Source organism: Thamnophis elegans, chromosome 8 (genome assembly GCF_009769535.1).
Source record: "Thamnophis elegans isolate rThaEle1 chromosome 8, rThaEle1.pri, whole genome shotgun sequence".
Classification (NCBI taxonomy): domain Eukaryota; kingdom Metazoa; phylum Chordata; class Lepidosauria; order Squamata; family Colubridae; genus Thamnophis; species Thamnophis elegans.
The window spans coordinates 79,802,638-79,871,053 of NC_045548.1; the positions used below are offsets into that span (position 1 = coordinate 79,802,638).

The 68,416-nt window shown below is 50.2% G+C and overlaps 4 protein-coding genes across 5 annotated transcripts; 2 read left to right on the forward strand and 2 right to left on the reverse strand.

The window, feature by feature from the left end:
- Nucleotides 1-4,086: 4,086 nt before the first annotated feature.
- LOC116512560 lies at nt 4,087-5,839 on the reverse strand. Of its 2 annotated transcripts, none has more exons than XM_032223107.1 (3): nt 5,728-5,839; nt 5,170-5,275; nt 4,087-5,021 (listed from the first exon to the last, which is right to left on the reverse strand). In XM_032223107.1, the coding sequence occupies exons 1-3, from the start codon at nt 5,760-5,762 to the stop codon at nt 4,494-4,496; spliced, it is 669 nt and encodes a 222-aa protein (XP_032078998.1). In that variant the 5' UTR covers nt 5,763-5,839; the 3' UTR covers nt 4,087-4,493. The 2 variants fall into 2 exon arrangements, with proteins under 2 accessions (XP_032078998.1, XP_032079000.1); XM_032223109.1 differs by having other exon boundaries at nt 5,724-5,797.
- A 64-nt stretch (nt 5,840-5,903) lies between these two features.
- On the forward strand, nt 5,904-19,913 carry LOC116512076 (probable flap endonuclease 1 homolog). The gene is made up of 8 exons (XM_032222352.1): nt 5,904-6,241; nt 7,202-7,292; nt 8,062-8,164; nt 11,681-11,770; nt 13,194-13,325; nt 16,493-16,644; nt 18,125-18,281; nt 19,413-19,913. Exons 1-8 carry the CDS (start codon nt 6,160-6,162, stop codon nt 19,473-19,475), a joined length of 870 nt encoding a protein of 289 aa, XP_032078243.1. The 5' UTR covers nt 5,904-6,159; the 3' UTR covers nt 19,476-19,913.
- Nucleotides 19,914-28,857: 8,944 nt separating this feature from the next.
- KIFC2 (kinesin family member C2) lies at nt 28,858-50,438 on the forward strand. The gene is made up of 18 exons (XM_032222353.1): nt 28,858-28,930; nt 29,740-29,876; nt 30,376-30,631; nt 32,228-32,415; nt 32,964-33,032; nt 33,812-33,949; nt 35,955-36,152; nt 39,356-39,520; nt 41,011-41,158; nt 41,353-41,483; nt 42,444-42,555; nt 43,133-43,317; nt 44,422-44,526; nt 46,222-46,355; nt 47,595-47,718; nt 48,644-48,773; nt 49,226-49,455; nt 50,313-50,438. The coding sequence occupies exons 2-18, from the start codon at nt 29,862-29,864 to the stop codon at nt 50,436-50,438; spliced, it is 2,454 nt and encodes an 817-aa protein (XP_032078244.1). The 5' UTR covers nt 28,858-28,930; nt 29,740-29,861.
- A 3,209-nt stretch (nt 50,439-53,647) lies between these two features.
- Nucleotides 53,648-55,829, reverse strand: LOC116512078 (forkhead box protein H1-like). The gene is made up of 3 exons (XM_032222354.1): nt 55,638-55,829; nt 54,821-54,925; nt 53,648-54,412 (listed from the first exon to the last, which is right to left on the reverse strand). The coding sequence occupies exons 1-3, from the start codon at nt 55,827-55,829 to the stop codon at nt 53,648-53,650; spliced, it is 1,062 nt and encodes a 353-aa protein (XP_032078245.1).
- Nucleotides 55,830-68,416: the final 12,587 nt, after the last annotated feature.

Genomic DNA, 68,416 nt, shown 5'->3' on the forward strand with positions numbered 1-68,416 from the left:
AAGGAAATGGCCTCTTGTAAAAACCAAAACAAGGGCTGTGTTTACACCACGTGCTTCATGGGAGGCGAGAAAGGGTTTGAAAACAGTTTACATCACAGGATGTTGGTCTTGCACAACCTCTTAGCATTGATTAGTTTAAGGATGGGCGTATTGTGTGGTAAGACAGAAGATTGCTTAATATCCCCCGAAACGCCCTGATTAGGGATGTTGTGAAAACAAGTCACGAGGGAGGGAAATAATTAAAATAATGTGTAGCCATCTGTTAGGCTTGGTTCTGGGAATGGAATGGTTAAATGCTTGCCACCATCTCTGGTCTCTGATTAAAGTTAGGATTTCCCAACCTTGGCGACTTTAAGGCACGTGAACTTCAACTCCCAGAATTCCCCCGCCAGCATTGCTTGGAAACCAGATAATTGTAGCTTTCCCAGGATGTTCTTTTCATCTCAGATCTTTTCATCTTCCTTATTTATCTAGGTCTCTTTTCTGCTTTTTTTCTCAGTTCAGGTTTCCTCCTTTCCTTGTCTGATGGGTCTTTATACGACTCCAGCACAGAGTTCTTTTAACTTTTAACTCAGAGTCATGGAACAGTAGAGACCTTCTAAGTCAGTGTTTCTCAACCTTGGCAACTTGAAGATGTCCGGACTTCAACTCCCAGAATTCCCCAGCCAGCATTCGCTGGCTGGGGAATTCTGGGAGTTGAAGTCCGGACATCTTCAAGTTGCCAAGGTTGAGAAACACTGTTCTAGGTTCTATCATACAGTATCTCAAGACTTTACCTAACAGTAAAAACGTCATCAAAAAAGCACCACAAAGGACGTTCTTTCTGTGCCAACTCAAGAAGTTCAAACGGCCCAAGGAGCTGCCGATTCTGTTCCGCAGAGGAATGATTTGAGTCTGTCAGCCTGTGTTTTGCTGCTTGCTTTTCGGCTGCCATTGAAACGGGGAGGGAGGGCATGGTATTTGGGAGTGGGAAATAATCTGTACAGGAGGACTGTGAATTGGGAGTTGTTCTCACCATCTATTGCGCATGTGGCAAGGAGGGGAGTTTCCCGCCAAGGCCAACCGTCCGGCATACCAACCTGATGATGATCTTTGAAGATGTCTCCCACCTGACAGCTGGGGAGATATTGGATTGGACTATGGACTGGGGTTACCAAGGGGAGGGGAATGGGTCATGTATTGATATCAAATGCTTCGTGCGCTTTTGCTGTCTGTCATCTGCACCTCCATCACTGACTGGTTTGGCTCTGCAACCCAACAAGACAGACGGAGACTTCAGAGAATAATCAGAACTGCAGAAAAAAAACAATTACTGTCAATGTGCTTTTGAGGACCTGCACACTGCACGAGTAAAAAAAAGAGAGCTGTGAAAATATCTACAGACCCCTCACATCCTGGACATCAATTGTTTCAACTCCTGCCCTCAAAAACGACGCTATAAGGCACTGCACACCAGAACAACTAGGCACAAGTTTTTCCCCACATGCCATCCCTCTGCTAAACAACTAATTCCCACAACAGTATTATATTATCTAAGGCTATTACTATTATTCTTCTCTTCCTTCCTAGTACCTATCTCTTCCCACTTATGACTATAACCATGTTGCTTGTATCTTTACAATTTATGCTGTTTTATTTGTTTCCTAGTATAATTTGATTGCTTTAGTTACCTATGACTATCACTGTTTTATCTTCTGATTCTTGATGAATGTATTCTGTTTTATTTTTCTTTATGTCCACTGAGGGCATCTGCACCAAAGACAAATTCCTTGGGTGTCCAATCACACTTGGCCAGTAAAGAATTCTATTCTATTCTATTTATAACAGATGGGTGGCTGTATAAATTTATAAAAATCTTGGGGAATAGAAAAAACTTCCAATTGTTGAAATCCCATTTGGCACAGGAAAAAAGTGCTTTCATTTTTTTATTTGTATTCTACCCTGAATTAAGGGATTACAAATTCATAAAAAGGAGTTTGGTGGTGTGTTGTTTATTGTGTTTGCGGTTATTTTATTCCCGTCAACAGATGTTTTAATTTGTGTCTGTTCTGTGTGAGCGACCAAGAGCCTTTCTTGAGATGTGTTAAGCAAATAAATAAAAGAATTCACTTTTTAATCTATGGTTGCCTGAGGTGTCTCCTGTCCTTTTTCTTCGTTATTATATCTACTCCAATACTGAAATCTGTCTTGGTTTGACCGCTTACGGATTGCTGGTTATCTCCATATCTGATGACCGTGAACTCCACGATTGGCATATATGATGGAAATCAGAAATCAGATCGCTGTGTGCTTCCAATTCAGTAAATAAATCAGCAACTGGAGTATGAGAGAGCCAGTTAGATCTAGTAGCGAAAGCCCCAGGTTAGAAACCAGGAGATGGTGAATTCTAGTTCCGCCTTAGCCCTGAAATCCAGCTGGGTGACTTTGGGCCAGTCCCCCCCTCTCGGGGGAAAATTGGAGGAAGAAAGCTTGTTGGAGATGCTCAACCTCCTCGAGTTAATTATAGAAACAGTAAAGGCAGGACATAAACACCTAAAAATGTATGCCAACCACTTCCACTACCCACTAGCCCAACTTCCTGCTTCTGGCCAGGAATGAAAGCAAACAGGACAATTACAGAGGACTCTTAACCAGAACTTCACGCTACCTGGATATCTATTTATTACATTACATTTGTAGGTGTTGTTTGTTCTCCTCTGGAGCCACAACACATCCCAGTCTTATTTTGGAATTGGAAAAAGCTGCCCTTGGACTCCAGGTATATCAGATTCCCTTGGCAAGAGCCCTGGAGGGGTGAGGGGGGAGCTTTTCATTGGTGGGCAGAGCTGGGGGGAGAGAGAGAGAAAAACCTTGGGCTGCTTCAATTCCTGTTCCGAAGGGACCTCTGGTCTGGGTGGAAAATGCAGGCCTGGCATGTTAGCCACTATGCCTGGCATGGGTTCACATGCAAGACTGCCACCATTGAAGTGCCCCCTGGCAGCGGTTCAGGCAACCCCTATGCCCCCCAGGAGGGAGAAGTGAGTCCTCTGGCTGACTACAAGAATCAATGTAGAAATTCAATGTAGAGAAAAGTAAAGTCTTACACTGAAAAACCAAACATCCACATATAAGATGGGTGAAGCCAGACTTAATAGCAGTGACCCTGAGAGGGATCTTGGAGACTTAGTGGATAACCAGCTAAATAGGAGTCAGTCCTATGCGGCGGCCGCCAAAAAAGCCAATGCGATCCTAAACTGTATTAACAGAGGGATACAATCAAGATCAAGTGAGGTACTAATTATACCACTCTATAAAGCCCTCGTAAGGCCACACCTAGAGTCCTGCATCCAGTTTTGGTCACCACACTGTAAAAAAAGACGTTGAGACTCTAGAAAGAGTACAGAGGAGAGCAACCTGGATGATGAAGGGACTGGAGGCTAAAACATACAATGGACGGTTGCAGGAACTGGGCTTGGCTAGTTTAATGAAAAGAAGGACATGGGGGGGACATGATAGCAGCCTTCCAATATCTCAGGGATGGGATGCCACAAAGAAGAGGGAGTCAAGCTGTTTTCCAAGGCACCCGAAGGCCAGGCAAGGAATAATGGATGAAAACTGACCAAGGAGAGAGATTCAACCTGGAAATAAGGAGGAATTTCCTGACAGGGAAAACAATCAACCCATGGAACAGAAGTTGCCTTCAGAAGTTGTGGGAGCTTCATCACTGGAGGCTTTCAAGGAGAGACTGGGCTGCCATCTGTCAGAAACGGTGTAGGGCGGGGGGGTGTCAAACTGGATTTGAGGGCCGGGTTAGCATTGTAGTTCTCCTCTGTGGGCCGGTTCAGCTAGACAATGTCGGCTGGCGGCGCCTCGGAGTTGGGCCTTCTCTGTTGCCGCTCCAGCCCTATGGAATGAACTATTCCCCAGAGATCCGGACCCTACCCACTCTCATGGCCTTCCGAAAGGCTATCAAAACCTGGCTATTCCGGCAGGCCTGGGGCTGTTGACCTCTTGACCGAGGTCCAGCCCCGCCTAGACTGGGTGCATGGTGTGTTTCTTTTAATCTATCTCTCTTCTGTTTGTCTTTTTACCTTTTTCTTAAAATTGTATTTCTGTAAGATTTGGGATTGGGCGGCCTATAAATTTAATAAATAGAAATAGAAATAGGGTGGGGTGGGGTAATGGGATGGATGCCTCTTGCATTTGCTGGCCAAAACATGCCCCGTTTTGGCTGCCAGAGGCCCTGTAGCTCCTTTGTTATTTCCAGGCTGGCCCCGCGAGCCACATTTAAGACCCTGCAGGCCGGATTCAGCCTTGAGTTTGACACCCCTGGTGTAGGGTCTCCTGCTTCGGGTGGGGGATCGGACTAGATGACCTACAAACTCTGTTAATCTGTTAATCCCTTGCCATTCTGGAAATGGGCCCTGGAGTCTTTGGGGTTCGGCCCTGCATTTCCTATTGACCCAACAGGACTCTTAGATTGGCGTCCCCTCCCCAGGACCCCAGGACCCCCATCAAGAAGCTGCTACAGGCAGCCACTCCTTGTAGCTGTTGTCCAGTTCTTCATGCTGCAGTCGGAGAGCCTGGCACAGGGCCAGGTTGGCGGCTGCCATGAGACAGCGGAGGGCCTCAGTCTCCTTCGGGGCCAGCAGGGGCCACAGTCCAGTTCCTGGCAACAGGCCGGCCGCCCCCATCAGGAGGCTGCCCACAGCCCCAAAGGAGCTTCCGGTGAAGACGGAGACAATGAAGATGGTGATGGTGACCACGGAGATGACTGAATGGACCACCATGGCCTTGGCTTCTTCGGTGAAGTAGCCCCAGCCGCCGGCCAGCATCAGGGCACCTCCCAGGAGGACGTTGGCCGTGAAGCAGTCCCCGTTCAGCCAGTGGAAGCCAAAGGCCAGCAGCGGCAGCCCCACCACCGTGCAGGGCCAGGAGTGGTCTGGGGGCTGGGCCCCATGCCGGAGGGGCCCGATGGGGACGGTTTCCAGGAGGGGCCCGAGGGCCTGGAGGAAAAACCCGGCTGCAGCTCCCCGGTTGATCTGCAAAGAGAGAGAGAGAGGGGCAGCAAAAGGGGCTCAGTCCTGGGGGGCTTCCCCCCCCCGCCACTCCCCTGCAGGAGTCTGTAGGGACCGTGAAACCTCTGGCTGCGGCTCTGTTGCCTCCCCTGCCAACCAGCCCCTTTCCTACCTGGAAGGCCCGGGCGGCCGAATACAGACAGGCAGCGGGCAGCAGGAGGTTGGCAAGGAAGGTGGCCAGGTCCTGTTCTTGCCAGCTGGGCATCGGGATGGAGCCTCTGCAAGAGAAAAGAGGGGTGGGGGGAGAGGTTATCTGGGCCGCAAGCTGCGACCCCCAAGCTGCCCTCTATCCCAGCAGGGAGGAAGCGCGGCTGCAGGAGGAGCGAGGGGCACGCAGCAGGGCACGCTCAGAGGGCAGGCGTGGGGGAAGGTTGGGGGCTGCAGGTGAGCCTTCCTCCGGACAGTGGAAGAGACGCCCCCCCCCTCCTGCCCCTCTTCTCTGGGGTGGGGGGCTCAGCCGGAGCCCTCTGTCTGCAACGCTGCGCAAAGGAGGGGTGGGATGGATGGCCTCTGGGGGAACCCTTCCTCGAGGCCCCCGCTTCCTGCAAGGCAATCGGCGTCCCAGACTCGATCGGGGCCCGGGAGCCACCGAGCGGCCCTCCCGTCCGCCCCCCGGGTACGCGGCGCCGCGACCCCCCCCCCTCCCCGCCCGTCCTCCGTCCTTACTCGCCTCCGCCAGCCAAGAGTCCGCCGAGCGCCCCGCATAGAGTTCTCCTAGGCTAGAGCGGCACTCTAGAGAGAGAGAGAGAGCTGCTGGGTCAGTTAGCGGGAGAGGCGGAAGCTGAACCATAGAGTTTCGCGAGCGAGGAAGAGCTACGCATTGGCGCATGCGCGCTTTGCCAGCCTTCTGGCTGTCCCCGTTGCCGGGTGTTGTTTTGCGTCCCTCCTTGCGCCCCGCCTGGCCGCGGATGATGGGGGTGGTTGTCCCCTCGTTTCCAGGAGCGGCTTCGCCCCGGACGGGAAGGTGAGCCAGCAGCGCCCGTTGGCCAGAGACCCTCTGGCTCCCCCGCTCGGCTCTGGCGGCAGAGGATCCGCCCAGGCGCTCTGCACGTGCTCAGAGGCGCCCTCGCCCGCCGCGCAGAAACCCTCCTCCTGCGCCGCTATGGGGATCGTCAAGCTGGCCGAGGTGATCAAGGAGGAGGCTCCGGACGCCGTGCGCCCCGCCAGCCTTCAGGACTACCGCGGTGAGCGCCGCTACGGTCCCCGAGCATGCACAGAGTGCAAAGAGTACCGGTCCGTCCTCCATCCCTGAGCATGCACAGAGTGCAAAAGTAGGCTCTCTGCTCTCGGTCTCCGATTGCAAAAGCGCTTCCTGGGCCTGCAGAGAGTGTAAAGAGAGTGGCCAGTTTCACTTTCAGTTTCAGTTTATTCAACTTGTATGCCGCCCTTTTCCCAAAGGGACTCAGGGCGGCTAGCAAACCAATAGGGAATAGGGGCAATACAGAGAAAACAAACAAGACAGGAACAAAATCCAAAAAACAGATTAAAAAGTAAACTTCACAACAGCCGCAGCAACTCGAGTGGGGCTGGGAACTCATCATGGTCCACAGAGTGCACAAGCCGCCCGTCTGCCTTCAGTCCCTGAGCATACACAGAGTGCAAAGAGTGCAATCCGCTCTCGGACCCTGAGCATGCACAGAGTGCAAAGAGGGGACCATCTGCCCTCGGTCTTAGAGCATGCACAGAGTGCAAAGGGGAGCGATCCGCTCTCGGTCCCTGAGCATGCACAGAGTGCAAAGGGAGCCCTAGGGGAGCGGTTCCCAAACCTGGCAACTTTAAGACTTGTGGACTTCAACTCCCAGAATTCTCCAGCCAGCAGAGCTGCCAGAATTAATTCTCAGAAGTTGGCTGGAGAATTCTGGGAGTTGAAGTCCACAAGTCTTAAAGTGGCCAAGTTTGCTGGCTGGAGAATTCTGGGAGTTGAAGTCCACAAGTCTTAAAGTTGCCAAGTTTGGGAACCGCTCCCCTAGGGGATCCTGGCATCATTCTGGGGCTGCTCTTTGGGCAGGGGGCCAAGGGGCTGTGGGTGCCCTCAAGAGACCAGGATGGTTGGGAGGTGGCGGGGGGGGGGGGGCTCTGGTGCCAGTGGAGCCCGACTGGGCGAAGGAGAGGTGCTCAGCCTGTCTTCCTTCTCCCTGGCGCAGGGCGGGTGGTCGCTGTGGATGCCTCCGTGGCCGTTTACCAGTTCCGCACAGCCATGCCGCAGATCATCAACCGCCACAGGGAGAACATCAGGTGAGCAAGCAAGGGGCGCTCCCCCCCCCACTAAGCAGGTGGGATGAGTCACCAGGGACCCTCCGCTCCCCTCCTCCTTCCAGGCCAGTTGGGGAGCGTGGGGGGGGGGTTTCTGCCTGGGATTCGCCACCTGCCCTGGGACCCCCCTGACCCTCTCCTGGCCTGGCTCAGACGGACAGCTGGCCTCTGACTTACAGGAGTTCATTTAGTGACCAAAGTCAGAAAGTCCCTGGAAAAATGACCATTTTCCCCACGACCGTTGCAGCTTCCCCACAGTCACGTGATCAAAACCTGGGCACTTGGCCTCTGACTCATATTTATGACGGTGGCCATGTCCCGGGGGGGGAGGGGGGGTCAGGTGATGCCCTTTTGCGACCTTCTGACCAGCTCTGGGAAGCCCAGATTCACTTAACAACCATGTGACTAACTTAATTTATACCAAATAGGTAGCTCAGTGGCTAAGACACTGAGCTTGTCGATCGGAAAGGTCGGCAGTTTGGTGGTTCGAATCCCTAGTACGGGTCTCCTGTGTGTGAGCAGGGGGGGTGGACTGGATGACCTCCAAGGTTACTGTTCAACTGCAGGGATTCACTTAATCACTGGGACAAGAAAGGCCATAAAGTCCTACGGGATCGGGCGGCATATACATTTTATTAAATTCAAATTCAAAATGACTTAACAAATGTTCCACTTAGCAACGGGGAATTTTGGGCTCAGCTGTGGTCGTTAGACAAGGACCCCCTGCTCACCGCCTCCCCTCTCCTTCCAGTTCCCTGCAGGGGCTGTTCTTCCGGACGCTGCACCTCTTGCAAAACGACCTCAAGCCCCTCTTCGTCATCGAGGGGAAGCCCCCCGGGCTGAAGCTGCCGGTGGTACGTAGGAATCGGGGGGGGGGGGCAGAGCAACCCTGTGGGAAGAGAGCCAGCCGTTGGGGGAATCTCCCAGGCTTTGTGGGGGGGGGGGAAGCCAGGTAGCCCACTGAAGCCCCCCCTCCTAGGGACCGAGTTCAGGAAGCCCATCAAAGGAAATCACTCCCACACAGATGACGTTCCCTAGTTGGGTCATGAAATGTCTGCAAGAAAACAGCCAAGCTCAGAGAGCACCAAGGACCCCCCAGTCCTTTCCTCCCCCCCTCCCTCTTCCTCCTCCTCCTCCTCCTCTCTGCAAACCCAACTCCCTTGTACCACTGATGATGTTCCCTAGTTCGATCATGAAACATCTGCAACAAAAACCCCAAGCTCAGAGGGCACCAAGGACCCCGCAGTCCCTTCCTTCCTTCCCTCCTTCCTTCCTTCCTTCCTTCCTTTCTTCTTTCCTTCCTCCCATCTTTCCTTCCTCCTTTCTTTCTTTCCTTCTTTCTTTCTTTCTTTCTTTCTTTCTTTCCTCCTCCTCTTCCTTCCCACAATCCCCACTCCCTTCTAGCATTGATGATGTTCCCTAGTTGGGTCATGAAACATCTGCAAGAAAACCACCAAGCTCAGAAAGCACCAAGGACCCCACATTCCTTTCCTTCCTTCCTTCCTTCCTTCCTTCCTTCCTTCCTTCCTTCCTTCCTTCCTTCCTTCCTTCCTTCTTTCTTTCCTTCCTCCCTTCTTTCTTTCTTTCTTTCTTTCTTTCTTTCCTCCTCCTCTTCCTTCCCACAATCCCCACTCCCTTCTAGCATTGATGATGTTCCCTAGTTGGGTCATGAAACATCTGCAAGAAAACCACCAAGCTCAGAAAGCACCAAGGACCCCACATTCCGTTCCGACCGTCCTTCCTTCCTTCCTTCCTTCCTTCCTTCCGTCCTTCCTTCCTTCCTTCCTTCTTTCCTTCCTCCCTTCTTTCTTTCTTTCTTTCTTTCTTTCTTTCCTCCTCCTCTTCCTTCCCACAATCCCCACTCCCTTCTAGCATTGGCGATGTTCCCTAGTTCGATCATGAAACATCTGCAAGAAAAACCCCAAGCTCAGAGGGCACCAAGGACCCCGCAGTCCTCCTCCCCCTCCTCTTCCCTCCCCAAACCCCCCTCCCTCCTAGCACTGATGGCGTCACGCAGTGAGGCCGGGAAACGTCTGTAGAGATAAAAAACCCTAGAGCAGTGTTTCTCAACCTTGGCCACTTGAAGATGTCTGGACCTCAACTCGCATTCGCTGGCTGGGGAATTCTGGGAGTTGAAGTCCAGACATCTTCAAGTTGCTAAGGTTGAGAAACACTGAACTAGTATATAGCCTCTGGTGGTACTGGTGGTGGACTTCAACTCCCACAGTTCCTCAGCTGTGCTGACTTTAAGGCTGGTGGACTTCAACTCCCAGAATTCCTCAGCAACGGCAACTTTTAACGTTCGTGCTGGCTGAGGAATTCTGGGACTTGAAGTCCACAGATCTTCAAGTTATCAAGATTGGACGCCCCTCGTGTAGATCTGACCTGGCAGAGGCAAGTTGAAAGCAACTTCCAAAAATATCTGTTGCACAAATCACAGTGGACACCCTCGACCAGGGGGTCTCAACCTTCCTAATGCCGCGACCGTTTAATACAGTTCCTCATGTTGTGGTGACCCCCAACCATAAAATCATTTTATGTTTTCCGTATTTTTTCGAAAATATGTTTTCCGATGGTCTTAGGTGACCCCTGTGAAAGGGTCGTTCGACCCCCCCCCAAAAGGGTCCCGACCCACAGGTTGAGAACCACTGCACTAGATGGAGGAAAGTCATCTGCCTTGAACAGGGGGTTGGACTGGAGGACCTCAGAGGTCCCTTCCAATTCTGTGATTCTATGTTCTAACCTTGCCTAGGCTCTCAATCAATTCAATTTATTGAGTTTGTATGCCGCCCTATTCCCGAGAGACTCAGGGCGGCTCACAATAAAAAAAGGGAGGGGATACAAAAATAAAATAAAAACAACAATTTAAAATACTACAACAGCCATAACCTCGGATGGTGCTGGAACAGCCAGGTCTTAACCGCTTTGCGGAAGGCCAGGAGGGTAGTAAGGGTCCGGATCTCCACGGGAAGATCGTTCCAGAGAGCCGGAGCAGCCACAGAGAAGGCCCTCCCCGAGGAGTCGCCAGCCGACATTGGCCGGCAGATGGAATCTGGAGGAGGCCTAGTCTGTGGGATCTAATAGGTCTCTGGGAGGTAACTGGCAGCAGGCGGTCTCTCTAGGGTTGATCAAGAGCCTAACAGATGTTTTGCCCCTTTGGGAAAAGGTGACCCTGACTTTTAAAAAATAGCGTTATTAAAGATAGTCGCCCTGAGTCCTTGGGAGAAGGGCGGCATATAAATCTAATAATAATTCTCAATACTGAGAATTAATGCAACTAGAAAGAGGAATCAAAAGTTCAAAGGAAAAGAGAAGTAGAGGAAAGATACAAAAAGGAAGGTAAGAATTTAGTAAGTAAAAAGAAATCTATATAAAGAGTGACAATATGTGCAAACAATTTTAGTAAGTTCACACCTACATCCATAGCCAATTATCTTTTCATCCCAGGTCCATCTCTTACGTACACACAAATCCATAAAGCACCATCACTTCAGTCCTGGCGTCATCAAACGTCCCTTAAGCGTTGCCTGAAATAACAATATATCTATTTTAACTTTGATCAAATAACCATCTTAATATTCCTTCCTTTAACTTCCCCCCCCCCAAAAAAATATTTTTTAATCCAGTCAAGTAATGTAGATTTTTAAAATTTTTCTTCTCTCGAGACTAATCCAAGTTTTAATGAATTGCTTTTGTAAATTCAGTATAAAATAATTGTCCAGGTCACTCTCTCTGTTATTAATTAATTATCTTGATTTTTTAAAGCATCAACTGATCTCTTTATTATTGCAGCCTGTCATTTTTAAGCTCCACTTTTGGTGTCAGTTCTGCAATGTTTTGTGGGATAATGCTTGTTCTGTTATTTTTTTCCGAAACAATCTTTGTACATAATCTATCCAAAGAAGGGAGCACCACTGTTGACATTGTTGATTTTAAATTCCGATTCCGTTGTTCAAAAGCTCCCTTGGTATTTCCAATGTTAGAACATTTTTGTGTCACTCCTATAGCTGTTAAATCAGGTTTGTCTATTTTTTCTGTTTTAATTAAAAACCCCTAGTGTCCAAATTTTTAAAACTGTTTTATCTCTTTTTAGGAAGAAAAAACAAACAAACCCCAAACCGGTTGACATACCTACCGGAGAGATTCTTTATAATTAATAGCGAAATTTTGTTTCAAATTTACCTGGACACTTAAATCTTTTTATTTACTTTTTTCAAAAAGGTTGTGGTTGGCCGACTCTAGGGGGCGCTGTTCACCTCCGATTCAGAGTGGTTAGCATAGCTACAAGCCAAATGGAAAAGCTGTTTATAGTTTTCTAAAAGTCTTTTAATTAGCTTTTTTTAAATTAATGAATTGGATTAATTACCTGATCTCCATTTGGTTCCTCCCTCTCTGGAAGTCCTCTGGAAGAGATCTCCTTGCCCATCGTCCTGCAAAAGCTGGGCATGACTCAGGAGCAGGTAAGGGGGGGGTGCCAGGTGCGGGGAATCGGTCTTGATTTAAGCTCCAGCATTTGCCCCCCATCCTTGTCTGGGTCTGAAAGCCGAGCAGAACTGGGGCTCCTTAGCCGTTCACCAGAGTCAGAAACACCCCTCGCCCCCCTCCAGGCACCGGCCACAGTTTAATTCTGGGTTAGTTTGTCTCCCGGAATTGTGGGTGCTTCGTCAGTGGAGGTTTTCAAAACTAGACCAGGCAACCATTTGCCTGGGATGGTAGAAGGCCTCCTGCCTTGGATGGGAGGGCTGGACTAGAAGGCCTCCGAGGTCCCTTCCAGGGTTCTAGGATTCTATGGAACTCAAAGAGGGCCAAAGTCCTTCTGAAGGAATGCTGGGGAACCCCAATGGAGGGTCCCCCTTTGCCTGCTTCCCCTTGTGCCCCAGCGACACCAGAGAGAGAGACAGACAGAGAGAGAGAGAAAGTGTGTGTGTGAGAGAGAAAGATAGACACACACACAGAGAGAGAAAGAGAGACAGAGAGAGAGAGAAAGAGAGACAGAGAGAGAGAGAAAGAGAGACAGAGAGAGAGAGAAAGAGTGAGGGAGAGAGAGAAAGAGAGTGGGGAAGGGGGAGAGAGAGAAAGAGAGAGAGAAAGAGAGACAGAGAGAGAGAAAGAGTGAGGGAGGGAGAGAGAGAGAAAGTGAGACAGAGAGAGAAAGAGTGAGGGAGAGAGAGAAAGAGTGAGGGAGGGGGAGAGAGAGAAGAGAGACAGAGAGAAAGAGAGTGAGGGAGAGAGAGAAAGTGAGGGAGAGAGAGAGAGAGAGAGAGAGAGGAAGAGTGAGGGAGGGAGAGAAAGAGAGAGAGAGAGGGAGAGAAAGAGGGAGGGAGAGGGGTGGGAGAATGTATGAAGACCTGGAGCCCAGGCAGAGCTGGTGACCATGTGGCATGCTGTCTGGGGATGATGGGAGCTGTAGTCTGGCTCATCAGGAGAATGCCACATGAGGAAGGTATGGGGAGACCTACTTATTTAAAAGGTTTATGTGGTCACTTGCTGGGACTTTAGTCGGCTTGCAAAAAATCAAAACACAAAGAGTGAAAAGCCTAAACCGCCTCCTCACCTGGCGGCAACACACAATCAAGTCAGCCGCTGGGTGGGCTCCATCCCACCACTCTGGGTCCCCCAGCCCCCTTGGCAGAACCGGGCCTTCGGGGCCTTGCAGAAGAGGGTCGGGGGGGGGGAGGGAGCAGTCTGTTCCAGAGGGAGGGAGCCCCTACGGAGAAGGCTCCTCTTCTGCCTTTTGTAATGTGGTGCCCCCACTTTCTCTCTCTCTCTCTCTTTCCTTCCCTCCTTCCTTCCTTCCTCTTCCTCCCCTCCTCTCCCCTTCCCTCTCTCCCTCCTCCCCCTTTCCTCTCTCTCTCTCTCTCTGCTTCTCTTGGCCGGACCCAGTTTGTGGATCTCTGCATCCTGCTGGGCTGTGACTACTGCTCCAAAGTCCGAGGATTGGGCCCCAAGAAGGCGCTGAAGCTGCTGCAGCTGCACGGGAGCATCGAGGGGGTCCTGAGGAACACCAGCCGCAAGGTACCCGACCGGTGGGTCTTCCCCCCCCCCCATAACCCCCTCTGGGCCCCCTGGAGGCGGGCGGCCTGTTCCCTGGCCCAAGGCCAGCCGCTCTCTCCCAAAGGTAGAGCCGAGGTGGCGCAGTGGTTAAATGCAGCACTGCAGGCTACTTCACCTGACAGCAGTTTGGCGGTTCAAATCTCACCGGCTGAAGGTTGACTCAGCCTTCCATCCTTCCGAGGTGGGTGAAATGAGGACCCAGATTGTTGTTGGGGGCAATATGCTGACTCTGTAAACCGCTTAGAGAGGGCTGAAAGCCCTATGAAGCGGGATATAAGTCTAACTGCTATTGCTATCTATCTATCTATCTATCTATCTATCTATCTATCTATCTATCTATCTATCTATCTGGGTGAAATGAGGACCCAGACTGTGGGGGCGATATGCTGACTCTGTAAACCGCTTAGAGAGGGCTGAAAGCCCTATGAAGCGGGATATAAGTCTGCTATTGCTATTGCTATCTATCTATCATCTATCTATCATCTATCTATCATCTATCTATCTATCTATCTATCTATCTATCTATCTATCTATCTATCTTCTATCTATCTTATCTATTATCTATCCATCCAAGGCTCAGGGTTGACTCAGCCTTCCATCCTTCCGAGGTGGGTAAAATGAGGACCCAGACTGTGGGGGCGATGTGCTGACTCTGTAAACCGCTTAGAGAGGGCTGAAAGCCCCATGAAGCGGTAGATAAGTCTAACTGCTATTGCTATCTATCTATCTATCTATCTATCTATCTATCTATCTATCTATCTATCTATCTATCTTCTATCTATCTATCTTCTATCTATCTTATGTATTATCTATCCATCCAAGGCTCAGGGTTGACTCAGCCTTCCATCCTTCCGAGGTGGGTGAAATGAGGACCCGGATTGTTGTTGGGGGACGATATGCTGACTCTGTAAACCGCTTAGAGGGCCGAAAGCCCTATGAAGCGGTATATAAGTCTAACTGCTATTGCTAAAGGTGCTTTTTCTTCCAAAGGCAACTGGTCTTTCGCTTCTCATCCAGGAAGCTTCTTCGGTTCCGAATGGGTGGCTGGAAGGATTTTTTTTTTTTAATTTTTAATTTTTTTTAAAAAAAATACAAATAATACAAACATAGTAAATACAAAAAAAGAAAGAAAAAAGGGAAAATAACAATTATTATAGTGCACCTTCCCCCCCCCCCCACATTTCTTCATCTGTCACAACTAAAAGATATACAATATCTTCCAATTGTGCCCTTCTCCCCTCCAAAAAACCCATATATTCTTAAGTAGGTTTATTCCCTTTGCCTGGGCATCTCGGGAGTTTGGCAATTTCCTTGCATAGCCCAACAAGGTAACACCATCAGTGCTAATCCCCTTTTTATTTTGCTTCCTCCTTCATGTTTTTATAGTCCTTTGAATGGCTCGTAAAGGTGGGTTTATTATCTCTGGATCCCTGTTGCTGATCTCCATCTGAATGCCAAGCTCTGATGGGATTAGGGGGAAAAGGGGGAGGACTAGGATAAGGGGAAGGGGAGAGGGGGCAGGTTTCTCCTTCCTTGGCTTTACAGTCTCTCCATTGCAACCCCCCTCCCTCCTGCAGATGCCTCTCCTAAGACCCTCCAGGTGCTCATCCGAATCCCCCCACAAACTCCTCTGTGGTGACTCTGCAGATGGGCGCAAAAAAAGTCAAGGAGAATATTTGTAGCTTGAGGGTCGAAATGAGGGGTCGGAATCAGAATAGAGCTGGATAGAACAGCCCCCTCCCCAAGCAGGAGACCCTATACTAGCCCCCCCCCCTCCCAAACTTGGCCACTTTAAGAGTTGTGGAGTTGGAAGTCCACAGGTCTTAAAGTGGCCGAGTGTGAAGAGTTCTCTCCTGTACCAACTCAGACAAGCAGCTTTCCAATCTCCTTAAAACCCCCACGATGGAGCATTCGCCACCTCTAGTGGCAAGCAGTTCCACTGGTTAATTGTCCTCACTGTCAGAAAGTTTCCCCTTCATTCCAGGTTGCTCCCCTCCTTGATGAGTTTCCACCCATCGTTTTTTGCCTTCTGGTGCCTTGGAGAATTATTATTATTATTATTATTATTATTATTATTATTATTATTATTATTAATTGAACTTATAGGCCACCCAATCCCACAGGACTCTGGGCGGCTTACAAAAAGAAAGAAAAAGGAAAAAAATAGAATATCGTGAGCCCCTCCTGTTGGCCCTCGGTGCCCTCTGAGGCTGATGGTTTTCATTACCCCAACTAGGTAACATCTTCCATGCTAGCTGGTAACATCTGGAAGGAAAAAGCTCAGAGAGCACCAAGGACCCCACGGTCGTCTTTCTCCACCTCCTCTCCAATCCCCTTTACTTCCTAGTCCTGATGTCTTTACCTAGTTGGGTGATGCGACGTCTGCATGAAAACCACCCAGCTCAGAGAGCACGGGGTGCCCCGGACTCGCCCAACCCCAGGCAGAGGTGCGGGGGGCAGCGGGGTTCGGCCCTCTTTGGAGTTGAGGCTAAAGAAGCAAAGGAATATTTTCTGGGTCCCTGGAGATCCCCCAACACAAGACACACACACACACACCCCAGGCACCGCAACCGTCGTAAGGACAGGCCAGTTGCCAAGCGTCTGGATTTTGGTCACAGGACAACGAGGAGGAGGCTGCAACGTAGTCACTTCCTTCAGTGTCGTTGCAACTCGGAAGGGTCACTTAGCAAGTGGTTGTAAGCCGAGGACTGCCCCTATTGGGACTTAAAAAGGCTGGAAAAGTTGAGTTGAGTTTATTATATTTCTATGCCGCCCTATTCCCCGGAGGGGACTCAGGACGCCTCACAACCAAGTCGGGGGGGGGGGGGTGTACAAATAAGAAAAAAAGAACACGAACAAAACAATACCACAATTTAAAACACTCAACAACCATACCATTCGAGGGGGGACAAAAAAAAACTCATTAGCCCCAGGCCTGTCGGAACAGCCAGGTTTTAAGGGCTTTGCGGAAGGCCTGGAGGGTGGTGAGGGTCCGAATCTCCACGGGGAGCTCGTTCCAAAGGCCCTGCAAGGAATCTCTCCCAGCCGGCGAGGCCTCGATGGCGCACCCTCGGGGGCCGTTAAGCAGGGATGCTGCTGATGCCCAGCACTTCCCCCCCCCCTTGCAGACCTACCCCCTGCCGGACGGCTGGCACCTGCAGGAGACACGGAGACTCTTCCTGCAGCCGGAGGTGGCAGATCCGGGCCAGGTGGTGCTGGAGTGGAAGGAGCCGGACGAGGAGGGCTTGGTCAACTTCCTCACGCACGAGAAGCACATGAAGTGAGTGGGGCAGGACTGGCCCCCTTGAGCCCTCCCCCCCCCCCCCCCCCAGGAAGGGGCGGCCTGGGTCTTAGCTCATCGGCATCTGCTTTGTGGCTCTGGGCAGGGGTCCTCTGGGGTCGGAAAGGGGGCAGAGTCGGCGGTCAGGAAGGCTCTCTGGATGCTGGGCTTCCTCACTCAGCAGTCCTTGGCTCTCTCTCAGCTTGGTTGTTTTGTTGGAGACGTTTCGTGACCCAACTGGGTAACCTCATCAGTGCTGGAAGGGAGGGTTGTTTTTAGGAATGGTAGTGGTGGTAATAGAGGAGGAGAAGGGGGTGATGTCCTTGGTGCTCTCTGATGATCTAGGTTGATAGAATAAGAATAGAATAGAATATTTATTCCAGATTAGAATACAATACAATAGCAGAGTTGGGAGGGACCTTGGAGGTCTTCTAGTCCAACCCCCTGCCTAGGCAGGAAACCCGTATACCATTTCAGAGAAATGGCTATCCAACCTCTTCTTAAAAACTTCCAGTGTTGGGGCATTCACAACTTCTGGAGGCAACTTCTGTTCCACTGGTTAATTGTTCTAACTGTCAGGAAATTTCTCCTCCGTTCTAAGTTGCTTCTCTCCTTGATTAGTTTCCACCCATTGCTTCTTGTTCTACCCTCAGGTGCTTTGGAGAAGAGGTTGACCCCCTCATTTCTGTGGCAACCCCTGAGATATTGGAACTACTTTTGTTACAGCTGTTTTATGCCCCAGCTAGGTAACACCCTCCGTGCTGGAAGGGAGTTAAGTTTATGTTAAGTTAAGTTTATTTTATTTATATGAGTGGGGTTTGCATCTCCTGATGTTACCCAGCTGGGTCACGAGACGTCTGCAAGAAAACCACCAAACTCAGAGGGCACCAAGGAGACTCCTCTGAACCTTCAGCTGCCAGCATTCCCCCCTTATCGGGAGGATGGGAGCCGTAGTCCCCCACGCCCAAGGGAAAGGGGCCAGGGTTAGAGAAGGGGAGGTGGCCCAGCTGCCAGGCTGAAGGCCCTGGGGGGCCTTGGGGGATGGAGAGAAGGTGACAGGAAGCTGTGGGGAGAAGAAGAGAGAGGCTGAGGGAGGGTGGGGGGCATCTGGGGAAAATACGCCTCCTCCTGCCAGTTGCTCTGAAGGAGAACCCCCCCGGCAGCCTGGCTTCTTCTCTGGGGAGGCCAGGCGCCCTCTGCCCCATCTCTCGTGGACCTCTTTCTCTGGAGAGGCTTGTCCAGCCAAAAATCACCCCCCAGGTCCCCCATCTGATTGCAAAACCTTCACCACGAATCTCCCCCTGGACAGGGTTGAAATCTCCCAGCTGTTCTTCTCAGCTTGGGGGGGGGGGGGCATCAGCGTCCATTCACCCCAGGCCTAGTCAGGGCCGCCTGCTGGAGATGGGTCTTGCCAAGTGGGGGTGAGCCACCCCACCCCCCACCCCCTTTTGCCATCTTCAGCCCAGCTCTTCTTCCGCAGAGAGAGCCGAGTTCGGGGTCGCCTGAAGAGGTGGCGAGACGCCCGCCGGAAGCTCCGGGAGGTCCAGGAATCCACCTCCAAGGCTTTCAAAGGCAGAGCAAGGAAGGCAGCCAAGACCATGAAGGATTTCTTCCCGGTCCAGAAACGTCCAAAGATGGTGAGGAAGAAGAAGGGCAGGGCTCCCCCCCCCACCCCACAAAAAGAGAGAGAGGGGAACTAGAAGGCAGGGCTGCAGGAGATGGGAGGCAGATGGGAGGGAGTTGTCTGCTATCTACAGAATTGTCTCTCTGCCCCATCACCTCCGCCTGGGGGCCTGTGTGTGAAGGAGACAGAGAGAAATGGATGAGAGAGAAAGAGATAGATGGGGAGGGAGAGAGGGAGAGGAGGGGGAATGGATGGGATAGAGGATGGATGGAGGAATAGAAGAGAAAGGATGGATGGATGGATGGAGAGAAAGGATGGAGGAAGAGAGATAGGAGAAAGGGGGAGGGAGGGAAGAATTGAAAGAAAGATATAGAGATAATGGTGGGTGGGTGGGTGGGTGGGTGGGAAGGGAAAGGAGAGGATGGATGGGAAAGAGATAGGAGAAAGGGTGGGAGGGAAGGATTGAAAGAAAGAGATAGTGATAGATAGATAGATAGATAGATAGATAGATAGATAGATAGATAGATAGATAGATAGATGATATAGATGGGATGATAGATATAGATGGGATAGAGGGAGGGAGATGGATGGATGGATGGATGGATCGATCAATCGATAGATGATAGATAGAGAGATAGAGAGAGAGATGATAGATATATAGAGATAGATAGAGATAGATGATATAGATGAATAGACAGATGATAGATATAGATTGATAGATACATGGATGGATGGATGGATGGATAGATAGATAGATAGATAGATAGATAGATAGATAGATAGATAGATAGATCGAGCACTGATCCATGCCCTGCAGCAGTGAATACCCGAAAGGGAAGACTTGAATCGTAGTTGCCAGTTGCCTTGGCAGGATACATGGGCAAAGGGGCTACCAGGCTTACATCACCAGCTCTGCCACTCAGTGTAAACCCTCTCCAAGCATCCCATCCTATTGGGATTCGGCCCCTGGGCCTGAGCTGTCCCGGAGGTGCTCGGAGGCCGATAACATGGAGACCCGGATTCAGGATCTGCAGGAGTGCTGCTGTGTTCTTTTTCTCCCGTTACTTGCATCCTATACAAGCAGGTTGATTGCTCTTTCACTAACGCCACCCTCCCCTCCCCCCCGCCCCTCTCTCCTACACAGGAGCCCACCTGTCCACCTGCCAGGAAGAAGCCAAAGTTGTCTGCAACAGCCCCAGGGATTTAAGGAGCGATTCCCTTGGAGGGACCCTGGTGCTCTCAGAGCCTGGTAGTTTCCCGTTAGATGTTTCATTACCGAACTAGGTAACGCCCTCAGTTCCCTTTGCCTTGCACTGGGCGCCTCGTCGGGTTCCAGGAAAGGCCTCTGCTCTCCTTCAGAACACACACACACAACCGGCGATACGAGCATCGCGTCGATCAGAATCGGCGTCTTTCAGCTGAGCAAAATTGGCCCAAAAGCTTCATGCCAGCTTACAGATTAAGCACCGTTTGATAGAAGAGAATATTTGTAGCTGAGGGTGGAAATGGGGGGTCCTGAGCGCCCTCTGAGCTGGGTGGGGGTTTTTGCGGACATTTCGTAACCCAACTGGGTAACTTCATCAGTGCTAGAAGGAAGGGGGTTCAGTTGCTCCCTTTCTTTCTTTCTTTCTTTCTTTCTTTCTTTCTTTCTTTCTTTCTTTCTTTCTTTTTACACATAAGCACATCAACAGAACACATAAATACATTAACAAACATTAACAAAAATAACCACATAGCTTAAAAACAACATAGGAACAATAAGTTCCGTCGTATAATCATACCGCAGTTCCGAATCGGTTTCTTTGCAGTTAGTGTTTTCCCTTCTATACATTTCTATCTTGCGTTCGTAATCTCCTTATTCGTTATCCATTTTTATATATATTTCTTTATTTATTTCCATCACCACTCTTATACCATTAATCTTACAGCGTGTCATCTGGGTACAATCTTTGTGTCATCATATTTAACAGTTACATCATTTTAAATCTATTTCTTTTTTTTTAATGAGAATTTTAAAAAGAAAACTTTTACAAATATTTACTTCCCTCCCCCGCCTCCCCCCCCCAAACCCCCCCCAACCTCCTCCCCCCCCCAACTTCCCAGAACCAATACAAGGTATAAATCTTTAACAAAAACATTCTAAAATAAACTTTAAAAAAAAGTTAAAATCTTCTTTCATTTGAGCTTTAACTCCTCCTTGCTAGGTTAACTCTAAACAAATTATATCATTCCTTGTTTCTTCGGTCATAAACTATCTGGAATTTCTTAGTCCCATATTTATTTTGCGTATAGTCAATCCATCTTCTCCACTCCAGTTTATATCTCTCGTTTGAATGGTCCTTGAGATATGCTGATATTTTAGCCATCTCTGCTAGGTTTGTTACTTTCAATGTCCATTCTTGAATCGTAGGCAAATCTTCCTTCTTCCAGTATTGCGCCACCAGCAGTCTTGCTGCCGTTATTAAGTACAAAATTAAGTTAGTCTCTATAACAGTACAATCAGTAGTTATACCTAACAGAAATAACTGAGGGGTGAACTTTATCCTTTTTTAAAGAACATTTTGCATAATCCACCATATTTTTATCCAAAATGCTTTAACCTTTTTACAAGTCCACCAAATATGAAAGTATGTAGCATCAGCACAATCACATCTCCAGCATTTAGGTTGTAAATTCGGATACATAGAGGCCAGTTTTTTAGGATCTAGATGCCATCTATAAAGTCATTTTAAATCTATCTCCATCTTACCTTTGCCTTTACATTTCAGTTGCCATTTAATTCAACTATTGTGCCAACAATATTCAATGTATAATGAAACCAAGAAGGAGGGAGGGAGGGGGGGTGCTCCTAAAAGTTCCCCCTGAAGTGTCATTTTTGAACATGGCAGGAAGAGAAAACTACTAGATAGATGACAAGGTTTATTTATATCAGTTTGAGTTGCACCGAAATACCAAATCAAATTTATTTTTGTCCCTGTGTTACGAAATAGGTAGCTGGAAATAGAAGGTCATGATGGGAGATTTGGGTGATCATCTTTGTAATTTGGAATGACAAAGTTAACGTGGATTTTAAAAACGGTTATTTCAGATAGGCTATTCTTAAAAGTGTAGAATAAATAGAAATAGATATTCTGCCCCGAAACACCTTTTGTGCCTTTCAGTTGGAGAAGTATTTTATGGTGTGGTTCCCAAACTTGGCAACTTTAAGACTTGTGGACTTAAACTCCCAGAATTCTCCAGCCAGCAGAGTCTTAAAGTTGCCAAGTTTGGGAACCACTGGATCAGAGAAATGATAAGTAAACATAAATTGGCTAATTTATCCTGATGTACTTGAATTTTCTCGTGGATAGTAAAATAAAACATAGAGAAGATTTAACAATAGAAGGATATCTTTGTCAGTAGTTTTTTTGTGTGTAAAATTGTTAGAAAAGCTTAAGGTGGATAAAATATTTTACGGTTTTGAACAGTGTTAAGTTTGAAACAAAATTACGTACTAAGGATGAGTATGTTATTTTTAAAATGTCCAAACTTTTATTGAAACTTGAAACAAGAAGAACGTACGAAAAGAATGCACGCTAAAATGCACTGAAAACTTGGTTGCGATATACAAAGGGAACAATGGCGAAAATGTCTGGTTGAAAGGATTAAAACGTACATTATGTTCTAGAGATAATTTTTTTATAAAATGATGTATTGTTGATATTTGTTACCACAGAGAAATTGTCTGGAATGTATAAAGATAGAGGTAGCCACGCACTTACGACCAGCATTGAGTCCAGATTTTCTGTTGTTAAATTTACAGCTTGTGGCTTTGATTATTAGGAAAATAAATAAATAATGGGAAATAAATAAATAATAGAAAAAAGTAAGCTTTTTTATAATCATAGGGTAAGAATTTTTTTGTAATTGTACTTATTTTTTGCCCAAAGAAAATCGGAAGCGTCTTTATATTTTTCTTTTATTCTTTCTGTTCGCATTTTGTTTTTCTTTTTTTCCTCTCCGTATTACTGGGTGTTTCTTTTTTATGTTCTCTGTAAAAAAATAAAAAATAAACTAGTTTTAAAAAATTAATGTTGTCCCTTGTCTTGTCTCTTAGAGTCTAGATGATTTGGGCATTGGAAGGAAAGGAAAGAAGGAAGGAAGAAAAGATGATAGTTTGACAGCGATATAGATGGATGGATAGATAGAGATAGAAGATGGATGGATAATGGATGGATAGATAGATCGACAGATTGACAGACAGATAGATAGACAAATGATTGATTGAAATGATAGATCGACAGATGATAGATTAGATGGACTGAGATAAAGAGATTGACAGAGAGCTGAAATACACCAAGTGAATGAGATGAAGGATGTGAATTAGAGGAGGGAGGTAGGGAAGAAGAGAGGGATAGGAGAGAGGGCAGGGGGGGAAGAGGAGGAGAGAAAGGAGTGGAAAGGGGAGAGAGGAGAAGGAGAGAGGAAGGGGAAGTAGAGAAGAAAAGGATGACAGAGGGAAGAAAGGAGGTAGGGAGGGGGAGGAGAGAGGGAGAAGAAAGTGATGGATAAGGTACAAATGTGGTGTATGGAGAGCAGAAGAGCCAATAATTGTTTTTGGGAGCTGATGGTAAGATGAATTGATGTAAACATTTAATAATACAAGACGATATTGGCTATGTAATAGTATACATGTTTATGAAAATGAAAAATAAAAAACTTAATACACACACAAAAAAAGAGATTGACAGAGAGGGAGAGATTGACAGATTGGAGGGAGATCCTTTAGGTAGGTCAGTAGATCTTGGCACCCCCTGAGATGCTGGCTGGGTCTCTGTTAGAAAGGAATTGCTTGGCTCTGTTTTCTGAGGAAGTCCAAATATCCTTTTCATATTTTCACATTTTTAATTCCCTTTCTGGGAGTCCTTGGCACCGGTCACTGCAGACTCCGCTTGCTCTCAAGTTTGATCTTTTGGCTTGTGTGTGTGTGTTTGATTGTTTGTCTGTCTAGAGCAGGGGTCCCCAAACTTTTAAGACTTGTGGACTTCAACTCCCAGAATTCCCCAGCCATCTAGCCTCAGAGGTCTTCAAAGTTGGCCACTTTAAAACTTGTGGACTTCAACTCCCAGAATTCTCCAGCCAGCTGGCTGGAGCCAAGTGGCCAAGTTTGGGGGCCTCCGGTCTGGGGCCTTTGGGCAGGGAAGGGAAGGTCCCTCCAAGGGGGGGGGGTTACTTGGGTGGCTGAGCTCCTGAATTGTGTGTGTGTGTGCATGTCCCATGGGGCCCTGCAAGGCCTCCATCCTTCCTGGATTGCGTGGGGGGGGGTGTTGGGGGTTTAGCTGGGAGGTTGTGGGTTTTAATTGCTATTCGATCCATTTATTGGACTTTCAGCTGCTGCTGTTGCTCCTGCACAACAGTCCAGGAGAAGCACGTATGCACACACACACACACACACACACAGCGTCAGATACAAACACAGCCAACACACACGAACACACAGATAAGTGAGTCAAAAATACACACAGGAGATAGACACAAACGCACAAACACACACGGCACAGAAAGACAGACACACAAAGAGGAACAGACACACAAACCAAGGTACAGAGACACATTTGAGACATACAAAAATACAGATACAACACAGATAAGTGAGTCAAAAATACACACAGGAGATAGACACAAATGCACACACCCACCCAACACAGACACTGAAAGACACAAACGGACACACGCAAACAAACAGACACACAAGCACAGATACAGAGAGACAGACCTATAAACGCACACACACAACACACACAGAGATACACAGCCGAGTCAGAGACACAGACAGAAACACACAGGAGATAAGACTCAAACACACACAGGAAGAGAGACAGACGCACAGAAAGACACACAGACACCCCCGCAGTCTCCCACCCGCCCTTCCACGGACCCAGAGACCCGGACACGCAATCCCAGGGTGACACAAATACAGGCACGCGCAGACACACACACGCACACCCAGAGAGAGACACGTAAGCCGGCGTCCACCCGGGCAGGCCGGCCGGCGCAGCCATCCATAGACGGGAGGGAGAGGCGGGGGTCCCCACGGGCGGAGACCCTCCGGGGGAAGCGGGGCGGGGGTCGCGTCTGGCGAAGCGGGCGGGGCTGCGCGAGTCCACCTGCCCGCAGCGCCTCCTCCGCCTCTCCGGCATCCTCCCGGCTGCGCATCCCCGCTGGCAGCCCGGGCACCGCCGCCGCCGCCGCCGCTTCTCCTGCCGCCGGTGCTGCGTCACGGCGCCCTCGGCGGTGCCCATGTACGCCTTCTACTCGCTGCTGGTGCTGGTCTTCTACGCGCTCTTCAGGAAGGGCGATGCGGGGCCGGCGGGGGCGGCCCGGGGGCGGCGGCGGAGGCTGCGGAGGCTCCCCCCGGCGCTGCCCCTCGGCCCTCCTCCCGCCCGGGTAAGTGGGCGCCGGCGGTGGGGAGGGGGCTGCGGGGCTCCTCCAGATGCGCTGCCCCCCGCCCCTCTTTCAGCCACGGTCCCACCCGGGGGTGGGTGGGGGGTCTCCCCGCGGACCTCAGACCCGCAGCCCCGGGCGGGGGGCGGCTGGACCCCCCTTGCCCTCTTGGAAGGGTCGGGGAGGGGCGCGGGGCTGGAGCATCCTCGCCCCCTTTGGGGGGCGTTTCCCACCCCCGCCGCAGCTGGAAGGGCCTGGGGGGGGGGCTAGCGAGGCCGGCTCCCCGGAGACCCGCCGGCATCCTTTGCAGCGGAATTCTCTTTCGGGGAGGGGGCTGCATCGCTTTCTGCCCGCGGGGATGGGAGATGGAGCTCCCCTTATTCAAATGCACCCCCAGAAATAGATGGGGAGGGGCTGTACGGCTGCAGCCCACCCTCCACCCACCCCTTTCTTGTTGGAAGAAGCCACTCTATGGTAACCGGGCAGGATACCTTGACCCTGGGTGATTGATAGCTGTCAGTCGCTAAAGTGGGTTGGAAGAATTCCCGCCTCCTTCCTCTTTTCTGGTTTTAATTTAATTTGATATTTCAGCCTTTCAACCTTTGTAAGCTGCTTTTTTGAGGCCCTCCTGAAAAACTGCAATTGTGGTTAAGGATTGAATTGATGAAACAAACTAAGTGAGGAGAAGAACCATATTTTTTATCATCCTGGCAGGTAGCAATATAGCAATAGCAGTAGACTTATATACCGCTTCATAGGCCTTTCAGGCCTCTCTAAGCGGTTTACAGAGAGTCAGCATATTGCCCCCAACAATCTGGGTCCTCATTTTACCCACCTCGGAAGGATGGAAGGCTGAGTCAACCCTGAGCCGGTGAGATTTGAACCGCTGACCTGCTGATCTAGCAGTAGCCTGCAGTGCTGCACTCTAACCACTGCGCCACCTCGGCTCTAGGTAGGGTAGTCCTCGACTTACGACACCTCATTTAGTGCCCCTTCAAAGTTACAACAGCACTGGAAAAAGCAACTTACGACCGCTCTTCACTCTTACGACCGTTGCAGCTTCCCCCGGGGTCACGTGATCAAAATTCAGACACGTGGCAACTGACTCATATTTATGACGGTCGCAGTGTCCCGGGGGGGGGGGTGTCACGTGATCTCCGTTTGCGACCTTCTGACCAGCAAAGTCCACGGGGAAGCTGGATTCACTTAGCGACCGTGGCAAGAAAGGTTGCAAAATGGGGCAAAACTCTCTTAGCCAATGTTTCGCTTAGCAGCAGAAATGTAGAGCTCAATTGAGGTCGTAATTTGAGGGCTACCTGTATTTATTTAAAGGATTGATATGGCCGCCTCTGGGCAGCTTCACAAAATATTTTTTAAAAAAAACAATAAAAAAGAATTTAAAAAGTAGCACCCCATCCCTCAGGAAATGCAGGAAAAGCGGTTCAAATTCCCTGGCAGAGTTCCTAAAGTTGGCCCAGCGTGTTTCTCTGCTGTAGAAAAGGCAGGTGATGTTTCCTCTGCGTGTCGCAGCAGCCCCCTCCCCAAATACCTGAGGCCGTGATCACCCAGCGTGCCCGGTTAAAGGTAGTAATTGTAATTGTAATTTAATAAATTTATATGCCGCCCAATCCCGCAGGACTCCAGGCGGCTTACAAAAACAAGACTAAAATATAAAAGTTAAAATAGGAAAAGAAGAAAGACGAATTTAAAAGCAACGCACCATAGACTCAATCTTGGTGGGGCCGGACCTCATTCGTGAGGTCAACAGCCCCAGGCCTGCCGGAATAGCCAGGTTTTAGTGGCTTTTCGGAAGGCCGAGAGAGTGGGGAGGGTCCGGACCGGATCTCTACGGGTAGATCATTCCACAGGCTGTGGAGGAGGGCAAGAGGACCCCCGACAATTGCAGTTTAGTTCTCTCTCTTTCCATCTCTCTCTCTCCCCCCCCCTCTTTCTCTCTCTCTCTCTCCCCCCTCTCTTTCTCTCCCGCTCTCCCTCTCAATGTGTGCAATGCAACGTTTCCAAAAAATGCTCTCGGTGTTGCTTGCCAACCAACAACGTGGGTGGGATTTCATTGCGGGCGTGAAACGCACATACAAAGTAAAGCAGATGGAGGAGGGTTTGAGGGGCTGTGGGAAGAGACAAGGAGTAGCTGGTCCTGTGGGCCCCCCCCCCCCCTCTATCAACAGTGCTGCCCACCCACCCACCCCCCGAATCCAGTTTTTCCAGCGGTGTCTTTGGGAGGATTCCTTCCGAGGACTGGCACCTCTTCACGGGCCAGGCTGGCACCGAGGGCACAAAACTAGAAGCATAGGAAACTGGCAGCAGGAAAGGTTTTCCCTCGGAGTTTCCTTCCTTTGCTTTCGTTTTCTTTTTTATTTTGCCTGTTTATGTCTTTTTAATTATTAATGTTTCTGTTCTTATTTTTCAATTTGTCGCACAATTAGCCAGAGGTTCAGGCTGGATTTGGCATTTTTCTTTGCTTATCGGGCCCTTCCAAGGATCTGGGATAGGCGGATGTGGATGTCTCATTAATTAATTTTGTTGTTCTTATTCTATTCTATTCTATTCTATTCTATTCTATTCTATTCTACTCTACTCTACTCTACTCTACTCTACTCTACTCTACTCTACTCTACTCTACTCCACTCCACTCCACTCCACTCCACTCCACTCCACTCCACTCTCCACTACTCCATATTTTCTATTCCATTCTGTTCCATTCTACTCTACTCTACTCTACTCCACTCCACTCCACTCCACTCTACTCTACACTACTCCATATTTTCTTTTCTATTCTATTCTATTCTATTCTATTCTATTCTATTCTATTCTATTCTATTCTACTCTACTCTACTCTACTCCACTCCACTCCACTCCACTCCACTCCACTCCTCTCCACTCTACACTACTCCATATTTTCTATTCTGTTCTATTCTATTCTACTCTACTCCACTCCACTCCACTCCACTCTACTCTACTCCATATTTTCTATTCTATTCTGTTCTATTGTCCTTATCGTCATTATTATATTCAATTGCTTTGTTTTATCTTTTAAATGTATCTTTTTTGTCGAATGATGGAGCTGGGTTTATCCCCCAGCATGTTTAAACTCAGTGACTGATGGCTGACACACTTTGTGGGGTCCAAGTTTCCTTCTTGGCTGTGAACTCATCCTTTCTAACGTGGCTTTTGAACTGTCCCTTTGAGATGACACCTCCGGGGTTCTTGATTTTTGCTTCATATTGAAAATGCTGGGTCTCCAACTTGGCAACTTTAAGCCTGGCGGACTTCAACTCCCAGAATTCCCCAGCCAGCTTGCTCTGCTCTAGGTGTCTTTCTCTCTATCTGTCATGCACACACGCATGTACACACACACACACAGACCTAAACACCTGTCTTCTAACAGGTGCATCAGCCTATAGATTTGCATTGCAAGGGGGCAGGATGCAGAGAAAGTGCCCCACCCTCAGTGATGTGGTTTCCATGACACCTGCCGCCATGGAAACAGAGCCACAGCACCTTGCCAATCCAGGGACCACTCAGCTGGGAGAGGGGTTATCTCAGGGCAGTCCCCCCCTCCCCCAAGGGAGGCACACCTATGTCCCTCTGGGCAAGGCTTTGTGTGATGGAGAGCAAACAGGGAGCCATAGCAGAGAGCTCAGATTCTTGGGGGTGGGTGGGTGGGTTTGGCCCTTTTGGACACCCCCACCCCGGAGTGCCAAATAGCCTGGCCAGAAGGAATGAACCAAGCCAAGTGCCTGGTGCCAATGTGCCACACCGGGTCATGCGGTGCCAGTGCGGCTGACTGTCCACCCACTAAAATGGCAGGACAATTAGCCCGTGGAACTGCTTGCCACCAGAAGTTGTGGGCGCTTCGTCACTCGAAGTTTTTAAGAAGAGACTAGACAGCCACTTGTCTGAAATGGTCAGGGGTCTCCTGCTTGAGCAAGGCGGGCTGGACTAGGAGATCTCCAAGGTCCCTTCCAACTCTGTTATTCTATCCTATTCTATTCCATTCCATTCCATTCCATTTTCTATTCCATTACATTCCCTAATCTAATATAATCTAATCTGAGGCAGGAACCCAGTTTGGGGGGGGGGATTCCCAGTGACCCTCCCAGGGGGCTGACCTGTTTCTTCCTCCCCAGGGCCACAGAGCTTTCTCGGAGGAGCTGCCAGAGGACACCACCAAGACCCCCTCACCGGACCACCGATGGTTGCAGCTGACGGATGTGGACAGTAGGTTCCTCTCCTCTTCTGCCCCCCACCGCACTGCGGCAGGCTCAGCACCCAGGGGGCAGTTACCCCCTCTTCCCCCTGTCCCCAGCAGCAGATTGTCTAGGAAGCCTCTCGCTGGAAGTGAGGTGAGGGGGGGTCTCCTTTCTCTGTGCTTGCAGTTAAGCCCCTCGAGGGGCCCTGCGTGTTCTCCGAGCTTGGCGGTTTTCTTGCAGACCAAATAAGTGACATCATCAGTGCTGATGATGTTGCACTGAAGATGTTACCTAGCTGGGTTATGAAATGTCTACAAGAAAACCACCAAACTCAGGGTGCGCAGAGTGAAGGACCCCACAATCCTCCTCCTCCCTTCTAGCACTGATGATGTTTCCTAGTTGGGTCATGAAAGGCCTGCAACAAAACCACCAAACACAGAATACACAAAGAACTCCACAGTTCGCCTCCTCCTCTTCCTCTTCCTCTTCCTCCTCCTCCTCTTCCTCCTCCCCTCCCCCTCCTCCTCTTCCTCCTCCTCCTCCTCCTCTTCCTCCTCCTCCTCCCTGCAAACCTCACTTCCTTTTAATTAAATAATGAGGGTCCCTAGTTTGGGTCACAAAACTTCTGCAGGAAAACCACCAAGCTCCAAGACACCCCCACCCCACCCATTTGAACCCTGAGCTACATTCTCAGCATCTCTGCCAAGCTAAGTCTGGCAGATTCGGCTGCTGCGTGGAGGTGGGAGAGAGCGTTTGGGGCATGGGGAGGGGGGGCGCGCAGGGCTTTCGGCAAGGGGCGGGAACTCAACCTCACCGGCCTCCTTGGCCTTGGCACAGGCAGCTCCGAGAGCGACCGAGGCAGCCCCTCCGAGGAGGACGACCTGGGCTCGGAGGAAGCCCCCACCCCACTGACGGAGTTCCTGGCCCTCAAGCGGGAGGCGGCCCTTGCCGAGAGGGAGATGCTGTGTGGAAAGGTTGCCCCCCCCCCCCGTTCTCCTGGCGCTGTGGGGGCCTGAGTTGAAATGCCCTCCCCTATCCAGCCATGCTTCCTCCTTGCTGAAGGGGAGGGGTCCCTGGGGGTGCCAGTCTTACAGGGAGGGAAGGAGAGGGGCCTGTCCTGGGGAGGGGGCCTCAGGGGAGCCACAACCTGAAGCAGTGGTGGGTGGGGCCCCCACAAGAGCTGGGCCTTCCTTTCCCTCCTTCTTGCCACATTCATACAATCTTGGTGCAGAAGCAGGGGTTCTAGTCCTTTGGCCCAATCACCAGGAGACAGGGAATTCTAGTCCCACCTTAAGCACAAAAGCCAGCCGGGTGACTTTGGCCCAATCACCAGGAGACAGGGAATTCTAGTCCTGCCTTGACAGCCCTCTGGGAGACTGGGGAGAATTGGCGCTGCCCACCCTGTGACTAACCTTGCTCTCCCCTCTTCCCACCCGCTCTGGGCCCCGACTGCCCCCTCCCCTCCCCACGCAGCCCCCGGAGTCGCCCCTGGTGCAAATGATGCTGCAGCTCTTCTCCTTCCTGGAGCGCTACTCCCAGCTGCAGCAGCTGCAGGAGAAGGCCGGCGAGTATCGTTCGCGCCTCCACTGGCAGGAGGGCCGTTGGCGCCGGCAGATGCGGGGGCTGAAGAGGGCCTACCAGCAGCGGGTGAAGGACAAGCTCAGCGTCATCCAGAGCCTGGAAGCCATCATCCTGGAGCAGCAGGGCCTCCTGGAGAAGGTCCAAGCAGGTGGGATACCCTTTGGGAAGGAGGCATTCAAAGAGCCAACACAGCTCTAGGCTGCATCAACAGAGGGAGAGAATCAAGATCTCGTGAAGGGTTAATACCACTTTATAAGGCCTTGGAAAGGCCACACTTAGAATACAGCATCCAGTCTTGGTCACCACACTATAAAAAAGATGTGGAGACTCTAGAAAGAGTGCAGAGAAGAGCAAGAAAGAGGATTAGGGGACTGGAGGCTGAAACATATGATATACGGTTGCAGGAACTGGGTATGTCTACTTTAATAGAAAGAAGGACTAGGGGAGACATGATAGCATCTTCCAATATCTCAGGGGTTGCCACAAAGAAGAGGGAGTCAAACTATTCTCCAAAGCACCTGAGGGCAGCTTAGGTGGTACCTGGCTCAACAGTAGTAACTATGAGAGGGACCTTGGAGTGGACAATCACTTAAATATTAGCCAGCCATGTGTTGCAACTGCCAAAAAAGCCAATATAAAAGCCAATCTCCCTTTACAGAGGGAGAGAATCAAGATCACGTGAAGGGTTACTACCACTTTATGATGCATTGGTAAGGCCACACTTGGAATATTTGCATCCAGTTTTGGTGGCCACGAGGTAGAAAAGATGCTGAGACTCTCGAAAGAGTGCAGAGAAGAGTAACAAAGAGGATTAGGAGGCTGGAGGCTAAAACATATGAGGAACGGTTGCAGGAACTGGGGATGTCTAGTTCAGTGTTTCTCAACCTTGGCAACTTGAAGATATCCGGACTTCAACTCCCAGAATTCCCCAGCCAGCATTCGCTGGCTGGGGAATTCTGGGAGTTGAAATCCGGACATCTTCAAGTTGCCAAGGTTGAGAAACATTGGTCTAGTTTAATAGAAAGAAGGACCAGGGGTGACATGATAGCAGCCTTCCAATATCTCGGGGGTTGCCACAAAGAAGACTATTCTCCAAGGCACCTGAGGGCAGAACAAGAAGCAGTGAAGACACGGAACGTCTTCAAAGAAAATCCAGAAAGTCCAGTTGCCTCTTGAGAAAAAAAGGCACTTTAGGGTCAACCATGGCCAGGATGACTGAGAATCTCCATAGACATTCAATGGATGGAAACTAATCCAGGAGAGAAGCAACTTCGAACTATAAACCCATGGAACGTCTTGCCACCAGAAGTTGTGGCTGCTCCCACCCTGAAGGTTTTCAAGAAGAGGCTGGACGGGCATTTGTCTGAAGCGGTATAGGGCAGGGGTCCCCGACTTTTAAGACTTGGGGATTTCAACTCCCAGAATTCCCCAACATGGCTAACTGAGGGATTCTGGGAGTTGAAGCCCACATGTCTTAAGGTTGCCAAGGTTGGGGACCCCTGGTTTAGGGGGTTGGACTAGAAGACCTCCAAGGCCCCTTCCAACTCTGTTATTCCCTTATTCTGCTTTTCTGAAGTGCCCTCAGGAGGGGCTGGCCTTCCTCCAGGTGTTGGGGAGGGGGGAGATGGGTGGCCCTTAGTGGGGTTTTTTGCATGGTCCACCCTGGGGCAGTTCAGAGTCCCAGGGTCAGCTCAGGCCGCCTCTCCTTCCTGGGTCTCCCCTGCTACCCTTCTCCTCCATCCAGGCTCAAAGCCGCCGTCCCCTGGGCTGCTCTGCCCCGTGGCCCCCAGGGGCCTGCAGCAGCTGGTGGAGTCCCTCACTGCCCTCCAGGGAGAGCGGAGCCACCTGGCCGAGGAGGTGGTGGGTCTCCAGCGGCGGGTGGAAGAGCGAGAGAGGGAGAAGCAGCAGCTGGCCAAGAGCCTCCACCACCAGGTGAGACAAGCCCTCCCCCTCCCCCCAGCCCAGCCTTAGCTACGGAGTTTGAGTAAGGGGGTGGACTAGGAGACCTCTGGGGTCCCTTCCGACTCTTATGACCACGGTTGAGCCCAACATTTCTGACGATAATGCGGACAGTCATTAAGTGAATCCCTGCGGTTGTTAAATTAGTCACGTGGTTGTTAAGTGAGCCAGGCTTCCCCACTGACTTTGTTTGCCAGAAGGGGATGACGTCATAAGTACGAGCCAATGACCAAGCACCTGCATTTGATCACATGACTGAGGGGAGGCTGCAACCGGCATAAGTCCATGCCAGTTGCCAAGCGGCTGGATTTTGATCATGTGACCCGGGGAGGGGGTGCAATGGTCGTAAGTGTATAAAAGGGTCGTTCTTCCATGCCGCTGTAACTCCCAACGGTCACTAAATGAACTGTCTTCCGTCATCATCCCATCTGTTGGGGAAGATGTTTGAACGGGTTGTGGGGGCAGAGAATTGGGGGCCCTTGGATGGGGGGTGACTGGCGGGGCCCCTTCTCTCCTGGCAGATCCAAGGCCTGAAGCAGCAGATCCGGGCGCAGGAGGAGGAGGAACAGGAGCAGCTGCGCCTGGGCCGGGTGAGGAAGGCGGCCCCTCGCTCCTTGCAGGGGGGGCTGGGGAGGGTCCCAGCAGGGAAGGAATCGTGGGGTTTCCCCCCCCAAGATGAACAGGCCGAGACTCAGGAAGGGAACTCATGGATGAGGGAGAGAAGCAGCTGGAGAGAAAGATAAACTTCCTAACAGGGAGGACAATTAACCAGTGGAACAGCTGGCCACCAGAGGTTGTGGGGGCTCCATCCCTGGAGGTTTTCAAGAAGGGATTGTGTGGAATGGTCGAGGGGCTCTTGCTTGAGCAGGCGGTTGGACTAGAAGACCCCCAAGGCCTCTCCCTGTTCTGCTATTCTATAATCCCTAATCCCAGATCAATTAACCAGTGGAACTGCCTGCCACCAGAAGTTGTGGGTGCTCCAGCACTGGAGGCTTTTGAAAAGAGACTGGATGGCCACTTGTCTGAAATGGCATAGAGTCTCCTGCTTGAGCAGGGGGTTGGACTAGAAGACCTCCGAGGTCCCTTCCAGCTCTATTCTGATTGAAATGGCACAGGGTCTCCCGATTGAGCAGGGGGTTGGACTAGAAGACCTCCAGGGTCCCTTCCAGCTGTATTCTGATTGAAATGGCATAGGGTCTCCTGATTGAGCAGGGGGCTGGACTAGAAGACCTCCAGGGTCCCTTCCAGCTGTATTCTGATTGAAATGGCACAGGGTCTCCCGCTTGAGCAGGGGGCTGGACTAGAAGACCTCCAGGGTCCCTTCCAGCTCTCTTGGGATGGATTGACTGAACTCCTCTTTGGCCCCCAGGGTGTGACTGACTCTGAGAAGCGGATCCACAACCTGACCGTGGAAAACGAGGGTCTCAAGCAGAGTCTCCAGCTCTCCCAGGGGCTCCTGCAGCAGGCGGCTGCCATCTCTGCCCAGCCCTCTGCTCTGATGGCCACGGTGAGCCCCTGCCCTGCCCCCTGCCCTCTAAGGGCCAGCCCAGGACCCCACATCCAGCCTGGGGGGGGGGGCTGTATCCCATTACGAGTGGCTTTCCTCCCCCCAAGTGGGCTTAAACGGGGCTGGGGGAAGGGAAGATCACCTCCGTCGAAAAGTGTCCTCTGCAAGAGTGGAAATGCTCAGTTTTGCCACAGTGAGGGACAAGGGCAACATTGCCACAGCACATGTCTCTGAGCATGTGAAGAGTCACGGACAGGCTCTGCCCTGCGGGCAGATAAAACTATAGCACTAGCCCTTAGACTTATATACCGCTTCCCAGTGCTTTCCACCCTTCTCCAAGCGCTTTACAGAGCCAGCCTCTTGCCCCCAACAATCTGGGTCCTCATTTGACCCACCTCGGAAGGACGGGAGGGCTGAGTCCACCTGGAGCCAGTCAGGATCGAACTGCTGGCAGTGGGCAGACTCAGCCTGCAGTACTGCATTCTAGCCACTGGGCCACTTATGGCTCTTAAAACAATGAGCTGACTTGGCCAGGAAAATGGGCCCTGGAGTTACAAGGACTGGAAACTCCTCTGTGTTTGGGGGGTCATTGTGTCTTGGTATCTGCCCCCCCCCCCAAATTCCACAGGCAGGCGCGAGTTCATTCTTGCTGCTTGTGATGTTCTTTCCCACGTTTTCGCCTTATGCTAAATAAAGAAAGTGTGGAGGAGAGGTAAGGGAAGAAGAAAGAGGTAAGGAGAGGTGGGTGGAAGGGAGAGGAAAAGAAGAGGAGGGAGGAAGAGAAAGAAAGAGAAGGAGAGAGGGGAGGAAGGAGAAGAAAGAGGGGAGGAGTAGGGGAGAGGTAAGGGAAGGAAGAAGGGGAAGGAGAGGAGGAAGGAAGGAAGTAGAGAAGGAAGGGAGGGAGAAAAGAAAAGAAAGAGAAAATAAGGTGAGATGTAGAGAAGAGGTAGGGGGAAGAAGAAAGAGGTAAGGAGAGGTGGGTGGAAGGGAGAGAAAGAGAAGGAGTGGAGGGTGGAAGAGAGAGAAAGAGAAGGAGAGATAGTAAGAGAGGAAGAAGAAGTGTGGAGGAGAGGTAAGGGAAGAAAAAACAGGTAAGGAGAGGTGGGTGGAAGGGAGAGGAAAAGAAGAAGAGGGAGGAAGAGAAAGAAAGAGAAGGAGAGAGGGGAGGAAGGAGAAGAAAGAGGGTAGGAGTAGGGGAGAGGTAAGGGAAGGAAGAAGGGAAAGGAGAGGAGGAAGGAAGGAAGTAGAGAAAGAAGGGAGGGAGAAAGGAAAAGAAAGAGAAAACAAGGTGGTGTCTTAGCAGGTGCGAAGGATGGTAAACAAAGCATTCCAAACTATACCTTATAACCTCTTAAATGGAATAATAATAATAATAATATAAGAATGGCAAAGAAAAAGAATAACTATGTGAATGTATACCTATAACTGCATGTAAGAGAATAGATGACAGTAAAAATATAAAGCATAATACAGGTAAATAATATTTGGTCATAAGTAGCTAAGTATAAATAAATATAGAATTGTACATAAAAATGGATAACGAATAAGGAGACCATGAATGCAAGAATGAAATGTATAGAAGGGAAAACATTAACTGCAAAGAAACCGATTCGGAACTGCGGTATGATATACGATGGAACTTATTGTTCCTATGTTGTTTTTAATAGCCATAGCAATAGCAGTTAGACTTATATACCGCTTCATAGGGCTTTCAGCCCTCTCTAAGCGGTTTACAGAGTCAGCATATCGCCCCCAACAACAATCCGGGTCCTCATTTTACCCACCTCGGAAGGAGGGAAGGCTGAGTCAACCCTGAGCCGGTGAGATTTGAACAGCCAAACTGCAGAACTGCAGTCAGCTGAAGTAGCCTGCAGTGCTGCATTTAACCACTGCGCCACCTTGGCTCCTAAGTTATGTGTTTGTCTCTGTTGATGTGCTTATGTGTATAAAATAAATTTTTTAAAATAAATTAATTAATAAATAACATTCTTGGTGCCCCTTGCAGGAAAACGAGGCTCTTCGCCACAAAGTGCTGCAGCTGGAGGCCAGCCTGCAGCAGAAGGTGGGCGAACTGATGTGCCTGGAGGGGCGCATGGACCAGCTGCAGTGGCGCAGGGAGGAAGAGGTGCGGCAGCTGGACGAGCAGCTGTGCGGGCTCCGGCTCCCTCCGCAGAGTCAGAAGAGTCCCCCTCCTGAGGTCCAGGTGAGGGAGGTGGAATCCTGTGGGCGTGGCTTGGTGGGTGTGGCTTGGTGGGCGTGGCTTGGTGGGCGTGGCAGGGGAAGGAAACTGCAAAATCCCCATTCCCTCCCCACTCTGGGACAAGTCAGAGATGGTATTTGCCGGTTCTCCGAAGTACTCAAAATTTCCGCTCCTGGTTCTCCAGAACCGGTCAGAACCTGCTGGATTTCACCCCTGCTGGGGCTCTTTCGTGGCCATAGATGTGAACCCCCTCCTCTGCATGGAAACACATTGGAGAGGGCGAGTTACAGCAGAGAATGGGGCAACGTGTCGTGGCCAACTCACCATAGCCAGCTCGGGGTGGGACAACTCAATTTATTTAAAATAATTAAGAAACTATTTTAATTTTTCTCATTCCCATTTCATTCGGTCCCTGGTTTTGCATCCTTCCTTCCGTGGTTCTGTTCCACCATTTCTCTGATATTCGTCCAACTCTCTCGTCCTGCAATTGAGTTGTCCCACAGCGATTCGGCCAATGTGAGATGCCCTAGACCCATTGCAGTAGGGTGTACCCCCAGGAAAAGTTGGCATGGGGTGGAGGACTGTGAAGTACCCGTGGTTCGCCCATGAGGCCAATGTTGAGAAAAGACACGGACACAAGCTTTCTCGGGATGAGGCGATCCAGATTGGGGTCTGGTAGCCTCTTTTATTGAGATAGGACAAAGGCAGGAGGGGCAATCGGCATGTGATTTAAGACAGCCTGTCAAACTACAATTGCTAATCTACTGCTCAGGGAAGTTTATATATGGTCAAATCCTGGGTGTCGTTGGGTAAGGCACATCTAGAGCGAACTATCAGTATGTTATGTTATGAACTATCAGGATGTTATGTTATGAACTATCAGGATCTTATGTTATGAACTATCAGGATCTTATGTTATGAACTATCAGGATGTTATGGAGTTTGTTTTTTCCTGTGTGGTTCAGCGTGGCTCTGCATGCCCTGTTATGCACTGGGCCATGGGTGACCGCCACACCTACACAAGGAGTTATATGACAACAGAGGACTGGCTCTGGGCTGGGGCCGTTGCCTAGCGTGGGAGATCTTAGACCTTCAGCCTCCGACAGTCTTCGGAGAACTGAGTCTTCACTGACGTTTTGCAGAGGAAAATCCCACTGGAAATTAAAGCTAAGGTTAGGATTATGTTTCCTCGCACTCAGAGCCAAAGTGTGCCTCATGGGAAGGTCGTGGGAAGAAAAGGACTGGGGGGGACAAGATAAGAGTCATCCAATAGTTGAGGGGCTGCCACAAAGAAGAGGAAGTCAAGCTATTCTCCAAAGGACCAGAAAGCAACAGATGGAAACTAATCAAGGAGAGAAGCAACCTAGAAATAAGGAAAAAAATTCCTGACAGTGAGGACAATTAGCCAGTGGAACTGGTTGCCACCAGAAGTCCTGTGTGCTCCATCACTGGAGGTTTTCAAGAAGAGTCTAGACTGTCATTTGTCTGAAATGGTACAGATTCTCCTGCTTGAAGCAGGGGGCTCGACTAGAAGACCTCCAAGGTCCCTTCCAACTGTTATTCAGACTTCTGCATTTGCAGTGGCTAGGAAATCAGAGGGTGGTCCATCAAGGGATCGGTGTGATTGTTGTCAGGGTGGGGTGGGGGTGTGTGTTGTTGTTATTATTGGATTTTGTATTTGGGTTTTATTGCTTTAAGCTGCCCAGAGTCTTTATGAGGGAGTTGGGTGGCTGTATCAGTTTTTAAATAAATAAATGACCCCCTGATTGATCACAGGAAAGCTGAGAAGGCACAGAGCTGGTTTGAGGAGTGGGGGAAGCACCAGGGAATCCTCAAAAACAGACTAGGTGGGAGTGGAAAGCCCTCCCCACTGGAAAATAAGGGAGGAGAGAGTAGAGAGTGGAGGAGAATAGAAATAGGAATAGGAATTGAATTGAATTGAATAGAAAATATGGAGCAGAGTAGAGTAGATAGCAGTTAGCAGTTAGACTTATATACCGCTTCATGGGGCTTTCAGCCCTCTCTAAGCGGTTTACAGAGTCAGCACATCGCCCCCACAGTCTGGGTCCTCATTTCACCCACCTCGGAAGGATGGAAGGCTGAGTCAACCTTAAGCCTTGGATGGATAGATAATAGATAAGATAGATACAGAAGATAGATAGATAGAAGATAGATAGATGATAGATAGATAGATAGATAGATAGATAGATAGATAGATAATAGATAGATAAATAGATAGATATAGCATAGCAATAGCAGTTAGACTTATATACCGCTTCATAGGATTTTCAGCCCTCTCTAAGCGGTTTACAGAGTCAGCATATCGCCCCCAACAACAATCCGGGTCCTCATTTCACCCACCTCGGAAGGATGGAAGGCTGAGTCAACCTTGAGCCGGTGAGATTTGAACCGCTGAACTGCAGATAGCAGTCAGCTGAAGTGGCCTGCAGTACTGCACTCTAACCACTGCGCCACCTTGGCTCTAGAATAGAATAGGGGAAATAGAATAGAATAGAATAGAATAGAAAATATGGAGCAGAGTAGAGTAGAATAGAGAAAATAGAATAGAATAGAATAGAGAAAATAGAATAGAATAGAATAGAGAAAATAAAATGGAATAGAATAGAGAAGAGAAGAAGAGAATAGAGAAAATAGAATAGAACAGAATAGAGAAGAGAAGAATAGAATAGAAAATATGGAGTAGAGTAGAATAGAGAAAATAGAATAGAATAGAAAATATGGAGTAGAGTAGAGTAGGATAGAGAAAATAGAATAGAATAGAGAAAATAAAATGGAATAGAATAGAGAAGAGAAAATAGAATAGAATAGAATAGAATAGAAAATATGGAGTAGAGTAGAGTAGCACAGCACAGAATATTCTTTATTGGCCAAACGTAATTGGACCCAGAAGGAATTTCTCTCTGGCGCATAATCTCTCACTTGTATACAGACAAGTGACAAGTGATAAGCCAGGATCGTAATCATAAAACGCCATCATCATCATAAACCATAACAGGTAAACGAAGGGATCGTCACCTGAAGCTAAAGGAAGAGATAATAGGGAGAAGGAGAAGGACAAGGAAGCCCCCATTCTGACATGCTGGGGGGGGGGCTCAGAGGCCGAGGGGGTCTGAGAGCCGTTAAACCTCTACTGATGCTCTGTGCTGACCTTCTCCCTCCCTCCCCCCCCCCCGGGCCTGGCCAAGGGGCTGCAGGCGGGTCCTTCTTCGCAGGCGCTGGAGGCTTTGGCCAACGCGGAGGCACAGAACAGGGCCCTCATGCAACAGCTGTCCTCCCAGGTGCAGCGGTGCCAACAGCTGGCGGAGCAGCTGCAGAGCTCGGAGGGGGCGGCGGCTGCCCTCCAGCACAAGGTACGCTGGGGGGGTCTTGGGCGATGCTCGGCCCCCACGCGGGATGGGCTGACCTGAACCTCCGCAGACCACTCCCTCAGTGGAAGAGCGGGTGGCAGCTCCTCCTTCCCTGGGGGGGTTTAATCAGAAAGGGGGCAGCCCATTCCCGGGGGGGGGGAGAGACTTTGGAGTCGCCACAGATAGTCCTCGACTTAACGACCTTTCCTTTAGTGGCCGTTCAACGTTACGACAGCACTGAAAAATGGGGGCTGATGGCCATTTTCCACACCTACGACCGTCGCAGCATTTGGAGACTTTGCAACTGGCTTGAACTTACGACTTTTGCAGTCCCGGGGTCTCTTGATCCCCCTTCACTTAACGACTGCATTAATAATTTAATATCCGCAGCGATTCACTTAACAACGGTTGAGATTCTAAAATGGGGCAAAACTCACTTAACCACGGTCTCACTTCAGCTTTTAATCAGGTTTTAGGCTCAACTGTTGTTATAAGGCAGTGGTTCCCAAACTTGGCCACTTTAAGACTTGTGGGACTTCAACTCCCAGAATTCTCCAGCCAGCTCTGCAGAGCTGGCTGGAGAATTCTGGGAGTTGAAGTCCCACAAGTCTTAAAGTTGCCAAGTTTGGGAACCACTGTTATAAGGCAAGGACTGCCTGTATTTGCCCTGAACAAGGGGGGGGGAGGGTGGACCAGATGGCCTCAAGGTTCATTCCCAGTTCTCCTTCTGCCCCCCCCACCCACCCCCAGTCCTAATCGGCCGAACTCCTTGCATTCTGGAGGGGGGGCAGAACGACCATACAATAGCCGCCCAGAGTCCTTCGGGAGTGGGCGGCATACAAGACAAATAAACAAACAAACAAACAAACAAACAAACAAACAAACAATAAATAAATAATAAATAAATAAATAATAAATAAATAATAAATAAATAATAAATAAATAATAAATAAATAATAAATAAATAATAAATAATAATAATAAATAAATAATATATATATATATATATATATATATATATATATATATATATATATATATATATATATATATATATATATATATATATATATATATATCCTGGCAGTCTGAAAATTCAGCAGCAGAGAGGTTGGGATTGACAGATTAACTAACGCAGGGCAGTTTGCAAAGATAACTTTAGTGTGGGATCTCAGATTTTCGCTTGAGGGGTGGGGGAACATTTTAGAACAGAGTTCTCCAAGCTTGGCAACTTGAAGACATGGTTTTTGCTGGGGAATTCTGGGAGTTGGTCTAGAAGCCTTACCGTTTCCATGGCTGGGGAATTCTGGGAGTTGAAGTCCAGAAGCCTTAAAAGTCATCAAAGTTGGAGATCCCACTTTTAAAAGGGAGAACCTGACGTGTCGGGTGGGGGGGGAATGATTTCAGCAGCCTTCTTCAAAGCGGGACTTTCCTGCTTGGCCCCTGGCAGTGGCCCCTGCCCCTCCTGAAGGGCCCGTTTTTCCCCCTGGCAGATCTCTGCCTACGAGAAGGAGGTCTCCGGGCTGCGTCGGGAGCTGCTGCTCGAGATCCGTCAGCTGGAGGAGCAGAAGGAGGCGGCTGTGCAGGAGGCTTCCCGGGAGGCCGAGGAGAGCGCTCAGCCCATGCGGAAGCAGCTGGCAGGTATTGGGGGAAGTGGGGGGCAGATATCAGACTACAGGGAGGGGGAGATTCTCCACCCCCCCACGCCCAGGGAAGGGAGAGCTCCTGGGAGCATCTTGAGAGGATCCCTGTTTGTGGAGAGCAATTTGCTCTTTGGAGCAACTACAGACCTGCCTGGCCTTCTCCCCCTCCACATTCCGTGTCCCCCCCCCCAGGAATGAAGCAGCATCTGCACACCCTCCGCCCCCTCCTCCAAGGGCTGCAGCTGGACTTCCGGAACATCCAGGGGGAAATGGGGAGTTTTGCCCACTGTTACAAAGCCGCCGTGGAGGAAGCCAAGATGCAGGTGAGGCTGAGATGCAGGTGAGGCTCAGCCAGGGGAATTCTGGGAGTTGAAGTCCACACACCTTCAGGATGCCAAGGTTGAGAAGGACTGGTGTCATGGCCAGTGTGTGTGTGTGTGTGTGTGTTGTTTTCTGCAAGGGGGGGGGCAGTCGCTGCATTGTGCTTGTCGGAACGGAAAAACAGATCCTGGTGGAGAAGGGAAGGAGGAAGGAGAGAGTGGCGGGGTAAAAAAGAGGAAAAGAAAGTGGAGAGGACCAGAGGGATAAAATCCAAGCAGGGGGTCTGCGGTGGTGGAGGGGGGGGGGCAAAATCCACACAATTGACACCCCTGAACCCATAAAAACAAATTGGGGTGAGCCTTGCAGGACACCAAATACTCCTTCAGGGCTTAAACACCCAAGAGGAGAGACATTAATTTTTAAAAATGTTAAAAAAAAAAAAAAGATGAAATGTAAAGAAAATCGCCCTGATACAAAAATTATGTGGAGACTCTAGAAAGAGTGCAGAGAAGAGCAAGAAGGAGGATTAAGGGACTGGAGACTAAAACATATGAAGAACAGTTGCAGGAACTGGGGATGTCTAGTTTAATGAAAAGAAGGACCAGGGGAGACATGATAGCAGCCTTCCAATATCTCAGGGGTTGCCACAAAAAAGAGGGGGGGGGGGGTCAAGTCACAGACAGAAGCAACCTGGAATTAAGGAGAAACTTCCTGATAGTGAGGACAATTAACCAGTGGAACAGCCTGCCACCAGAAAGTTGTGGGTCATTGGAGGTTTTTAAGAAGAGATTGGAAAGTCACTTGTCTGAAATGGAATCTCCTGTTTGAGGAGAGTTTGGACTAGATGACCTCCAGGTCTATTATTCTGTTATTCTTTTTGAAGGGGTACTCTACCCCCCCCCCGATTGGGGGCTTCCAGGGGGGGCTTTCCTCCCCCCCTCACTCTTCCCCCTCCCCTCCAGATGTTCTCCGTGATCAGGGAAGTGGCGCAGAGCAGCCAGTGTCTGCAGGAGCGTTACCTGCGGGAGGTGCAGCTTCGCAAGAAATACCACGACCAGCTGCTGGAGCTGAAAGGTGGGTTCCTGGGCATGCGGGGGGGGGGGGGAAGGAGGGGAGCAGCAGAGGGGGGGGTTACATGGCTTGATTTCTTCGGGGGCAGATGGAATGCCCCTCCCTCCCTTCTCCATTGCTGCTGGCAGCAATCCCAACACAGACCCTGGATCTCTGGGGGGGCTTCCTTCCATCTTCCTGTGGCTGTACGTCTCCCCCCCACCTCCCAACATCTCACTCAGAAGTGGAGTCAGATACCCTCTTCTTTGGGGGCTGTCGAAGTCCTGAAAGGGGCAGGAAGCAGCCGCCGTGAGGTGGGCTGGGGACAGTCGGGGAAGGCCTGGGGAGCAGCAGGGGCGAATCTCCTTCGCAATAACGGTGGGATATAAATTAAACCAATCAATTGAAAAGACAGGTGATCCTCCACTTACAACAGTCCATTTAGTGACCATTCCAAAGATTCAACGGCACGGGAAAAAATTGACGCATGATTGGTTTTGACCCTTATGGCCCTGGCATCATCCTCATGGCCACGTGGTTAAAATCAGACACGTGGCCACTGACTCATACTTACGACTGAATGGACCCCTCCCTCCCTCAGGCAACATCCGGGTCCTGTGTCGCCTGAAGCCGCTGACCGAGGAGGAGCAGCAACAGGGGGCTCCCGGGGGCCCCAGGGTAGAAGCCGGCTCGGCCGAGGATGGCTCTGTGACCGCCAGCTACAAGGGGAAGGAGCACCACTTCAAGCTGGACAAGGTCTTCCCCCCCTGCGCCTCTCAGGAGGAGGTGAGCCCCTCCCCTTCCCCAGGGTCTCCACTCAGGGCCCCCCCTCACCCACCCAGCCCCCCCAGGAAGCAGAACTGAAGCCATGGGATGGGGGAAGAGGGGTGGGAAGCAGCACATCGCTGTGCAAAGTCTGGGAATAATGTAAGTGGGATGAGGTCTCATCATCCCCTGCCTTGTACTGGAGAGCCCCCTCGGGGAACTCCGGAAGCTTGAAGAGAGGAGGGGAGAGAATAATGCAGAAGAGAATGGAATAGAATGGGTGTGGAGGGGAGGAAAGGGAGGAGAAGAGGATAGAGAAGAGAATAATGAAGAAGGGAATGGAATGGAAGGGGAGGGAAGGGAAGGGAAGAATAGAGAAGAGGAGAATAGAGAAGAGAAAAGAGTGGAACAGAGAAGAGAAGAATAGATAAGAGAGGAGAAAAAGAGAAGAGAAGAATAGAGAACAGAGGATAGGAGAAGAGAAGAATAGAAAAGAGAGGAGAAGAGAGAAGAGAGGAGAGGAAAAGAGTAGATGAGGAGGAGGAAAGAGGGGAAGAGAAGAATAGAGAAAAGAGAGGAGGGGAGAAGAGAAGAGAAAACTTTATGGGCCAAGTCTGATTGGACACACAAGGAATTTGTCTTTGGGGCAGAAACTCTCTGCACCGAGTTACAACACTTAGTAGATAGTCATAGGATACTAAACAAGCAATCAACATAATTGTGCTAGGAAACGAAGTAAAACAATACTAATATTAAATAAAACAATATATAAAAAATACTTTCCCCATTAAGGAGAGCAGGGCACAACTCTCATTCTCCCTGTGTTGGGGGGTGGGGTGGGTGAGAGGCTTTAGGGGGAGCAGGAGGCTCTGGGGGCTCCTGATACAGGTGGGGAGGGGGATGCCCTTCCCCCCCCCAATCGGTCAATGCTACTTCAGCCTCCAGGGGGGGCGAATGAAGTCTTGCTCTGAGCCATCTCTCTGCTTTCCCAGAGCTCACCTGCCCCCCAGCTGCCACCTCCCCCACAGATCCTACCCTCTGCAATGCCTGCAGGGAAGGGGGGGCAATGAAGGGTGTTGTTTGGTGCAAATCTCCCCCCCCCCAAATTCCTCTGTGCCTCGGCAGGTCTTCCTGGAGATTGAGCCGGTGGTCCTGTCTTGCCTGCAAGGTTACAACGTTTGCATCTTCGCCTACGGACAGACGGGCTCGGGGAAGACTTACACCATGGAGGTAAGGCCTTCTCCAGCGTGGAGGGGCGGAGGGAGGCTCCCCCCTTCATGGGGATCTGGGCCGGGCCAGCAAAGTGGGTCCCCAAGAAAAGAGCATATGTGTAGCTCAGGGTTGAACTGGGGAAGGGGCTGCCCTTGGAGCTCCGGAGGTTTTCTTGCAGACGTTTCATGACCCAACTAGGGAACATCATCAGTGCTAGAAGGGAGGGGGGGTTGTTCTCTGATTATTCACAAGGCTTGAGCTATCAGATGTATATAAACAGAGAGCAAACCCACCTCCCTTCTAGCACTGATGAGGTTCCCTAGTTGGGTCATGGAACATCTGCAGGAGACGGTTCATCACCTAATACGCACAAAGAACACCGAGGACCCCACAGTCCTCCTCCTCCCCCCCTCCTCCCCCCCTCCTCCCCCTCCCCCTCCCCCCCTTCCTCCTCCTCCTCCTCCCTCTCCTCTCTACAAACCCACCTCCCTTCTAGCACTGATGATGTTCCCTGGTTGGGTCATGAAACGTCTGCAAGAAAACCACCAAGCTCAGAGAGCACCAAGAACTCCAGAGCCTTCTTCATCTCCTCCTCCTCCTCCTCACAAACCCCACTCCCTCCTAGCACTGATGATGTTACCTAGTTGGGCCATGAAACGTCTGCAAGGAAACCACCAAGCTCAGAGAGCACCAAGGACCCCACAGTGGTCCTCCTCCTCCTCTTTTCCTTGTCCTCCTTTTCTCCTCCTCCTCCTCCATCTCCATCAGCTCCATTCCACAACCCCCCTCCCTTCTGGCACTGATGATGTCACCTAGTTGGGTCATGAAACATCTGCAAGAAAACCACCAAGCTCAGAGAACACCAAGGACCCTGCAGTCCTTTTCTTCCTCCTCCTCCTCCTCCTCCTCCTCCCCCCCTCCTCCTCCTCCTCCTCCCCTCCTCCTCCTCCTCCTCCTCCTCCTCCTCCTCCTCCCTTCCAGCACTGATGATGTTCCCTAGTTGAGTCACGAAATGTCTGCAAAAAAACCACCAAGCTCAGAGAGCACCAAGGACCCCATCATCATCTATCATTATTTTTTCTTCTTCTTCTTCTTCTTCTTCTTCTTCTTCTTCTTCTTCTTCTTCTTCTTCTTCTTCTTCTTCTTCTTCTTCCTCCTCCTCCTCCTCCTCCTCCTCCTCTTCCTCTTCCTCCCCTTCCTCCTCCTCTTCCTCTCCTTCTCTCCACAACCCCCCTCCCTTCTAGCACTGATGATGTTCCCTAGTTGGGTGATGAAACATCTGCAAGAAAACCACCAAGCTCAGAGAGCACCAAGGACCCCACAGTCCTCTTTCTCCTCTCCTCCTCCTCCTCCTCCATCTCCATCAGCTCCATTCCACAACCCCCCTCCCCTTCTAGCATTGATGTTCCCTAGTTGGGTCATGAAACATCTGCAAGAAAACCACCAAGCTCAGAGGGCACCAAAGTCTCCCCAGTCCTTTTCTTCCTCCCCCTCCTCTTCTGGCACTGATGAAGTTACCTAGTTGGGTCATGAAAGGTCTACAGGGAAAAGGTCCAGGCTCAGAGAGCCCCAGGGGCCCCGTGAGTCTCTTATGGCCCAGGCAGAAGAGAATCTGGAGACAGGAAGAGCGTGGCAGAAGAAAAAACGCCACTCCACGGGGGTCCTGCTTCCCTGGGAGGAGGAAAAGTCTCTGAACCCCTCCTTTCCTTCCAGGGGGTCCCGGGGAATCCGGGGATCAACCAGCGGGCCCTGCGAGCTCTCCACCAGGAGATGGAGGCCAAGCAGGCGCAGGGATGGCACTTCTCAGTCCACCTCACCATGGTGGAGATCTACAATGAGGTGATCAGGTGAGCAGAGATGGATCCCGGTGCCTCCCTCCCTCCAAGGGGCAGCCGTGGGCAAGAAGGGAGATTCATCGGCCTCATTTGTCTTCCATGCCCCACAGAGGTTCAGGGCCCGGAAGATACCATGGGTTTATTTTCTCCCCACCTTTATTACTTTATGAGTAATTCAGGGCAGAGAACATATTCCTAATATTCCTCCCTCCTCCTCTTTCCCCCAAAACAACCCTGTGAGGTGGGTTGAGAGAGGCTGACTGGCCCAGAGTCACCCAGAGGGCTTCCATGGCTAAGGCGGGACTAGAACTCCCATTCTCCTAGTCATTGGCCCAAAGTCACCCAGCCGGCTTTCATGCCTAAGGCAGGACTAGAACTCCCAGTCTCCTGGTGATTGGCCCAAAGTCACCCAGCCAGCTTCCATGGCTAAGGCGGGACTAGAACTCCCAGTCTCCTGGTGATTGGCCCAAAGTCACCCAGCTGGCTTTCATGCCTATGGCGGGACTATAACTCCCAGTCTCCTGGTGATTGGCCCAAAGTCACCCAGGGGGCTTTCATGCCTATGGTGGGACTAGAACTCCCAGTCTCCTGGTGAATGCCCCAAAGTCACCCAGGGGGTTTTCATAGCTAAGGCGGGACTATAACTCCCAGTCTCCTGGTGATTGCCCCAAAGTCACCCATCCAGCTTTAATGCCTAAGGCGGGACTAGAACTCCCAGTCTCCTGCTGATTGCCCCAAAGTCACCCAGGGGGTTTTCATGCCTAAGGTGGGACTAGAACTCCCAGTCTCCTGGTGATTGCCCCAAAGTCACTCAGACGGCTTTCATGCCTAAGGCAGAACCCTACCCCTCAACTCTGGGAAGCAATCCGTTCCATTGATTAATTGTTCTCACTATCAGTGGGGATAACAAAATGACTGAGTTGGAAGGGACCTTGGAGGTCTTCTAGTCCAACCCCCTGCTTAGGCATGAAAAACAATGCCAGTTCAGACAATTGATTGCCAGTCTCTTCTTAAAAACTTCCAGTGTTGGGGCATTCACAACTTCTGGAGGCAACTTCTGTTCCACTGATTTAATTGTCCTCACTGTCAGGAAATTCCTCCTCCGTTCTAAGTTGCTTCTCTCCTGGATTAGTTTCCACCCATTGCTTCTTGTTCTGCCCTCAGGTGCTTTGGAGAATAGGTTGAGCCCCTCTTCTTTGGGGCATCCATTCAAATATTGGAAGACACTTACCTGTTCTCTCTCCCGCCCAGAGACCTCTTGACCAAGGACCCCCAGGAGAAATTAGATATCAAGTTGCATCCCGACGGGAGCGGTCAGCTTCACATCCCGGGACTCACCAGTATGGAGGTGCAGAACCTCTCTGAGATTCAGAAGGTAGGTGGGCTGGATCTCGTTTTTAGGGCCAGCTCGGTTAAGACGGGCACTGCCAGGCCGATGGTGAGCACAAGCTGGCCAGAGAAGGTGAGGTTTTGAGTTGTGGCAAGGTTTCCTTGGCAATGCCAAAGCTCACCTGTGCCAGAAAACAGGTGTGAGCCAGTTTGGTCTACTGCAGGGGTCTCCAACTGTGCAACTTTAAGACTGGGGGACTTCAACTCCCAGATAGCTGGCTGGGGGATTCTGGGAGTTGAAATCCCCCAGTCTTAAAGTTGAGAGGTTTGGAGCTCCCTGAGAAACCAGGGGACTGTGAGTTCTAGCGCTGCCTGACACAAAACCAGCTGGGTGACTTAAGCCAGTCTCCCTCTCTGAGCCCCGGCGAGGAGACAATGGTAAGCCACCTCTGAAGTTGCTGGACATTCACACTGACCCTACGGGACACACCAAAAAGATGGTTAAATCCTTGTATTGATTATGGGTTTATTCCGTGAAATTTTGCCTTTCAAACGGACCATCCGGGCCCTGGATATTTCCTCTTTCCCTTAAGAGGTGTGACCGACTCTCCCCTTTCGCTGCACCCAGATTTCTGCCATGGCGTTTGGCGGGCGGGGGTGGGTGGGTGGGTGGGTGGGTGGGCTAAATGACCTACACGGTCCCTTCCAACCCTGTTAATCTGTATCATCGTCTTCGTTCAACGACCCCGTAATCCCTTGCAGGGTGGAGAATGGAGTTGAGTATTTTACTGGCCGGATACCTTTCCTGTCCCCAGTACGGAGTTTTGTTCGGCAGATATATTGTGTCAGAGAGAGAGAAATATCTGCCTCTGTCTAGGATCGAACTCACAGCCTCCCAATTGTAAGGCGAGAGCTCCGCCTCTAGGCCACCGCACCCCTCCCCAACTCTTGTTCACCTGTCTCTGTGTCAGATTCTCCAGATGGGAAAACGGAACCGGAGGACCTTCTCCACCCACATGAACGCGCACAGCTCCCGGTCGCATGCTCTGCTCACCCTCACGCTTACGGGCACGGAGCTGGCTAGCGGCACCAAGGTTACAGGTAGCTGTGGAGGACGCTGAGCCAGGAAGGCGGCAAGGTCCGGCCTGCAGGGCAGGGCAAGGGTTGAGCTGGGCATCCGGAGAAGCTCCTGAGATACCTTCAGCGGAAGGCTTTGAGTTCTCAAGAGGATGGGATTTCCTCTTGGTTGGAAGCCAGATGAGGGAAGGAGCTGGGTTCCTGCTTTAGTTGGCGTCCCTGGTCTTCCTCCCAGCCACGGCGTGGGGCACCGTCTCCATCCTGCCTTCGTCCTCCCACCTTCCTTGCTGATGGTGTCCCTCCGCCGTTCCTCAACCTTCCGGGCTGCCCTCTCCTTCCGTCGCTCTCGGGTGGGGAAAAGGCTGAGCGACCCCTGCCACAACATGCTTGGGGCCCTTGGAGCCCCCTTGGCCTGGGGAGGTGCAGACGTTCTCCGTCAGTCCCGGAGGGCTTCACCAACCGCCTCGTCCTTCCAGGGAAGCTGAACCTGGTGGACCTGGCTGGCTCAGAGCGGGTCTGGAAGTCCGGGGCGCAGGGAGAGCGCCTGAAGGAAGCCCAGAGCATCAACCGGTCCCTTCTGGCCCTCGGGGAGGTCATCCAGGCCCTGCGCACCAAGCAGGCCCACGTGCCCTTCCGCAACTCCCGGCTCACCTACCTGCTGCAGGACTCCCTGGGGAAGGGCAGCAAGACCGTCATGATGGTGCAGGTGAGGAGAGGGGGCCCGGATGGAGGCCCCCCGAAGGCAGCCTTTCACCAACGACTGCAGGGGCCCCCTTCTCCAGCCCCACCAGGGCCCCCGAGCTGAGAACTCCTGCCTTTGGGCTGCAAGGTCCCTCCGGCTCCTTGGGGAGACCCCCTCCTCTCACCCCTCCCCATTGCAAAAGTGGGTGGGGTCAGCAGGCAGGAGAGGCCAAAAGAAATCCCTGGGTCATCTGGCTGGGCGTTTCCCACCTGCTTCTTAAACGGCCTTTCCCTCCATGGCCTTTCTTTCTTTCTTTCTTTCTTTCTTTCTTTCTTTCTTTCTTTCTTTCTTTCTTTCTTTCTTCCTTCCTTCCTTCCTTCCTTCCTTCCTTCGAAAACATGTCGCTTCTCAGGCGAGAAGCTTCCTCGGTTCTTCCAAAGTCCTTCGGTTTGTTCAAGAACCAAGGAAGCTCCTCGCGTGAGAAGCGACATGTTTTCAAAGGAAAAGAAACCGAGAACGTTTGGGCCACCTTCTCAGCCCCGCCCGCAAGGCCTGCAGAGCAGAGGGCAGAGGATGGGTGAGGGGGGGAGTGGGGGGGGATCAGGGCTCCCAAACTCCAGCTGCCAGGACAGATGCAGGAGCTCACTGCCCCCCCCTCCAGTGTCCATCAGGTCCAGTTGGATTCTGGGTGAATCTCTCTTTCTCTCCCCCCCTCTTTGAGATCCACTGGGTGGGGGTGGGGGGGATTGGGCAGTGCCCTTCAGCACCTGGGTACCAATCGTTCAAGCCGGGCAGGGCACGAAAGGGCTTTCCTGGTGGAAAGTATATTGAGGAAGGGGCTCCTCCTTTCTCCCCCCTCTCTGCTTCCTTTGACTCCTCAGATTTCCCCCCTGGAGAAGAACCTGGGCGAATCCATTTGCTCTCTGAAGTTTGCCCAGCGGGTCTGCAAAGTGGAGCTGGGCCCGGCCTCCCGTCGCATCAAGGCCCCCGAGCAGCGTGAGGTCTGAGACACTCCCCCCCCCCGGCCCTCTGGCAGGCTTCCCTTGGGGAAGGAGCGCAAGGACTGGTCAGGGGGGGGCTGCCTGGACAAATGGACCCTGCCAAGCAAGTCCGGAAAAGCCTATTTGAGGCTCCCAGTAGAGCCCCCCCCCCTTCAAATCTGGCACCCTCCTTGCCTTCCAGCTCTGCCCCTTTTTCTGCCCTGGTTCTCCTATTCGAAGGGTCCACCCGCCTCCCCTCCCCAGCGCAGAGGTGGCCCTCCCCTGCATGTGGCTAGCTTGGCCCCCACTTCCTAAGAGATCCCACCCTCATTTGCCAAGCACCTTCCCCCAGCAGTCTTCCCAGGTTCCAAAAGAGTTGGGAGGGGGATACATTTTCCTAGCCAGCTTCATGGGACTAAAGAGCTGGCCTAGTTTCCCCCCCCCCCCCGCCTCCAGATGGGACACGGAGCCTGCTCCCTTCCCCAAAGGGGTCGGCCGCCTCTTCACATCTCCCCTAGGCCCATCAAGTGTTAAAGGACAGGTATTGGGGCGCCACCCCACCATGAAAGGGGATTTTTTGGCACAGAAGTGCAAGCTGCAATTCCTTGGAACTCCACCTGGATTTTCCCTGTGCAGGACAGCCCACCTCCCATTGAGGTGGGGGGGGAAAACCACCCACCATAATCCTTTTTTAGCAGAGGAAGCTGCTCAGACTTTCCACCCAGTTGCCAGGAAATTGCCTGCTCGGTGCCCCCTGGTTTGCAGGGGGCCACTTTTATCAATGATCCCTCTGATATAGATTGCCGTTATGTTTTGATGTGCAGAAGTCACAGAGCCGGAAGGAACCTTGGAGGTCTTCTAGTCCAACCCCCTGCCTGGGTGGCAGGAGACCGTATAATTTTCCCTTTCCTTTCCTGGCGCAGTTCCTGTCCAGGTGAAGCCTCTTCTGTCGCTGCTCAGGACAATAAATCAGCATTGTCAGCTCACCCTGTGGGCAATCAGTGTGTGTTGTGTTTGTGTGTGTGCACAGCCCCCCTTTTGTGTTGCGGGTAGCCTTGGCCAGATTCACACACAAGGAGGTTTGCTCCAACCATTATTTGCAATGAAGCAGAAACTGGCTGAAGAAAGCCTGTAAATTCTCAGCCACCCAGGTCATAGTTGTCCCAAAGGGGCTTTTTCAGGAGTCAATTTTATTTTGAAGATGTTTCGCAAGCTTCTTCAGCTAGTTGCCTCCTGAAAAAATAGCCCCCCTTCCACTTTCTACCCCCGAGTTTAAAAACAGAGGGACAGATACAGGCCAGGTTAAAAAAGAAAAGTGTTTTAAGCTTTGCTTGCATGAATCTAGCCTTAGAATAAGCGGATCCCCTATTTCCCCATTTGAAACGGCTTCATTCACTCACCCCCCAGGTTGATTTTCGCCCAACAATTGCTGGAAGGGATCTTGGAGGTCATCTAGTCCAACCCCCTGCTCACACACAGGAGACCTGGCACTAGGGACTTGAACCTCTGAACAGCTGACCTTTCTGATTGACAAGCTGAGTTTAGCTGGTTGCTGAAAGTCTCCCTTTTCTTGTGAAAAGTCGGGGGAATTCCAGACTTTGGTCCATGTTGAAACGATTTGCTTTTGAAACCACCAGAGAAATGCTTTCTGTAGATTCAGCCTAGTCCAGAGAACCCCAACGCGGAAGCCCCCCATTCTGGGACAGAAAGTGGCTTTGACTGTATCCCAATCCATCCCTATGTTACCAATAAAGGGGGAAATTTGTAGGCCAGGGTTGAAATGAGAGGTCCTTGGCACGCTCTGAGCTTGGCTGTTTTCTTGTTTTTTCTTTTGCTAGTTTATAATATAAAATACAAAAGAAAGTAGAGAGAGAGAGGAGGTGGGAAGGAAAAAGTGTAGGAAAAAGAGAAAAGGCATTCAGACTCCCTTTGGGGCAGTAAAATAAGACTATTTGTATTTGTAAGCTGCCCGGAGTCCTACCGGATTGGGTGGCATATAAATTTTATTAAATTCAAATTCAATAGCATCAAATCTCAACTTTTTAGTTTTGCATAGTAATATAAACTAGCCCGCTCTGTAACGACAAACCTATCTAAATTGGTAAAACCCAAAATCAAAGTTTTGGCTTTTTTTCCCCACCTCGAGAAACAAAGTCCAGAAACAAAAGTAATTTGTGTTATTTTTCTTTAATCAAATTCAGCCTCTCTGGTAACTCCACCAACTTCTGCAGCCCTTCGTCCCTTGTGGGAATCAAAGTGTCCGTCTGTTTTGGGGCATGAAGTAAATCTTGCTGCCTCGCTCCCGGTTCTCTTGTGGAGGTTTCATGCCCCAAATTAGTGGGTCCCCAATGATGTTCCTTAGTTGGGTCATGAAAACCACCCAGGTTAGAGAGCACCAAGGACCCCTCAACCCCTGATCCTGGCTTCACCCAGGCTGATTCCAACCTCAGGTTACTGAAGAGCATTGGGGCTGAACTGCATTCTGTAAGTGAAAAAAAAAAAACGAGAAAAGGAAGCAACGATATTTGAAATATAAAAAATTTATTAATTTAATAATGTTACCAATGCGCCCTTGAAAACCGGGCAGAAATTGCCACCACCAAAGCCCACCCTCCTTCCATGCTGGGGACGACGACACAGACGGCCGGGCACAATCGGAACTGCAAAGCACCCATCCATAAAATGCCCCCCCCCCAAACTCCCCAGGAAGTAGTAACCAGTATCAAAGCTCCCAATCGGGCGGACTCCAGGAACCATGTGCCTTTGGAGCAAAGCATAGGCCATGCGGAAGAAGCGGATGCTGGCCTTGTGAGCAGCTCTCCCCCAATGACAATAGGTTCCTAGGCACGGGCCCATTCGTCGTAAACCACTGAAAGGGGACCAGCCCCAAGGAGGGAAACCCCCCCCCAAAAAAAAGCATCTCGTGAAGTTGTGGCACTAACAGTAGCAACAGACTTATATACCGCTTCATAACCGCTCTCTAAGCGGTTTACAGAGTCAGCATATTGCCCCCAACAACAATCCGGGTCCTCATTTCACCCACCTCGGAAGGATGGAAGGCTGAGTCAACCTTTGAGCCGGTGAGATTTGAACAGCCGAACTGCAGAACTGCAGTCAGCTGAAGTAGCCTGCAGTGCTGCATTTAACCACTGCGCCACCTCGGCTCTCTCAGTGTTAAATAAGGGAATTTGTGCACTTCAGGGGAATATCTGCCTTCCTCTGAAAGGGGGCGCCCCTCAGAAAGGGTTATGGGGAGGGGGCAGGGGCTGGAAGGGGACCACCCAAGGCAGAGGGGCCAGCCAGGAGGCGTCTGGTACCCGGACAGCTTGCTGTACGTCCAGTGGGACGGAGGGGAGGCCTGGATATGGGGGTGGAGGGTAGGGGGCCGTCACCAAGCTCCAGTAAGGAGGACTCGCGTAGGTAGCAGGCCCCAAAGTGCAGCAGGGCAAGCTTAGCGAGGCCGGGATGGTGAGGAAGGTTGGCATGGGCAAGGAGGGACCCCCAGCCGGGGACGAAGTGCCATGATTGTGCCAAGGAGGAGGGGTCTGGAAATAGTCTGTGCAGCAGGCAGGGGGCGGCTGGGGAGGGCTGGCGGGCGGGCAGTGGGCCCCTTGGCCGCCCTCCCCAAGAGGAGGGCGGGCGCAGTTGGCGGAAGCCCCGTCTGGGCTCGGCGACCCTGGCTTGGCACTTCTTCCATCTTCCCGTGGCGGCTCCAGCAGAGAGCTGATGGTGAAGGGCTTCCTGCACGGCTGCTCGGGGGGCTTCTCTTCCTTGACGGGAAGGGCTTCAGGTGGGAGGGGCGCCTGGGGGTCGGGAGCCCCACCGGGAGGCACGTAGGGAAGGCCCTGCAACACGAACGGGGTGAGGTCGGGGGCGAAAGCCACCTCCTCTTGGCGAGAGATGGCCGTGTTCTGCAGCTTCAGGGCTTCGGGGGGGATCCGCTCCACGTCTACCGTCCAGTAGTTGCCTTTCCCTTTAGGCTTGGACGGATCCTTCAGCACCTGTGGGGGGGGAAGGGTCTCTGTAAGGAGGCAGCCCCCCCTTATCTCCCCCCCCCCAGGTTCTTAGGTAAAGAACGATGGGATTTGAAATAACTAGCACACGGTCTGGATCTCGGGAGCATCTTAGGATGGGTGGACTTCAACTCCCAGAATTCCCCAGCCCACAAAGCTGAAGAGCTGAACTTCACCCATGGGGAATTCTGGGAACTGAAGTCCACTCATCTTCACTCCCCTGGGATCCAGAAACACCCATGGCTGGATTGGAGGCTTCCCAGGAATCGATGTGTCGGAGGGACCCTCAAGCCTGAAGAGGGCCCTCCCCCCTCAGAAGGGGGCCCACCCGGCTGAGCAGAGGCTCCTTGGAGGAGGCCCCCTTCAGCCCCTTCCTCTCCCAGGAGGCCTGGTTACCATCCTGAAGCAGTCGTTGGCCGAGAGGTTGTGTCGGATGGAATCCTTCCAGCCCTGGTAGTTCTCCTTAAAGAACGGGAAGAAAGCGCGGATCCTACCCGTAATCTGAAAGAGAGGGAGGGAGGGAGAAACGGGGACCCCCGCATTAGAACTGCTAGCCAGCCAGGGACCCCCGTCCGCGGCCCCCTCTGGGGCTCCAGGCTGCCCCATTCTCAACCCGACACCAGCGCCCGATCCTCCTCCGTGCCAGCCGACATTCTGCAGGGTCTCCCGTTTCAGGAAGGGGGGTGGACTAGAGGACCTCCGAGGTCCCTTCCAACCCCGAGGATCCCGTCTTCTTCGCGCTAAGGGGGAGAAAAGCCGAGCCAAGCGCGCTGGCTCCACGCCCGGCCCTTCCGTTGGTTGCGAGGGCGAGAAGAAGCGGCGGATAAATGTAAGAAAGTCCTAAAGAAGCCAAAGAGCCCCGCGGCCGTCGGGGCTCCGGCGCGCCCTCGGCGGAAGGCAGCGCCGCGCTCGAGACAGCCCGCTCGGCCCCCTTTCCAGCGTGCGACCCTGCTGCAAAGCGCCGGGGGGGCTGGAAGCGCCAAGGATCGGCGCCGGCGAGCCTCGACGCCCGAAAGACGACGGCTGGGCGAAGCCGCGGTCCAGGATGCTGGCGGGGAAACCGCCCCGTCGGACATCCCGGGCGACCGCTAAGCGAGGCAGGGTCCCTTGGGCCAGGGCATGGCCGGGGCCGCCCGCGGGAGCCTCCCTGGAAGACCGGGTCCCTCGGGGGTCTCTCGGGGGTCTCTCGGGGGTCCCTGGGGCGGGCGCTGACCTGCGAGAGCTTCAGCTTCTTCCCGGGGGAGGCGACGATGACCAGGGCGATCATGGCCAGGTAGCTGTAGGGGGGCTTGGCGTGGCGGCTGTAGCGCTTCTTGGGCCGGCGCGGGGGCTGCGCCGGGCCCCCCCCGACCTTCCGCTTGCTCCGGGGCCCTGCCGGAGGATTGTCCCCGTCGGTGTTCTGCATGCCCCCGTCCAGCTGGAGAGCGCCGCTGCGCGCCCCCCCCCCCGGGTGGGGGTTTAAATGGGCTCGGGGCGGGGGCGGATTTCTCCTCTGATGGGGCAGACCGGGCGGCTCCAGGCGCCGAGGGGCGGGCTGCCCCCCCCCCCCCGCCGAGCCAATGAGAAACCCCCGCCCCGGGCTGTGGATTAGTGGGCGGCAGGTCACCGCCAGGAAGTGGCCCTCCCGCCCCCGCCCCAACCTGGCCCAGGTTTGGCCCTGGGGGTGGGGGTGGGGGTGGGAGGGGGGGAGGGGAGGGGAGGGGAGGAGGCGGTAATTCCAGAGGGTCCTCCTGGCCTTGGATTGACTATGGGTTAGTCAACAGCCTGCTCTGAACTGCAAGAAGGATGGGTGGGTCCCCCCCAAATGCCCAACTGGGGTGACTTGACTTGAGGTTGGGTTGCTTGCATTCAACGTCCTTGAGAGCCCATCTCTGGCCCTCCCAGGCTCCAGGAAAGTGGGGCGCATTGGAATGCTCTGGCCCTTGAGGGGTCCTTGGTGCTCTCTCTGAGCATGGCGCCTTTCTCGCTGGCGTTTCATGGCCCAACTAGGGTAACCTCATCATAGCTGATCTGGCTTTAGGGTGTTGTGTGAGCCCAGCCACAGAGAGTCAAGAGGGCCATTTGAGGTCTTGAAGGCCACCTGGCTTTAGACTGCTTGACCATGATGAAACAAACCATGGTTTGGCATGAAGCCAACTCCACCAGGGAAGGCAGGAATTCCCAAGGGCCAAAAAATAGGATATTTGCAAATTTCTCTGTTCCAGTAAATTGATTGATTTGATTTGGTTTGGTTTGTATAAACAGCAGCACACCCAAAGGTGTGTGTTTTTATTTTTAAGGCAACTGGTCTCTTGGCTTTTCTTTGAAAATGTTCTCCTTATCATCCAAGAAACTTCTTCAGTTCTGGAGACGTTCTGCAGCTTCTTGGATCAGAAACAACATTTTCAAACAAAAAAAACAACAATAAATTTCAGTTGCATTTTGGGGGTGGGGAGGAAAAGCAGCTGGATGGAGGTGGAGAATCTTCATGGACGTTCACCCAGACAGATGTGTAGCAGAGCCCATGATTACCTATCCATACCGACCTCTGGCCGCTACCCTGTCAATCCCAGGCACTGCTGGGTGTGTTTGTGAGTGTGCTTTTAAGGCCCTTTTAGATTGCCTTCCTCTCTTACAGATTCCTTGGGTGACTTACAAACTCTTGCAAATGCCTTGTGACAAATTCACACTTGGCCAGTAAAGAATCCTTTTCTGTTGCAACCTGACAAAGAGGGATCCCGCCTCAACCTGGCCCCTCATTTTGCTTCCCACCTCTGCACCCTTGAGATAACATTGTGTCTTCAAGAGCGTCCCTCCCCCCACCCCCAGACAGGTCTTCCAGGAGTTTTATCAGTTCCCATTTAAAAGCCAGGTGGGGGAGGGGGGGCAGGAGGAGTGCTGCTTGAGGAAATGCTTCTGTACAGCCACCTTCTCTCTCCATCCTTGGAAAACGGGGAAAAACACGGCCTTCTCCTTAAAAACCAGCAAGTAGTTTTATTTGTTTTTATTTTTTTTATTAATTTATTTTTTATTTTATCAATTTCATATATACATTCACAATTATATGATCTCATAACTGTTATTAATAATATGTATTTATAACAATTTTTCCCTACTGTTGACAATATACTTGAAGATCCATCTTATCTTACAACGGTCCTACTTCTTCTTCCCTCCCTCTTTCCTTCCTTCTCGTTTCTTCTCTCCTACTCCCCTTCCTTCCCTCCCTCCTTCCCTTCTTTCTTCTCTCCTTCTCTCCTTCCTTCCTTCTCCTTCTCTCCTTCCTTTCCCCCTTCCTTTCCTCCTTCCTTCCCCCCTTCCTTCCCTCCTTCCTTCCCTCCTTTCTTCTCTCCTTCCTTCCCTCCTTTCTTCTCTCCTTCTCTCCTTCCTTCCCTCCTTCCTTCCCTCCTTTCTTCTCTCCTTCTCTCCTTCCTTCCCTCCTTTCTTCTCTCCTTCTCTCCTTCCTTCCCTCCTTCCTTCCCTCCTCCAGCAAGTAGTTTTAGTTGCAAGGATTAGGAATGTCTAGCTTGATGAAAAGAAGGACTTGGGGGAGACACAATCGCACCTTCCGATATTTGAGGGCTGCCACAACGAAGAGGGGGTCGAGCCCCCTTCTCCAAAGCCCCCTGAAGGCAGGACAAGGAGCAAGGGATGGAAACTAATAAAAGGAGAGAAGGAATCTGGAATTAAGGAGAAACTTCCTGACAGGACAATTCACCAGTGGAACAATTTGCCTCCTTAAATGTGAGCCAGGCCTGGGCTGCAGCTGCTGAACTAATTAGGGGAGACATGATAGAAGTCTTCTGATATCTCAGGGGTTGCCACAAAGAAGAGGGGAGGGGGGGTGTCAACCTACTCTCCAAAATACCCGAAAGCAGGACGAAAGAAGCAATGGATGGAAACTAATCAAGGAGAGAAGCAACGTGGAATTAAGTGAGAACAATCAATCAGTGGAACGGCTTGCCTCCAGATGTTGTGGGTGTTCCAACACTGCAATTTTTAAAAAAGAGACTGGACAGTCACTTGTCTGAAATGGTATATAGCAGTGTTTCTCAACCTTGGCAACTTGAAGATGTCCGGACTTCAACTCCCAGAATTCCCCAGCCAGCATTACTGGCTGGGGAATTCTGGGAGTTGAAGTCCGGACATCTTCAAGTTGCCAAGGTTGAGAAACACTGCTATATAGTCTCCTGCTTGAGCAGGGGGTTGGACTAGAAGACCTCCAAGGTCCCTTGTGACTGTTATTCTTTTCCAGTGTAAATATGTTTTATTTTCATTTCATTTCGTACAGTCACATATATACTGTGCATAACCGGGGCCATATAACATTGAACAATAAACACAGCCCTCCCTCTTGTCAACAATACCCCCCAAAATACAAACCCAATATACCACTTCTGTTATTCTTGACATACTCTGCAAACTGTCTTTAACAAGCCACAGCTAAGTGCAGTCTGCAAAAACCAAACCATGGGTTGGCTGAGAAAACTCCATGGGGTGGCCTCTCCTGAAGTCATAACATAATTGAAAGTGGGGGGGGGGGACCTTGGAGGTCTTCTAATCCAACCCTCAGCTCAAGCAGGAGACCCTCTTACCATTCCAGACAAATGCTTGCCCAGAACACAGCCGAAATGTGGATGCTGCTGGATCTTGAATGCAGCCTGACCTTGTAATCCAGGATAGATCTGGAAGTCATTCCCCTCCCCAAGATCCAGGAGCAGGGTGAATGGAGCCTTTAAGGAAGGCAAGCTCTACTCATTCAGCCCCTCTGTGTAGCTAGCCGGCTTCCATTCTGTGTAAGCTGGGGGGGAGGGGGAGCACAGAAGAGGATCCTTTCTCTTGGGGTTGACTATCGGACCTCACCTGCCCCTCCCTGGAGCTGCATTGTTTCTACCTTGCCCTGCCCAGCTGCTACCTTCCTTTCTTCTGCTAAGCACCAGAGAAGGAGACAAAAAGGACCCTAATGGGGGCTATCAAGGTTGATGGCTGGCCCCAGAGGCTCCTCGGAGGAGGTCAAAAGGAGGCTATTCTACTGTGGGGCAGGAGAGCTGGCCTGGGGCTACCAAGAGGAAGAACACACATTCACACAAAGCGCCAACTGAATCACAGTAGAGTTCCACAAAGGCAGAGGGCTTCAAACTTGGCAACTTTAAGACTTGCAGACTTCAACTCCCAGAATTCTTCAGCCATCTAGCAGAGGTCTTCAAACTTGGCAACTTTAAGACTTGCGGACCTCAACTTCCAGAATTCTCCAGCCAGCAGAGCTGGCTGGAGAATTCTGGGAGTTGAAGTCCGCAAGTCTTAAAAGTTGCCAAGTTTTTTTTTAGGGGGGGGGGGCTGCTCTAGAGGCTTCCCCAACTTCGGTTGTTTTAAGATGGGTAAAAGGGCTGAATGACAGAGTTGGAAAGGAACCTTGAAGGTCTTCTAGCCCGGCCCCCTGCTCAAGCAGGAGATCCTGTAGCATTTTTGACAAATGTCCTGTCTCTTCTTAAAAGGCTCCGGTGATGGAGCATTCAAAATATCTGGAGGCAACTTCTGTCCCACTGGTTGATTGTCCTTCTCACTATTAGGAAGGGTCTCCTTTGTTTGTGGTTGCTTCACTCCTTGATTAATTTCCATCCATTGTTTTCTTTTCCTGCCTTCTGGTGATTTGGAAAATAAGTTCACCCCCTTCCTCTTTGTGGCAGCCCCTCAAAATCTGGAAGGCTGCTATCCTGTCCTCCCTAGTTCTTTTTTCTTTCTTTCTTTCTTTCTTTCTTTCTTTCTTTCTTTCTTTCTTTCTTTCTATCTATCATCTATCTATCTATCTATCTATCTATCTATCTATCTACCTACCTACCTACCTACCTACCTACCTACCTACCTACCTATTTATTTATTTATTAGACTTATATACCGCTTCATATGGCTTTCAGCCCTCTCTAAGCGGTTTACAGAGTCAGCATATCGCCCCCAACAACAATCCGGGTCCTCATTTTACCCACCTCGGAAGGATGGAAGGCTGAGTCGACCCTGAGCCGGTGAGATTTGAACCGCCGAACTGCAGATCAGAGTCAGCTAAATTCGGTTAGCCTAAAGACTAACCGAATGCAAACGCTGCAACTGTTCTTCATATGTTTTAATCTCCAGGCCTTCAATCATTTTGCTGCTTTTCTCTGAACTTTTTCAACATCTTTTTTTTTTTAATGCAGTGAGGCAAACTGGCTGCAGGATTCCAGGTGTGGCCTTACTAAGGCTTTGTAAAGTGGTATTAAAACTTCACGTGATTTGGATTCTAGGCCTCCGTTCATACAACCAAGGGTACTTGTATCGGCTGCGGCCACACCCAGCTGGCTCCTGTCTAAGGGATTGTCCACTAGCACCAGATCCTGAAGGACCTTCCTAAGGAAGGCAGGGAGGGTCCTTCAGAATCATCCTCTACAGCAGTGTTTCTCAACCTTGGCAACTTGAAGTCCTGTGGACTTCAACTCCCAGAATCCCCCAGCCAGCTGGCTGGGGGATTCTGGGAGTTGAAGTCCTGTGGACTTCAAGTTGCCAAGGTTGAGAAACACTGCTCTACGGAGCTCCTCCACCATCCAGGTGACGGTTGAAGGTGCTTTTTCTTCCTTGTTTCTTTTCTTTGAAAACGTTCAGCTGTAAAGAGACCTCTCGAATGAGAAGCAAAATGGAAAAGCAAGGAGGCTCCGTCGCCTCTTGGGGAAAAAAGCCCCTTTGGAACTCCAGAGAGTCATTCCAAAGTCCCCTTTATTTATTTAGAGAATTTATATGGCCTGGCATCAGGATTGGCATCTGGGAGAGTAAAGGCTCAGCTCCATCCACCCACCCTGATTCTTTCCCCAAAATTAAAAGGGCCGTAAAAAGGGGAGAGAATTTATATGGCGCCCCCAACTCACACTTTGTGACTCAATATGCAAAGATTAAATACAATCTCCCTGCCCCCCCCCCTGACAACAAGCCCCTTGATGGGCTCCATCCCACCCTGGGTGACCCAGGCCCTTTGGCCAAACTAGGCCTTGAGGGCCTTGTAAGAGGCGGTCAAAGTGGGCACCGCACCGGTCTAATCTCGGCAAAGGGTTTAAATAATTTTAAAAAGAAGGAATCAGACTTCGGGAGGACATCCGTAAGGGCTTTGTAACTGCTCACCAATGGGACAGATTGCCCCCAGGCAGGGCAATGCCTCTTAAGAGAGAAGGCTGTAGAGCAGTCTTTCTCAACCTTGGCAACTTGAAGATGTCTGGACTTTAACTCCCAGAATTCCCCAGCCAGCGGATGCTGGCTGGGGAATTCTGGGAGTTGAAGTCCAGACATCTTCAAGTTGCCAAGGTTGAGAAAGACTGCTGTGTAGAGATTCTTCCTCACCCAGGAGGTGAATCCGCTTTTCTCAAAAGCAACTGGACGTTTTTTCCCCCCCCCTTTGAAAACATTTTGCTTCTCACCCCAGAACTGAAGCAGCAACCAATTTAACGGCTTGTCTCCAGAAGTTGTAGGTGCCTCGTCACTGGAGGTTTCAAAGAAGAGAGTGTGGTCGGCCTCTTGCCTGAAATGTTACAGGGCCTCCTGCTTGAGCAGGGGGCTGGACTAGAAGACCTCCAAGGTCCCTTCCTGCTCTGTTATTCGGCTAATTAATCAGTGGAATGGCTTTCCTCCAGAGGTTGGAAGTGCCTCATCATTGGAGGTCTTTAAGAAGAGAGTGGTCAGCCACTTGTCTGAAGCGATGGGCAAGGATGGCAAACCTTTTAGATACCAAGTGTCCAAACTGGGTACACACTGAAAGGTTCCTGCATGCACACAGACACATGTGGACAGGCATGCATGCACAAACATGCATGCATGGGCATGCACACATGTGCAGCGGAGACCCAAAGACCACTTGGCTGGTGGGAGATGGAGCATCCTGAGTCCCTTTGGGAATAGGGCGGCATACAAGTCGAATAAACCACTAAACCACCACCACCCTAACCCTGGCAGAGGGCTGTGTGTGCCATCTCTGGCACTCATGCCATAGGTTTGCCATTAGGGGTATAGGGTCTCCTGTTTGGGCAACGGGTTGGACTAGAAGACCTCCAAGGTCCCTTCCATCTCCATTCTTATTGATTCTTGGATGAGAAGCAAAACATTTTCAAGGAAAAAATTAAAAATCGAGAAAATCCAGTTGCCTTTTGGACAAAGGGAATCTTAAGGTCCCCTCAGGTCCTCAGCCATTAATTTAGCAGCTTACTCAAGGTTTCCAACAGCACTGCAGAAAGTGACCTCCGTAAGTCCTTGCCTTTAGGATTATTGCAGCAACTACCAAGGTCACCTAATCAAACATCCAATCTCTCTGCATGCATTTTAAAGATGATTGGAACATCTCCCCCACCACCACCACACCCACTTCACGTGTTTCTCCTTTAGCAAACTTCTCAGCCGGTTTCCATTATACTGAGTGAAGTGGGGAAATAGCTTTTGTTCCTTATAAAGATCGCATACTGATCGCATAAGTACTTAGCTCGCAGCTTGATCCATTTAACCGCAATATCCTTTTAACATGGCAAAGACCAGACACTAAAATCGCATGTGAATCCTTGCTCAACAATGGAAATTGTGGTTTCAGCTGTACTCAAGGACTTGTGAATTTAATCAATCAATCAGTCAATCAATCAGTCAGAATAGATCCTGGAGGGGCCCTGGAGGTCTTCTAGTCCAGTCACCTGTTCAAGCAGCAGATCCTATATCTCTCAAGACCCCCTGCAGCCCCTCCTATCTATCTTATTTTATTCCAAGGCAATGGTGCTGACTATTTTTTTTTTATATACGCAGTGCCTGACTTACAACCACAATTGAAGCCCAAAATTTACGGTATGTTGCCAAGTCAGAAATTTGTTGTGAGTTTTTGCCCCATGTTCCCAACTTTCTTGCCACGTTGCTAAGTGAATCATAAGTCATAAGTACATGCCGGTTGCTAAGCATCTCCAATGTGACCATGGGAATGCAGCAACCGTCATAAATAGGAACCAGCTGTCAAGCATCTGAATGAAAATCACCTGGCCAGGAGGAGACTGCAACAGTGTGAAAATTTTCTATTTTGCCCTAAAGTAGAGGCGAAGAACAATGGTCGCTTTACGGCTGTGGACTTCAGCTCCCAGAATTCCTCAGCCAGAATGGACCTGTGGACTTCAACTCCCAGAATTGAACAACCAAGATGGATTTGGGGACTTTAACTCCCAGAATTCCTCAACCTTTTCCCAAGCTAAATCTGAATATATTCAGCAACTCAAGAGCTAAAATGGAGCCCTGGGAGGATGAAATGGGATATTCACCCTTGGGAAGGCTGTTTATATATTATTTCCTAAAAAAGGGGGTTTTCAAGATTCTGTATTGGAGAAACCATTATTAGAGTCTTTTTAAAAAAACATAAATATCATCTTTGCAACATTTCTGCATCATTCAGCATCCATTATACTCCTTTTATCCGTACATATATACCTTTATCTATCCATCTATCTATGTCTGTCTATTTCTACACATTTTTCATCTACATCTAGTTATATTTATATTTCTTCCATTCATATTACTCTTTCCATGTACTTATTTCTATACAATTCACCTTATATCCTTCTATGTACATATATTTCTCTTGTACTTCTTATTCCGTACTATTTTATATACAATCTATCTTACATCCCCCCCCCCTTGTTTAATTCTGCGGTTTGATGCTTATTTTCTGATTTCTTAATCTTTTTTTCCCCTTTATTGCTTCCTTATTCTTGGCATTTTTCCTCTAGGCCAGTGGTTCTCAACCTTCCCAATTCCGCAACCCTTTAATACAGTTCCTCATGTTGTGGTGACCCCCAACCATAAAATTGGGGTCTCGGTTCCTAAGACCATCGGAAATATGTGTTTTCTGATGATCTTAGGCGACCCCTGTGAAAGGGTCCTTCGACCCCCCCCAAAGGGGTCCAGACCCACCGGTTGAGAACCACTGCGCTGGCCATTGGTACCATCACTTCCATACTGAGTAATACTCAGATACTTCTCTGCCTTTCATTTCCTTTGTGAGTCTGTCCATTTTGGCACATTCTAGTCCTTTTTTTTTAAATCACGTTTTCTTCTGTGGGTGTATTTTTGTTTTTTCCCCCAGTTCTGTGCGTGATTCTTGCTGCCGTGATTACGTGTCGTATTACATATTCGATTTTCTTCCCATAGTTCCCTGTGATTCTCCCTAATAAGAATAGTTCCGGTTTTAATTCTATTGGTTGTGTAATTGTCTCTTCCAGCCAGGTTTTTTTTTTAAATTTCTATCTAATATTTTTTTTGCAGTTGTGCACCTCCACCACATATGGTAAAAAGTTCCCTGTGCTTGGCGACATTTCCTGCACTCCGGTGAACATTCGGGAAACATTTTTGCTATTCTTGCTGGTGGCAGGTGCCCCCTGTAGAAGATTTTGTGCAAGTTTTCCCATTGTTGACTAGCAATTGATTTCCCCCAAGTTTTCCCATTCTGCTCATTCTATGCTGGGCCCAAAGTCATTAACCCACATTATCATGGCCTCTTTCACTACTTCTCCTTCCATTTTAAATTGTAATAAATGATGGTATATTTTTTTAATCGGTTTTTCTTCCGTCCCCTGTAAAATTTTCTCTAATTCTTGCGGTTCTTTGTAAAATCCATCTGTTCCTAGGTCTTTCTTGTACCGCGTCGGTATCTGCCTATACGGCCACCAGTCTACATCCATTCCCTGATTTTTTTAAATTCTTGTCTTGCTTTTAATGTCTCCTGATTGTCCAATAAATCTTCAAATCTTATTATTTTATTTATATCTAGTACATTTGGGCAAACTAGTGCTTCCATAGTCAATGGCCAACTTGGAATTTTATTATAATGTTTTCTTTTAATTTTTAGCCATGTTTGCAATAGAGTGTTTCTAATTTGATGCGTTTGGAAGTAGCTGTGCATTTTGTTTTTCCCATTGCAAATGAAAGCATGCCAGCCTAATTCTAAATCCTGTCCTATTGTTAACATTCTTTTATTATTTAAATTTATCCAGTCCTTTATCAGCTGCTGCCTGATAATAGAGTTCCCAATCTGGGACTCCAAAACCTCCTTTCTCTCTACTGTCCTGTAGTAGTTTTAATTTAATCGTATTTTTTTTTTCCCTTAAGCAAATAAATTGTGTTGTTAATTTGTTTAGGTCCGTAAAGAATTTCCCCCCTAAATTCATTGGTGTTACTTGGAATAAGAACAGGAGTTTTGGCAGGACGTTAATTTTAACTGCAGCTATTCTTCCTGTAAGTGAAAATTGCGTTTTTTTCCACTTTTCAAAATCTTTTTTAATTTGTTGCATTGTCTTATTATATTTATCTTATTTGATTGTTGAACATTTTCCTGTTGGCTAAATTCCTAAATATTTCATCTTTTTGCTATCTGCATACCCATATTTTCTTTCAATTCAGTTTCTTTCAATTCTCTCTCCTGTTTTTTAGTAAGACTTTTTGATATGATCTTTGTTTTGCTCTTATGAATTTTAAGTCCGGCTACTTTGCCAAATTCCTCTATTTTTTGTATTTATTTGGACCCCGTTTCTAATGGTTCTTCTAAAATGAATACTATATCATCCGCAAACGCCTGAACTTTATATTCTTTTTTTTTTAATTTTTAGCCCCTTTATTTCTTGTTCCCTTCTAATTTCTATTAATAATACCTGTAATGTTAAGATAAATAATAGGGGTACTAGGGGCCATCCTTGCCTTACTCCCTTCAAGATATTTAAATTTCTCTGTAACATCTCCGTTTATTAGTACTTTCGCCGTTTGAATCGAATAAATTGTTTCAATTATCTTCACAAATTTCTCTCCGAAATGTTTTTTAGTTGTGTAATGACAAATTGCCAATTCGAATTGTCAAAAGCCTTTTGGGCGTCCAAAAAGATCAGTGCAATTTGTTTCCCTGGATGTGCTTCGTAATATTCTAGTGCAGTGTTTCTCAACCTTGGCAACTTGAAGATGTCCGGACTTCAACTCCCAGAATTCCCCAGCCAGCATTCGCTGGCTGGGGAATTCTGGGAGTTGAAATCCGGACATCTTCAAGTTGCCAAGGTTGAGAAACACTGTTCTAGTGTATTCATAATTATTCTCATGTAATTTTTCAGTTGCCGTTTCGGTAGAAATCCATTTTGATCTGAGTGGATAATTTTGTTTAGGTTTTTTTTTTTAATCGCTCCGCAATTATGGGTGTGAATATTTTGCAATCTGTATTCAGTAATGAAAGGGGTCTGTAATTTTTTTATTTCTTGGTGGTCCGAATCTTCTTTGGGTACGAGGGTTATGTATGCTTCCGTCCAGGTTTTTGGCAATTTGGCTTCTTCAAGTGTTTTGTTTTACAGGTCCAACATCTCTGTTTCTCTTGGTTCTTGTATGTGTTTATAGAATTCTACAGACTTTATTATGAGAGTCTTTAAAAGGTGCTTTTTTTTTTTAAGCCATCAATCTCTTGAGTTTTGGGTAGCAACACTGCCCCCTCTTGGGATTCTTATTTCAAATTTTCCCCATCCACTTTAATTCTCACCTGTACTTAGAGCCGAGGTGGCGCAGTGGTTAGAGTGCAGCACTACAGGCTACTTCAGCTGACTGCAGTTCTGCAGTTCGGCTGTTCAAATCTCACCGGCTCAGGGTTGACTCAGCCTTCCATCCTTCCGAGGTGGGTGAAATGAGGACCCGGATTGGTGTTGGGGGCGATATGCTGACTCTGTAAACCGCTTAGAGGGGGCTGAAAGCCCTATGAAGCCGTATATAAGTCTAACTGCTATTGCTATTGCTACTTCGGGCAGTCCTTGACTTCCAACCAAAGTGACAACGGCACTGAAAAACTGATTTATGGCCATGTTTCACACTTAGGACCGTTGCAGCTTCCCCGTGGTCACAGGATCAAAATCCCCATGCATGTCACCTGGTTCATACTTACGACGGTTGTACTGCCCTGGGGTCACGTGATCCCCTTTTGCGATCATCCGACAAGCAAAGTCCCCGGGGAAGCCAGATCCCCATCACAACCATGTAACAACTGCAATGATTCACTTAACAACTGCAGCAAGAAAGGTTGCAAAATGGAGCAAAATGCACTTTTTTTCCCTCTAAAAATTATATACCGCTTCATGGGGCTTTCAGCCCTCTCTAAGCGGTTTACAGAGTCAGCATATCGCCCCCAAACAACAATCCGGGTCCTCATTTTACCCACCTCGGAAGGATGGAAGGCTGAGTCAACGCTGAGCCGGTGAGATTTGAACAGCCGAACTGCAGAGCTGCAGTCAGCTGAAGTAGCCTGCAGCGCTGCACCCTAACCACTGCGCCACCTCGGCTCAAATTGTAGAGGTAGCCCCTCTAGGCGCCAAGAGCCCTAACAGAGGGTCTCGGACAGGGGTGTCCAAACTTGGGAACCCCTGGTCTAGGACCTTCCGTCTCCTACTCTTGGTCATTAAGTGGATTTTGACCCATTTTACGACCTTCCTTGCCATCGTTGCTAGGGAATCACCGCAGTTGTTAAGTTAGCCACACCGTTGTTAAGTGAATCCAGCTACCCCACCGACCTTGCTTGTCAGAAGGTCACAAAATGTGACCCCGGGGACAGGGGGTTGGACTAGATGACCTCCGAGGTTGTGTGACTCCGGGACACTGAGACCGCCATAAGTAAGAGTCAGTTGCCAAGCATCCGAATTTGGATCACCTAACCATGGGGATGCTGCAACGGTCATTAAGTGGGAAAAACAGTCATAAGCTCCTTTTTATGGTGCCGTTGTAACTTGAACGGTCGCTAGGTCAGTCATACAGTCGCTAAGTGAATCTGGCTTCCCCAAATCTCCGTTGCAAAGCGAGATGGCTGTTCAGTGAGCTTTCACCCACTTTACGATCGGTCTTGCCACCGTTGCTAAGCGGATCGTTATTTAAGTCAGCCAGACGATGGCTAAGCGAAGCCCCCCCAGGACCCCCATGTTAAGAGGTAGCATAAGAATTGTCCAATTTTTGGCAACAGCATATAAG

Excerpts from the sequence above, each read along its gene's own strand:
- LOC116512560 (XM_032223107.1), bottom strand. The coding sequence starts at position 5,762 with ATGCGGGGCGCTCGGCGGACTCTTGGCTGGCGGAG. Across the intron at positions 5,276-5,727 it reads CGGACTCTTGGCTGGCGGAG|AGGCTCCATCCCGATGCCCA; the intron begins GCGAGTAAGGAC and ends TTTCTCTTGCAG. Across the intron at positions 5,022-5,169 it reads CGGCCGCCCGGGCCTTCCAG|ATCAACCGGGGAGCTGCAGC; the intron begins GTAGGAAAGGGG and ends CTCTCTTTGCAG.
- LOC116512076 (XM_032222352.1), top strand. The coding sequence starts at position 6,160 with ATGGGGATCGTCAAGCTGGCCGAGGTGATCAAGGAGGAGGCTCCGGAC. Across the intron at positions 7,293-8,061 it reads CGCCACAGGGAGAACATCAG|TTCCCTGCAGGGGCTGTTCT; the intron begins GTGAGCAAGCAA and ends CTCTCCTTCCAG. Across the intron at positions 13,326-16,492 it reads TGAGGAACACCAGCCGCAAG|ACCTACCCCCTGCCGGACGG; the intron begins GTACCCGACCGG and ends CCCCCCTTGCAG.
- KIFC2 (XM_032222353.1), top strand. Across the intron at positions 42,556-43,132 it reads CCAGCTGCTGGAGCTGAAAG|GCAACATCCGGGTCCTGTGT; the intron begins GTGGGTTCCTGG and ends TCCCTCCCTCAG. Across the intron at positions 47,719-48,643 it reads ACCTCTCTGAGATTCAGAAG|ATTCTCCAGATGGGAAAACG; the intron begins GTAGGTGGGCTG and ends TCTCTGTGTCAG.
- LOC116512078 (XM_032222354.1), bottom strand. The coding sequence starts at position 55,829 with ATGCAGAACACCGACGGGGACAATCCTCCGGCAGGGCCCCGGAGCAAG. Across the intron at positions 54,926-55,637 it reads AGAAGCTGAAGCTCTCGCAG|ATTACGGGTAGGATCCGCGC; the intron begins GTCAGCGCCCGC and ends CCTCTCTTTCAG. Across the intron at positions 54,413-54,820 it reads CCAACGACTGCTTCAGGATG|GTGCTGAAGGATCCGTCCAA; the intron begins GTAACCAGGCCT and ends CCCCCCCCACAG.